Consider the following 72,089-nt stretch of genomic DNA (forward strand, 5'->3'; position numbering starts at 1 on the left):
GTATATCCAACTCTTCCAAACTGGTTAGGCCATGCATCTCGTCCGGAAGCGATGTTAAATTCGGCAAATCTACTAGACGAAGCTCTTTTAGATTTGTTAGATGTTGGAATCCAGGAAAGAGTGACCTCAATCCACTGCAATTCTTGATTCTAGTTTTTTCAACTGAACAAGATGCTGGAGGCAAAGGGGAAGAGACGCCAGCTGTGGAAGTTCAATAATCTCCAGATGCTCAAGAGAAGTCATCTTTTGCAGGAATTCGTTTAGCATGTCGTAGTCCAGTTCTTCATGAATATTCCCCACTTTGAAATATTTCAATTTGGAGAGAGGAGAGATGAGGTTGACGGTGTAGTGTCGCTCATTTGAATGGTATGCTTTAATGGCCTTGAACTGGTATTCACCAAGATTAGCTTATCTTCGACTGATGGATACAACGGCATTGAACTCAAAGGGCATTTTTCAATGCATAAATAGGAGAGACAAGGAAATGCCATGGTTGATGCTCTTCTATCCTTGTCGTCATCCTTATCATAGTCGATCGGGCTTTTCCTCCACCAACTCTGCATATCTGGGCAGTTGCTGAGCGTGAGAAATGTAAGCGATGGGAAGAATGATTCTGATTCATCTTGTCCTCCACTGGGCTCACTGCCGTCCATGGACTCCAGCTCAGATATATTAAAAATGATAAGCCGTTGAAGATGTGGCAATCGAGCAAAGGAAGGGAGATGTTTAAATTTACTGGGACCCATATTCCAATATCCACCAGATTTGTGAGCAAACCAAGCCAACTTGGGAACTTGGCATCGCCCCTCCATCCTATCACGCGGAGCTTCTTCAGATTAGGATGGGGCTGGAGGTCTTCAAGTGACTTCTCTTCATCTTCACTAGCACCGCTCCATTCTAAAACCAGTTCTCGTAGATGTTGCTCCCTATCAAATTAGCAGCTTTAAACTTCTCTCTTGCATTTTTCACGAATCCCAATTTTCTTATTCTTAGCTTTCCCCTCAGGTTGTTGAGCTGACTCAATTCACTTAGATCCGCAGCAGCAGCACCATGGGAACCGTCTTTATCCACAACAAACATGCTTAACGTCTGAAGCGAAGTCAGCTTCCCTACTCCACGTGGCATATGAGTTAAGGCACAAAAAGCACACGGAAGATGGGTAAGGTTCACCAAGTTTTCAATCTTCTTTGGCAATTCTTTAAGCTCAAAGCAGTAGTCGAGTTTCAGCACTTGCAAATTTTGTATCTTGCAAATACTCTTTGGGAGGACCTGAAGTTGGTCATTGAAAGAAAGATCAAGGTACCTCAAATGTTTCAGCTTATGAATGGAGCCTGGAACTGTATCAAGTCCTAAATAATTGCATTCTAAAACACGCAAGCATCTACAATTTGAAATTATTAAATCCCAATTTGCATGATTCATATATTCAAAGTTGCTTGAAAATTTTAACAAACTCCGCAATTTCTTTCCCTTGAGCAAATGCATCAATGAAAAATCAATCGATACGTGACGACATTTCTCATCAATCTCACTTGTACTTGAATCTAGAATGCAGCTCTCCTTCCCTGCTACCGATTCAGCAAGATCATGCATCAAATCATGCATTTTACATGTTACTCTCCAAAATTCATCTTCTTCTACCTCTTGAAAGAAACTTCTTTCAACCAGACATTTAAAATACTCGAACCCAATCTCTTCAAGAGATTCACTCGGATTTGATTGTTTTACAAACCCTTGTGCAATCCAGAATCGAACAACTGCTTGCACATCAAATCTATGATCTTTTGGGTACAGTCTGCAATAAGCAAAGCAATGCTTCAAATGAGATGGGAGATGATCATAACTCAACCTAAGTGTAGGCAAAATATTTTCGTCCGTTTGAGATATTCTAGCAAGTTCATTATCTTTGAAAGAAAGCCACTCAGTTTCAGTATCTTTAAATGATAAGGTACTAGCTATTGTCCTTATGACTAAAGGAACTCCATGACACCTTTCCAAAACCTGCTTTCCTATCTCCACAAAGGCTGAATTTGTCGAATCTGCAAATCTTTGTTCAAAAGCTATATTTTTGAACAAAAACCATGCATCATCATCAGACAAGCCGCTTAGAACATGTGGCCGACAATTACTAGTGACCTTAGCTACCTTCTCAGAGCGAGTAGTTGCGATTATCCTACTCCCTTTGGCTCCACCCATCAGTAACTTCTTTAAGCTAATCCATAGGTTCCAGTTCTCATTCCAAATGTCATCTAAGACAAGCAAATATTTTTTCCCGTCAATTTTGTACCGAAGTTGTTTTTGCAGTTGATCCATTTCGAGTTTTTTACTAGGTGCTTGATCAGTTACAGATTTAATGATGTTTTGTACAATTGTTTTCTCTTCAAAAACATCAGAAACACAGACCCACATCCTTAACTCGAAGTGGTTTTCAACCATTTCGTCGTTATAGACAAACTGCGCCAACGCAGTCTTGCCTAAGCCTCCGATCCCCACAATCGGAATGACATAAACATTCTCTTCACTTTGAAACTCCAACAAGAGTCTTAGAAGAGCTGTTTTGTCATTGTCCCTCCCTATGATTTCACCTTTCGACACAAAAGAGTGCGTCTGCCTCCTTTTGGCCATGAAAGAGGTTTCCACAGGATGGTCACGCTGAACCAAGTTCAACATGTTGGCCTGACTTTGAATGGAAGTAAATCTGGCCTTGATGGCCTTGATTTTTCGTCCCATTTTTCGACCATAAGTAAAGGGGTTCGATCTCGAGAAGCAAACGCGTACCTCTTTGGTGAACTTGTTCCCACTCATCAGATTCTTCCGCAAGGCTTCGGTACGGACATCATCCAGCAAGTCTTCCGCGTCATACATAGCATCTTTCAGCTTTGCAAGCCAATCTTTGACGAGTTCGCTGGTCACGGACTGCTTTTCCGCGTCGAGAAGCACGGCTTTGATTGCGGAGATGGTGCTTTTGAGGTCGTCGAGGTCGTCTTTGAAATTCCACCACAAGCCAAGTTGCTCCAGAACAGGGGAGCTCAGTTCAGAAATGAGCCATCCGGCGATGTCAAAGGCGATTCCTTCGGCCATTGCTGGTTGAAACACAAACGAAGGCTAAAGTGTTTGATTACTTGTAAGAGGAGATGAGATGAATTGAAAATGCAGGTGTTAATACAAGTGGTTTGTGTAGTATTTTATGATACAACTCCACTAAAAGAGAAAATCGCCTCAGTGACCAAAAAAAGTTATAATATACGATTTTAACCAACTTTTTTGGATTTGCCAAAATGACCAACAAAATCGCAACGCGAAATAAAAATCGCAACGCGATCCCCAGAATCGCAAATCAGTTTCCAAAATCGCAACGCGATTCTTGAAAATCGCAATGCGATAGTACAAATTCGCATTGCGATTTTCCAAAATCGCAACGCGAATATCAAAATCGCAACGCGAACACATAAATCGCAACGTGTATCCGTAAATCGCAACGTGTATCCGTAAATCGCAACGTGTATCCGTATATCGCAACGCGTATCCGTAAATCGCAACGTGTATCCGTATATCGCAACGCGTATCCGTAAATCGCAACGCGTATCCGTAAATCGCAACGATAATCCGTAAATCGCAACGAGAATCTGTAAATCGCAACGATAATCCGTAAATCGCAACGAGAATCTGTAAATCGCAACGATAATCCGTAAATCGCAACGAGAATCTGTAAATCACAACACTGAAATTTTGGGTATATAACACTGAAATCATAAACTAAATCCCTAAATCGCAACTCATTCCATCTCCATCTATCACTCTCTCCGGCGACATCCGTTCCTATATCCAACGACATCCTTCCCAATCCGGCAACAGGTTTTAGTTTCGCAGGTCGTCTGTTTAGTAAATTAATTTACAACCATGAAATCATCTAATGTTGATCATGTTTGGATAGATTTGTGTTTTGGAGGGTCATGGGATAATGTTCATGGTGTTTTACAATATATGCCTTTACCCATGAATCTTCAACTAAAATTGTCTTTACAAAAGTTAACTTATGAAACTCTAATGCTACGTGTTTCAAATAAATTGAATTTAGAGCCCCTAAGTGGATTTAGGCTATCTTATCAGAGAAATGGTAAAGTTTATTTGTTAACCGACAATGAAGATGTTGAACGATTCATTGCTTACATTAGTGTTTCACAAGATGATGTTACATTGTATGTTGTTGAACCTAGAAGTAGTATTGTTGGGTCAGTAGCGGGTAGTAATCAACTAAGTTTTCTCAAAACCCACAACCTTTCTCTAATCCAAATCCCAATCAACTTTCAGCACCAAATTCCGGTTTTCGTATTGACCAGTTAGACGATGATGAGCCAACAGAAAAAATTGTGAGTACTAGTCAGTATTCGAAATTTGGTCTTGGTCAATATCCGGACTTTGATATTGGTCAATACACGGATTTTGATGATGTTTCAGAAGAAGAAACAGACCCTGCGTGTAATGATTTTGATATTGGTCAATACCCGAATTTGATGATGAAACAGCCGTTGCCGAAGAATGTATTGTTGATGATAATGAGGAGGAAGTTACGACTGTGAATGAACATGTTGAACATCCATTCTGTAATTCATATAATCCTGAAGAAGAAAAAGAAGAAGAAAAAATCCCCGAAGAAAAGAAAATGCCACGGGCGTATAACTGGAATATGCCAGAATTACTTCAGATACCGGAAGAAGAGTTGGTAAAGAAAGCAGTTGATTGTTACACAAAAGTTATTCGTATCAAGAAAGATGATTGTTTTGATACAAAGGAAGACTTGAAGATAGCTTTGTATACGAAATGTGTGGAAGATGGCTATCAACTAAAAGTTAACAAATCAAGCAAAGATCGTTTCGAAACAAGGTGTATGATTGACAAAAACTGTATGTGGCGAATGATTGCAAAGAGAATAAAAGATTGCGAAATGTTTCAAGTTAGGACTTTTATTGATAAACATACATGTTCAAGAACCCAAGTTTTTCCTCACCATAGACAGGCAAACAAAAAGGTGTTGGGTGGTTTTCTGGCTGAGTTAATGTTTTTGAATGGCAGGGTATATCGGGGACATGAAATTATGACTGACATGAATGCTCGGTTCAAGATTAGTATATCATATTCTCAAGCTTGGAGAGCCAAATGTTATGCCTTGGAATTGTTGAGGGGGTCGCCAGAAGCATCGTTTGCCCAACTGCCGGCTTATTGTCACAATTTAAAGCTGAAAAATCCTGGGTCGGTAACTCATATCAAAACAGATAGAGATGGACGCTTTGAGTTGCTGTTTATCGCCATTGGTGCTACGGTTAGTAAATCAATATAATTTTGTTGACTCATTTTTGTTAGTTACATGCATTTCACATTTAAATGATTATATTTCTTGTGTATATTATTTTGTAGATTCGTTCGTTTATTACTTGCATGCGCCCAGTTATTATAGTTGACGGAGCACATTTGAAAGGTCGATACCTTGGAGTAAACTTATAGCAGTAGCCATGGATGCTAACAATGGGATATTGCCAATAGCTTACGGGGTTGGCAAATCTGAAACCTCTGATTCATGGACATGGTTTATGGGGCATCTTAGGGATTGCATAGGTCCTATTAGCAATCTGACAATCATATCCGATAGGGCAAACTCAATTGACAACGCTGTTAGAAGGTGTTTCCCAGATGCTTTTCATGGACTTTGTGGTGTTCATTTGTATAGAAATCTAAAATCAAGGTCTGCTGGTATAAAAAAGCACAAATGGACATACTGGAAGGCTGTAAAAGCTTATCGGGAAGTGGATTTCAATAAGCATATAAATTGTTTAAGACGTGTTTTGCCTCAGTGTGTTCAAACACTAGAAGATGTCGGGTTTGAAAGATGGTCAAGAGTACATCAACTTGGAGCAAGATATGGTTTCATGACGTCTAATAGTGCAGAATCAATCAACGCTCTAAGTCGTCATTCCCGGAAATTACCCATTACTATGTTAATGGAGTTTTTTCGAGCCTCTATTCAACAGTGGTACTACAAGAAAAGAAACCATGCAGGTATTATTTCTTTGAATTCGTAACTTGTCATATTTATATATTTTACTAAGTATTGTTTATTTAAATTTACAGGAACATTGGAACATCGTGTTACACCATGGACTGAAAAAAAGATAACGAAACGTGTTGTGAAGTCAACGTCATGGAGAGTTGAACCATGTTCAAACACTTTGTTTCAAGTACTGGATAATAACTTAAATGGGCTAGTCGATCTAAATGCAAAGACGTGTAGTTGTATGAAATGGCAAACATCTGGTTATCCGTGTGGCCATGTTATAAAAGTTGCTCTTCATTTAAACCAAGATGATTCAAGCGCATACGCTATGGATTGCTACACTACAGAAGTTTATCGACAGACTTATGCCGAGATTGTCTACCCTATTCCACATCCTTCTGAGTGGGACATACCAGATGACTTACAAACAGTTTTGCCACCAGCCATGGACAGAAGGCTACCTGGCCGACCAAAAAGTCACGATCGTATACCGTCTAAGGGTGAAGAGAAGAAGAGATCGACATGTAGTCGGTGCAAGGAAAGTGGTCATACAAGGTTGACATGTGGATCACCAGTGCCATCAAAATCATCTTTTCCTCTACCAAAATATGGATCCTCATCAAAATCCAAAGCTCATATGGTGTCAAGCAAAAGGCAATCATCTTTAAAATCCCAATCACAATTGGCTTCACCTTTTGGGACTGTTAACTTAGGTGATTTTTAAATGCAAACGTTGTATTATGTGGATTTTATTTGTGAACTTTTAACATTTTCAGTTGAATTAATGACTCAGGCCAACCATTTTGACTTAACCAACTCTTGTTATTCAGTTGTTATCACTATTAGGCATGCATTTGACTATCGCAACACGGAAATTACAATCGCAACGAGAGAATCGCAATGCGAAATGAAAATCCCAACATGAAAATCGCAATGCGGAAATGAGAATCGCAATGCGAAATGAAAATCGCAATGCGAAATGAAAATCGCAACGAGAGAATCGCAATGCGAAATTAAAATCGCATTGCGATTCTCCCGTTGCGATTTTAATTTCCGCATTGCGATTTTCATTTCGCATTGCGATTCTCTCGTTGCGATTTTCATTTCGCATTGCGATTTTCATTTCGCATTGCGATAGTCAATTTTGCCTTCAACATAATGCAGATTGAAATCAACAAATCAACCATTACATTTCAATCAATTAAACAAGCACAAATAAGAATTATATTCGCATCAATTACACAAATCAACTTTTACAAATCATCTTTACAAATCAATTAAACAATCAAAAATAAGCAATAATTCTTATTTCCGATCATCTACTATTGAATCAACTTTTACAAATCAATTAAACAATCAAAAAACAATCAATTAAACTATTGAATCAACTTTTGCAGCCATACATCATTTTCACGCAGTTCACTTCTGAGATTAACCTGCAGAAACCAAACATTTGCTCAAACAACACTTTCTACACATCTAAAACCTACAAACAACAAATTATTGAATTCTAGGTACTTAACCAAACATTTTCAAACCAAAAGTATATAAACTTACCAATTGTTTATGGACATTTTTATAACGCGGATGCAGGTAGGCAACGTCTCGTATATATCGATTTAGCCATATAATGCCGAAACCACAAGCCTACTGCAGCTCTATCTCTATCGGTGGGAGGTAGATACTTGATGCTTCCCGTCGTCAAACGCTCCAACGCCAAGCATACGAGAGGACCACAATCTCCTCTGGCTCCGCTCGTTTGTTGTGGCGCGGTCTCGTCTCTAATAACTGTAATATTGAGCTTCTTTGGCTTCTTGTTTCCAGAACGAGTCCAATAATTGATCGCATCCAAGAATTTAGCCAAATGAGAGCTCCATCCCTTAATAACATCTCTTAAATCAGCCAATGATATGTAATTTATCATGCTGTCATACACTATTGTCTTAAGGGATGGGAGCTGAAGCTCGACGAGAATCCAATGTTTACGTTCCAAAACAGGGATAAACACCTGCAATCATAAGTAATAATTCATTCATTTGCGCACTTATTTCATAAAACCTTTAAACTCAATCTAAAATAAATACTAACCTTATCGACCTCCCACCATGCAGGATAAAGTTTAGCTTGTCCATTGCCCAAATCAAATGATTCATCTCGTGCATTCTTCAAGTGAACGGCGTGAAAGACGTCGGCATAATTGTATATCGTATATTTTTATTTTTCTTAAGTTTTCTTATTATTAGAAGACGTGTCACCCACGCATCGATATGTTGTTTTACAAAAAAAGACATATATTAGTGACTTACATAAATTTAAAAAAAAATTAATCAAATTGAAATATAAGAAAAATATAAGACTTACCCCCCCCATCGAAATAGCCATTGTCTTCGACCCCTAATAATACGCCCCACCAAGACCGATCAAGCAACAAATAGATATCATCGGTGAGCTTGCATATGTCAGTGAAACACCCCTGGCTCTGCTCATGTAGATAAAAATCAATAGCGGTCTTAGCCCAAAGGGTGTTATCCAGAATTGTGTCCGGTAGTTGTTCCCTCTCCTCTTCAGATACCGGTATGGTACTGGCCGGTAACTCATACGAGAGCCAACTTGAATCCATCATGTCCGGCACGTCAGAGGGTTTCTCAAGAAGCCTACATATGACGCCATGTGAATCGGGCTCTTGAATGGTGGGAGGACCTCTTCAATGATGACAGTGGCCTCTTGAACGGTGGGAGGGGACTCTCGAGGAATGATAGGGGGGGCCTCTTCAACGATAGGAGTGGACTCTTGAGGGATGACAGGCGAGTCGGGCTTCTTCTTGCGGTGTCTTCGCACTATTGGGGTGTACGGAGACTTAATAGCACGTGCACGCTGTCTGATGCGTGAACTCCGTCGTGCAAGCATAACCCGACGTAAAGCATCCACTCTATCGGGCCGCTAAATAATTAAATATAAAAATCAGTAAATAAACAGACATGATATTTAAACAGTGAAAACAAAGACAAATATGTTTCAAACTTGCATTGTATTCACCCAAGTCATTATTCTATCATAGTTCACAAAATGCATCAGATAACAAAGAAAAATATGTTTCAAACTAATACCCTGAAGTTAGTATTTGTCTTTGTTTTGTCTATTGGTTGAAGTAATGCAATCCATTCAAGTTTCAATTTGCAGAAGAAGAAATAGTTTACTTTCGCAACACGAAACTTAAAATCGCAACGCGAAACCAAAATCACAACGCGAAATGAAAATCGCAACGACAGAATCGCAATGCGAAATGAAAATCGCAACGAAAGAATCGCAACGCGAAATGAAAATCGCAATGCGATTTTGGTTTCGCGTTGCGATCTTGTCGTTGCGATTTTGGTTTCGCGTTGCGATTCTATCGTTGCGATTTTCATTTCGCGTTGCGATTTTGGTTTCGCGTTGCGATTTTAAGTTTCGTGTTGCGAAAGTAAACTATTTCTTCTTCTGCAAATTGAAACTTGAATGGATTGCATTACTTCAACCAAAAGACAAACAAAGACAAATACTATTTCACAGTGTTAAAGAATACACAGTTTAGCAGAATTGGCAGCAACCGAACAAATTTACTTTCAATCAAAAGACAAAACAAAGACAAATACTATTTCACAGTGTTAAAGAATACATAGTTTAGCAGAATTGGCAGCAACCGAACAAATTTACTTTCAACCAAAAGACAAAACAAAGACAAATACTATTTCACAGTGTTAAAGAATACACAGTTTAGCAGAATTGGCAGCAACCGAACAAATTTACTTTCAACCAAAAGACAAACAAAGACAAATACTATTTCACAGTGTTAAAGAATACACAGTTTAGCAGAATTGGCAGCAACCGAACAAATTTACTTTCAACCAAAAGACAAAACAAAGACAAATACTATTTCACAGTGTTAAAGAATACACAGTTTAGCAGAATTGGCAGCAACCGAATAAATTTACTAAGCAATCTAAGTGAAATGGCTAATCTAAGTGAAATTACGAGTAAATTTATCATTAAGTTAAATATGGAAAATCTTAAACTTACCTCGTTGCGTAGAGTATGAACCTCATTCTGCAACGATACTATCATCTCACGTAGAGCGGCAACCTCACCACGTAAAGTTGACACCTCCACACGCCATGCACCATCGTTATCGCGTAGAGTACCGATCTCCTCACGCAAGGCATTGACCTCATCACGTAACTCCCTTGACTCATCCCGTTGAGGTGGAGGTGGAGAACAGGGAGATAGGAGTCGTGGCATCTTTGCCGGTCGCCTATCATGAGGTGATGGTGGAGAAGAGGCTCGATGATGTGACGGGATAGGTGATGGCTCTCGTTCTAGAGGTGTATAGTCGGGTCGATCGGGTGATGGCTCTAGGTGAGGTGATGGCTCTCGAATTGGAGGAAGTGGATGCTGCTCATCATCCGTGCCATCAAAAAAACTCTGACTAGCTTGCCACCAATCAGTGGCAAGCTCTTCCTCCGTGGGTGTTAGTCTTTGTAATGGAATGTTGGCCTCCTAAAATATAAAAACTCAAACAAAGTTAAACGTCTACTATTAATAACTTGTTTATATATTATATGAAAGTATTTGTGTTAACTTACATTATTTATTGTCGCATATGGTATTAAGTCTTCCCAATCCAACAGAGTTTTCCTCTTCCAGGAAATAGCCCTGGGAATATCATTTGACGTTTTTATTGCATATGTACGCATGCTGGGGAAAGCCTCGAATATCCAAATCTACAAACAATATAATAACAAAATTAGTAATTGTTAAATAATTAATTATAATTTTAGAAACATTATATAGAAATTCTTACCTTAAAGGCCCAAACAAAGCCTGACAAAGTGTATTTGGACCCATCGCCCCGCAAACTTTTGCGGTCATCAAAGGCAGACGACAACTTAGTCCAGGTAGCTTTCCATATATACGAACCCCACGGAAACAGATTCCATGCATTCAGGCCCTCTACCAATATTATTAGCTCCCGATGAATAGGTTGTCTGGCCTCTCTGCCTAAAAAGCCGGCATACACAAGTAGTAGAAGGCATACTCGGACAACATCGACGTCATCCATCCGAGTGAAACCAGCTTTCTTATTAAACAATTTCTTCAGGTCGTCGACATGTAGGTTCGGCTTCTCCATTGACTCATCCGGAAAAACCCGGGATAACCATGATGGGCGGGCGATATGACGAGTGTACCGGCCTACATCATCGTGTCCGAATCGTAGACCAGTGATTAAGCAGAACTCCTTCCGCCCAAAACAAGTATACGCTGGTGGAAAATGAAACCATATCTCTTCCTCACCACGTTGTATACTGTCGGGTAGATTTGATGTCATGGTCTGAAGCCACAAATGGGTCAAATTAGCATCTCCACCCGGATGCTGTACTCTCAGCCATGGCCCGAAGCAGGTTTCCTCAAACAATTGTCTTTGAGCAGGTGAAAGCTTCGAAGCAATTGTAGTGGCCAGGCTGACTTTATTTCTCAAGGTCAATTGAGCCGAAAAAAATTTCTACAAAAACAATAAACACACCAAGTTAGATATACCAAAAACTACACTGTGAAGATATACCAAAAACAATAAACATAAAAAGTAGTAGTTTATTCTTGAAACTAAAATTTGCAACACTGTTTTGTCTTTTGGTTGAAATGAAAATCGCAACGAGAGAATCGTAACGCGAAATGAAATCGCAACTAGAGAATCGCAACGCGAAATGAAAATCGCAACGAGAGAATCGCAACGCGAAATGAAAATCGCAATGCGATTTTGGTTTCGCGTTGCGATTCTCTCGTTGCGATTTTCATATCGCGTTGCGATTCTCTCGTTGCGATTTTCATTTCTCTCGTTGCGACAGTCATTCTCTCGTTGCGATTTTCATTTATCTCGTTGCGACTCTTCTGCAAATTGAAACTTGAATGGATTGCATTACTTCAACCAAAAGACAGAACAAAGACAAAGACAAATACTAACTTGAAAATCGCAACGAGAGAATAGCAACGCGAAATGAAAATCGCAACGACAGAATCGTAACGCGAAATGAAATCTAAGTGAAATGGTTAATCTATTATTGAAATGACCAGTAAACTTATCATCAGTTTCAATATGAAAAACCTACAATAATGCAAACATTTCAAAATAAAAATAATTAAAAAAACTAACCCTCGGAGGTTGATTTTCCATTTCTGAATATTGTGAGGGATTTCTGACCGTGAATGGTTGTGAGGGATTTCGCCGGAGATGGGGACGGAAATCTTCGGAGATGGGGACGGATTTCTTCGCCGTAGAGAGTGAGAGATGGAGATGGGACTGAGTTGTGATTTTAGGTTTTAGGTTATGAGTTGCGATTACGGGATTTTGTCTTAATATTGGTTTTTGTAATTTGAAAATAAAATACGCGTAGCGATTATAATGGCGCTTTAAATATCGCGTTGCGATTTACGGATACGCGTTGCGATATACGGATACACGTTGCGATTTACGGATACGCGTTGCGATTTATGTGTTCGCGTTGCGATTTTGATATTCGCGTTGCGATTTTGGAAAATCGCAATGCGAATTTGTACTATCGCATTGCGATTTTCAAGAATCGCGTTGCGATTTTGGAAACTGATTTGCGATTCTGGGGATCGCGTTGCGATTTTTATTTCGCGTTGCGATTTTGTTGGTCATTTTGGCAAATCCAAAAAAAAGTTGGTTAAAATCGTATATTATAACTTTTTTTTGGTCACTGAGGCGATTTTCTCCCACTAAAAAGGTTGTTTAATATTAAAAAATGGTAAACTATATATTTAGTCACCCAACTATCACTCTTGTTCTTTTTTAGTCATTCAACTATATTTTTTAAAAATAATCACTAACGTTACATTTTAGTCTCATTTACGTCACTCACCGTTAAAAAATTAACAGTAACTTTGACATGTCAGATAATTCCATTTAATCATTGAAAAAATAAAAAAAATGATAAAGTATACAAATGATTCTGACTATAAGATATTACTTTATTGAGGCCTTAGATTATTAAAAGTTATAAAATGGTTCATCGACTATGGGGAGTTGCTTTGTTGAGTCTCTCAGCTATTAAAAGTTACAAAATGGTCACTCGAATGTTCATTATGTTCTACACTCGTCCTTTTCCATTAAAAAGTTAACAGACGTATGAGTTTGACGTTAACATGTTAACTAAGATATGATCAGATTTTATCTTATCTCAGTCAGCAGGTTAACGTACGACTTAAACCGTCGTCAAATTTTTAACCGAAAATGATAAGTTTAGAATATAATAAATAGTCGGTTGATCATTTTTTAACTTTTAATAGTAAATGGATTCAACAATATCACCAATTGATTGATAATATTTATCAGCAATTAGAGCAAGTGTTATATTGTTCTATATATTTCTTGTCTCCCCTTTCTATCATGTAAATATTTTCAATAATTCAAGCAAGTGGCTCGAGGACTAAAGCAAAGTAGGGTCTTCGGCCTGAGAAGAAGACATAAAAGCTTTCAACGATAGGAGCAAAGTCTCTTATTAAATCAAAGTAGGCCCTTTCGTCTCAAAAGTCAAAATTGGCCTAACGAGCAAGATATTTCTCCTCAACGACTTTTACTATTCGATTAAATTTGAATAATTAGAATCCACTTAAATTTTATAAATTTGATTTGTCTTTTAATAAAATTTGAATAAAAAAACTGAATTTTTCAAGTTAATTAACTCATAAAAATTATTTAGCTCGATTCGATTAAATAATCATTCTTGATATAAACTTTGTTTGAAAGCTTTTCAATGGAGCCTCGTACATATTTTAAACTTTCTTGTTTGAGATTTTAAACAAAGTTCGCAACTTGTTTCAGTTATGCAAAGGAATTAATGAAAAATCAAAATATAGGTGGCCACATTTATGGGTACAGGTTGCCAAAGTGTCGGCTCGTGTCCCGGCCCGTTAAGCTCGAGTACCCGTAAATTTGAGTACCCGCATTTTCGTATCACCGGTACTCTGTTCATATTTTTTTTCTTTAAATTATATTACTTTAAAAAATTACATAAAAATATATAATTGAAATTTTAAAAGTCTATAATACATATTCCTCCCATAAAATTTAAAAATTCAAATTACATAATTAAAATATAAAACTTATTAAAAATAAAATTAATGAATTACATTAAATATAAAATATTTTAAAGTTAAAAGAAATAACTTGAGAAATAATTTAGATTGTTACGGTCAAATAATTTAAGAAATTAAAATGTAATGGTTATTTGAGGTTAGTGAAACATTCTAAACCCAACCTAAATTACTTGGTATTGAAAACTTCAGGTTCAAAAGAAAACCCTGATTTATCTAATTGTTCCTCCATGGAAATCGAGGCGTTTCCAGCTCTAACTATCATAGTTATCTCATGAACCACTGGACTAACATCGAATTCGACTGAATTCCCCATCCGGGTATCATCCAAAGCCGTTACATTCTCCTCTGTTCCCACCAATTCACTCTTCTCCTGGGCATTTTGATAAACATCTGGCCTGCCAGACGACGATTGTTTTATAAACTCTGACTCCCTGGCATTGGTTCGTGGGGTAACTGAAAACCCAGATGGGATATCACCTGAGGTTACTTTAACAGCTCCAAAAATTTCATTTATTTCATTTCGCTCCTTTTCCACCAATTCACTCCTCTGCTGGGCATTTTGACAAACACCCGGCCTTCTAGACAACGATTGTTCTATAAACTCAAGCTCACTGGCTGTGTTTCGTGGAGTTATTGAAAACCCAGATTTGGTTTCATCTGGAGTAACATTAACAGATCCTCCTCTTTCTCTGCTTATAAATTCACATAAATACTCAACTGCCCTCCAGTAGGTCTTGCACCAGAACCTGAAGATAGAAAACAAGTAAGAGATATAATCGCAGCTTGATGATAGAAAACACAATATATTGTTGTAAAAGTGGATGAATGATTCAAAGGATTGGAGGGCACCTACCAAACCCGCCCGAATGCGTGGGATGTGAGCAATCTTATGCCAATCGGCACCAATGTCCTTCCTACATCTTTCCTCCAACTGGGGCACATTTAGTATATCCAACTCTTCCAAACTGGTTAGGCCATGCATCTCGTCCGGAAGCGATGTTAAATTCGGCAAATCTACTAGACGAAGCTCTTTTAGATTTGTTAGATGTTGGAATCCAGGAAAGAGTGACCTCAATCCACTGCAATTCTTGATTTCTAGTTTTTTCAACTGAACAAGATGCTGGAGGCAAAGGGGAAGAGACGCCAGCTGTGGAAGTTCAATAATCTCCAGATGCTCAAGAGAAGTCATCTTTTGCAGGAATTCGTTTAGCATGTCGTAGTCCAGTTCTTCATGAATATTCCCCACTTTGAAATATTTCAATTTGGAGAGAGGGAGAGATGAGGTTGACGGTGTAGTGTCGCTCATTTGAATGGTATGCTTTAATGGCCTTGAACTGGTATTCACCAAGATTAGCTTATCTTCGACTGATGGATACAACGGCATTGAACTCAAAGGGCATTTTTCAATGCATAAATAGGAGAGACAAGGAAATGCCATGGTTGATGCTCTTCTATCCTTGTCGTCATCCTTATCATAGTCGATCGGGCTTTTCCTCCACCAACTCTGCATATCTGGGCAGTTGCTGAGCGTGAGAAATGTAAGCGATGGGAAGAATGATTCTGATTCATCTTGTCCTCCACTGGGCTCACTGCCGTCCATGGACTCCAGCTCAGATATATTAAAAATGATAAGCCGTTGAAGATGTGGCAATCGAGCAAAGGAAGGGAGATGTTTAAATTTACTGGGACCCCATATTCCAATATCCACCAGATTTGTGAGCAAACCAAGCCAACTTGGGAACTTGGCATCGCCCCTCCATCCTATCACGCGGAGCTTCTTCAGATTAGGATGGGGCTGGAGGTCTTCAAGTGACTTCTCTTCATCTTCACTAGCACCGCTCCATTCTAAAACCAGTTCTCGTAGATGTTGCTTCCCTATCAAATTAGCAGCTTTAAACTTCTCTCTTGCATTTTTCACGAATCCCAATTTTCTTATTCTTAGCTTTCCCCTCAGGTTGTTGAGCTGACTCAATTCACTTAGATCCGCAGCAGCAGCACCATGGGAACCGTCTTTATCCACAACAAACATGCTTAACGTCTGAAGCGAAGTCAGCTTCCCTACTCCACGTGGCATATGAGTTAAGGCACAAAAAGCACACGGAAGATGGGTAAGGTTCACCAAGTTTTCAATCTTCTTTGGCAATTCTTTAAGCTCAAAGCAGTAGTCGAGTTTCAGCACTTGCAAATTTTGTATCTTGCAAATACTCTTTGGGAGGACCTGAAGTTGGTCATTGAAAGAAAGATCAAGGTACCTCAAATGTTTCAGCTTATGAATGGAGCCTGGAACTGTATCAAGTCCTAAATAATTGCATTCTAAAACACGCAAGCATCTACAATTTGAAATTATTAAATCCCAATTTGCATGATTCATATATTCAAAGTTGCTTGAAAATTTTAACAAACTCCGCAATTTCTTTCCCTTGAGCAAATGCATCAATGAAAAATCAATCGATACGTGACGACATTTCTCATCAATCTCACTTGTACTTGAATCTAGAATGCAGCTCTCCTTCCCTGCTACCGATTCAGCAAGATCATGCATCAAATCATGCATTTTACATGTTACTCTCCAAAATTCATCTTCTTCTACCTCTTGAAAGAAACTTCTTTCAACCAGACATTTAAAATACTCGAACCCAATCTCTTCAAGAGATTCACTCGGATTTGATTGTTTTACAAACCCTTGTGCAATCCAGAATCGAACAACTGCTTGCACATCAAATCTATGATCTTTTGGGTACAGTCTGCAATAAGCAAAGCAATGCTTCAAATGAGATGGGAGATGATCATAACTCAACCTAAGTGTAGGCAAAATATTTTCGTCCGTTTGAGATATTCTAGCAAGTTCATTATCTTTGAAAGAAAGCCACTCAGTTTCAGTATCTTTAAATGATAAGGTACTAGCTATTGTCCTTATGACTAAAGGAACTCCATGACACCTTTCCAAAACCTGCTTTCCTATCTCCACAAAGGCTGAATTTGTCGAATCTGCAAATCTTTGTTCAAAAGCTATATTTTTGAACAAAAACCATGCATCATCATCAGACAAGCCGCTTAGAACATGTGGCCGACAATTACTAGTGACCTTAGCTACCTTCTCAGAGCGAGTAGTTGCGATTATCCTACTCCCTTTGGCTCCACCCATCAGTAACTTCTTTAAGCTAATCCATAGGTTCCAGTTCTCATTCCAAATGTCATCTAAGACAAGCAAATATTTTTTCCCGTCAATTTTGTACCGAAGTTGTTTTTGCAGTTGATCCATTTCGAGTTTTTTACTAGGTGCTTGATCAGTTACAGATTTAATGATGTTTTGTACAATTGTTTTCTCTTCAAAAACATCAGAAACACAGACCCACATCCTTAACTCGAAGTGGTTTTCAACCATTTCGTCGTTATAGACAAACTGCGCCAACGCAGTCTTGCCTAAGCCTCCGATCCCCACAATCGGAATGACATAAACATTCTCTTCACTTTGAAACTCCAACAAGAGTCTTAGAAGAGCTGTTTTGTCATTGTCCCTCCCTATGATTTCACCTTTCGACACAAAAGAGTGCGTCTGCCTCCTTTTGGCCATGAAAGAGGTTTCCACAGGATGGTCACGCTGAACCAAGTTCAACATGTTGGCCTGACTTTGAATGGAAGTAAATCTGGCCTTGATGGCCTTGATTTTTCGTCCCATTTTTCGACCATAAGTAAAGGGGTTCGATCTCGAGAAGCAAACGCGTACCTCTTTGGTGAACTTGTTCCCACTCATCAGATTCTTCCGCAAGGCTTCGGTACGGACATCATCCAGCAAGTCTTCCGCGTCATACATAGCATCTTTCAGCTTTGCAAGCCAATCTTTGACGAGTTCGCTGGTCACGGACTGCTTTTCCGCGTCGAGAAGCACGGCTTTGATTGCGGAGATGGTGCTTTTGAGGTCGTCGAGGTCGTCTTTGAAATTCCACCACAAGCCAAGTTGCTCCAGAACAGGGGAGCTCAGTTCAGAAATGAGCCATCCGGCGATGTCAAAGGCGATTCCTTCGGCCATTGCTGGTTGAAACACAAACGAAGGCTAAAGTGTTTGATTACTTGTAAGAGGAGATGAGATGAATTGAAAATGCAGGTGTTAATACAAGTGGTTTGTGTAGTATTTTATAGATACAACTCCACTAAAAGAGAAAATCGCCTCAGTGACCAAAAAAAAGTTATAATATACGATTTTAACCAACTTTTTTTGGATTTGCCAAAATGACCAACAAAATCGCAACGCGAAATAAAAATCGCAACGCGATCCCCAGAATCGCAAATCAGTTTCCAAAATCGCAACGCGATTCTTGAAAATCGCAATGCGATAGTACAAATTCGCATTGCGATTTTCCAAAATCGCAACGCGAATATCAAAATCGCAACGCGAACACATAAATCGCAACGTGTATCCGTAAATCGCAACGTGTATCCGTAAATCGCAACGTGTATCCGTATATCGCAACGCGTATCCGTAAATCGCAACGTGTATCCGTATATCGCAACGCGTATCCGTAAATCGCAACGCGTATCCGTAAATCGCAACGATAATCCGTAAATCGCAACGAGAATCTGTAAATCGCAACGATAATCCGTAAATCGCAACGAGAATCTGTAAATCGCAACGATAATCCGTAAATCGCAACGAGAATCTGTAAATCACAACACTGAAATTTTGGGTATATAACACTGAAATCATAAACTAAATCCCTAAATCGCAACTCATTCCATCTCCATCTATCACTCTCTCCGGCGACATCCGTTCCTATATCCAACGACATCCTTCCCAATCCGGCAACAGGTTTTAGTTTCGCAGGTCGTCTGTTTAGTAAATTAATTTACAACCATGAAATCATCTAATGTTGATCATGTTTGGATAGATTTGTGTTTTGGAGGGTCATGGGATAATGTTCATGGTGTTTTACAATATATGCCTTTACCCATGAATCTTCAACTAAAATTGTCTTTACAAAAGTTAACTTATGAAACTCTAATGCTACGTGTTTCAAATAAATTGAATTTAGAGCCCCTAAGTGGATTTAGGCTATCTTATCAGAGAAATGGTAAAGTTTATTTGTTAACCGACAATGAAGATGTTGAACGATTCATTGCTTACATTAGTGTTTCACAAGATGATGTTACATTGTATGTTGTTGAACCTAGAAGTAGTATTGTTGGGTCAGTAGCGGGTAGTAATCAACTAAGTTTTTCTCAAAACCCACAACCTTTCTCTAATCCAAATCCCAATCAACTTTCAGCACCAAATTCCGGTTTTCGTATTGACCAGTTAGACGATGATGAGCCAACAGAAAAATTGTGAGTACTAGTCAGTATTCGAAATTTGGTCTTGGTCAATATCCGGACTTTGATATTGGTCAATACACGGATTTTGATGATGTTTCAGAAGAAGAAACAGACCCTGCGTGTAATGATTTTGATATTGGTCAATACCCGAATTTTGATGATGAAACAGCCGTTGCCGAAGAATGTATTGTTGATGATAATGAGGAGGAAGTTACGACTGTGAATGAACATGTTGAACATCCATTCTGTAATTCATATAATCCTGAAGAAGAAAAAGAAGAAGAAAAAATCCCCGAAGAAAAGAAAATGCCACGGGCGTATAACTGGAATATGCCAGAATTACTTCAGATACCGGAAGAAGAGTTGGTAAAGAAAGCAGTTGATTGTTACACAAAAGTTATTCGTATCAAGAAAGATGATTGTTTTGATACAAAGGAAGACTTGAAGATAGCTTTGTATACGAAATGTGTGGAAGATGGCTATCAACTAAAAGTTAACAAATCAAGCAAAGATCGTTTCGAAACAAGGTGTATGATTGACAAAAACTGTATGTGGCGAATGATTGCAAAGAGAATAAAAGATTGCGAAATGTTTCAAGTTAGGACTTTTATTGATAAACATACATGTTCAAGAACCCAAGTTTTTCCTCACCATAGACAGGCAAACAAAAAGGTGTTGGGTGGTTTTCTGGCTGAGTTAATGTTTTTGAATGGCAGGGTATATCGGGGACATGAAATTATGACTGACATGAATGCTCGGTTCAAGATTAGTATATCATATTCTCAAGCTTGGAGAGCCAAATGTTATGCCTTGGAATTGTTGAGGGGGTCGCCAGAAGCATCGTTTGCCCAACTGCCGGCTTATTGTCACAATTTAAAGCTGAAAAATCCTGGGTCGGTAACTCATATCAAAACAGATAGAGATGGACGCTTTGAGTTGCTGTTTATCGCCATTGGTGCTACGGTTAGTAAATCAATATAATTTTGTTGACTCATTTTTGTTAGTTACATGCATTTCACATTTAAATGATTATATTTCTTGTGTATATTATTTTGTAGATTCGTTCGTTTATTACTTGCATGCGCCCAGTTATTATAGTTGACGGAGCACATTTGAAAGGTCGATACCTTGGAGTAAACTTATTAGCAGTAGCCATGGATGCTAACAATGGGATATTGCCAATAGCTTACGGGGTTGGCAAATCTGAAACCTCTGATTCATGGACATGGTTTATGGGGCATCTTAGGGATTGCATAGGTCCTATTAGCAATCTGACAATCATATCCGATAGGGCAAACTCAATTGACAACGCTGTTAGAAGGTGTTTCCCAGATGCTTTTCATGGACTTTGTGGTGTTCATTTGTATAGAAATCTAAAATCAAGGTCTGCTGGTATAAAAAAGCACAAATGGACATACTGGAAGGCTGTAAAAGCTTATCGGGAAGTGGATTTCAATAAGCATATAAATTGTTTAAGACGTGTTTTGCCTTAGTGTGTTCAAACACTAGAAGATGTCGGGTTTGAAAGATGGTCAAGAGTACATCAACTTGGAGCAAGATATGGTTTCATGACGTCTAATAGTGCAGAATCAATCAACGCTCTAAGTCGTCATTCCCGGAAATTACCCATTACTATGTTAATGGAGTTTTTCGAGCCTCTATTCAACAGTGGTACTACAAGAAAAGAAACCATGCAGGTATTATTTCTTTGAATTCGTAACTTGTCATATTTATATATTTACTAAGTATTGTTTATTTAAATTTACAGGAACATTGGAACATCGTGTTACACCATGGACTGAAAAAAAGATAACGAAACGTGTTGTGAAGTCAACGTCATGGAGAGTTGAACCATGTTCAAACACTTTGTTTCAAGTACTGGATAATAACTTAAATGGGCTAGTCGATCTAAATGCAAAGACGTGTAGTTGTATGAAATGGCAAACATCTGGTTATCCGTGTGGCCATGTTATAAAAGTTGCTCTTCATTTAAACCAAGATGATTCAAGCGCATACGCTATGGATTGCTACACTACAGAAGTTTATCGACAGACTTATGCCGAGATTGTCTACCCTATTCCACATCCTTCTGAGTGGGACATACCAGATGACTTACAAACAGTTTTGCCACCAGCCATGGACAGAAGGCTACCTGGCCGACCAAAAAGTCACGATCGTATACCGTCTAAGGGTGAAGAGAAGAAGAGATCGACATGTAGTCGGTGCAAGGAAAGTGGTCATACAAGGTTGACATGTGGATCACCAGTGCCATCAAAATCATCTTTTCCTCTACCAAAATATGGATCCTCATCAAAATCCAAAGCTCATATGGTGTCAAGCAAAAGGCAATCATCTTTAAAATCCCAATCACAATTGGCTTCACCTTTTGGGACTGTTAACTTAGGTGATTTTTAAATGCAAACGTTGTATTATGTGGATTTTATTTGTGAACTTTTAACATTTTCAGTTGAATTAATGACTCAGGCCAACCATTTTGACTTAACCAACTCTTGTTATTCAGTTGTTATCACTATTAGGCATGCATTTGACTATCGCAACACGGAAATTACAATCGCAACGAGAGAATCGCAATGCGAAATGAAAATCCCAACATGAAAATCGCAATGCGGAAATGAGAATCGCAATGCGAAATGAAAATCGCAATGCGAAATGAAAATCGCAACGAGAGAATCGCAATGCGAAATTAAAATCGCATTGCGATTCTCCCGTTGCGATTTTAATTTCCGCATTGCGATTTTCATTTCGCATTGCGATTCTCTCGTTGCGATTTTCATTTCGCATTGCGATTTTCATTTCGCATTGCGATAGTCAATTTTGCCTTCAACATAATGCAGATTGAAATCAACAAAATCAACCATTACATTTCAATCAATTAAACAAGCACAAATAAGAATTATATTCGCATCAATTACACAAATCAACTTTTACAAATCATCTTTTACAAATCAATTAAACAATCAAAAAATAAGCAATAATTCTTATTTCCGATCATCTACTATTGAATCAACTTTTACAAATCAATTAAACAATCAAAAAACAATCAATTAAACTATTGAATCAACTTTTGCAGCCATACATCATTTTCACGCAGTTCACTTCTGAGATTAACCTGCAGAAACCAAACATTTGCTCAAACAACACTTTCTACACATCTAAAACCTACAAACAACAAATTATTGAATTCTAGGTACTTAACCAAACATTTTCAAACCAAAAGTATATAAACTTACCAATTGTTTATGGACATTTTTATAACGCGGATGCAGGTAGGCAACGTCTCGTATATATCGATTTAGCCATATAATGCCGAAACCACAAGCCTACTGCAGCTCTATCTCTATCGGTGGGAGGTAGATACTTGATGCTTCCCGTCGTCAAACGCTCCAACGCCAAGCATACGAGAGGACCACAATCTCCTCTGGCTCCGCTCGTTTGTTGTGGCGCGGTCTCGTCTCTAATAACTGTAATATTGAGCTTCTTTGGCTTCTTGTTTCCAGAACGAGTCCAATAATTGATCGCATCCAAGAATTTAGCCAAATGAGAGCTCCATCCCTTAATAACATCTCTTAAATCAGCCAATGATATGTAATTTATCATGCTGTCATACACTATTGTCTTAAGGGATGGGAGCTGAAGCTCGACGAGAATCCAATGTTTACGTTCCAAAACAGGGATAAACACCTGCAATCATAAGTAATAATTCATTCATTTGCGCACTTATTTCATAAAACCTTTAAACTCAATCTAAAATAAATACTAACCTTATCGACCTCCCACCATGCAGGATAAAGTTTAGCTTGTCCATTGCCCAAATCAAATGATTCATCTCGTGCATTCTTCAAGTGAATGGCGTGAAAAGACGTCGGCATAATTGTATATCGTATATTTTTATTTTTCTTAAGTTTTCTTATTATTAGAAGACGTGTCACCCACGCATCGATATGTTGTTTTACAAAAAAAGACATATATTAGTGACTTACATAAATTTAAAAAAAAAATTAATCAAATTGAAATATAAGAAAAATATAAGACTTACCCCCCCCATCGAAATAGCCATTGTCTTCGACCCCTAATAATACGCCCCACCAAGACCGATCAAGCAACAAATAGATATCATCGGTGAGCTTGCATATGTCAGTGAAACACCCCTGGCTCTGCTCATGTAGATAAAAATCAACAGCGGTCTTAGCCCAAAGGGTGTTATCCAGAATTGTGTCCGGTAGTTGTTCCCTCTCCTCTTCAGATACCGGTATGGTACTGGCCGGTAACTCATACGAGAGCCAACTTGAATCCATCATGTCCGGCACGTCAGAGGGTTTCTCAAGAAGCCTACATATGACGCCATGTGAATCGGGCTCTTGAATGGTGGGAGGGACCTCTTCAATGATGACAGTGGCCTCTTGAACGGTGGGAGGGGACTCTCGAGGAATGATAGGGGGGGCCTCTTCAACGATAGGAGTGGACTCTTGAGGGATGACAGGCGAGTCGGGCTTCTTCTTGCGGTGTCTTCGCACTATTGGGGTGTACGGAGACTTAATAGCACGTGCACGCTGTCTGATGCGTGAACTCCGTCGTGCAAGCATAACCCGACGTAAAGCATCCACTCTATCGGGCCGCTAAATAATTAAATATAAAAATCAGTAAATAAACAGACATGATATTTAAACAGTGAAAACAAAGACAAATGTTTCAAACTTGCATTGTATTCACCCAAGTCATTATTCTATCATAGTTCACAAAATGCATCAGATAACAAAGAAAAATATGTTTCAAACTAATACCTGAAGTTAGTATTTGTCTTTGTTTTGTCTATTGGTTGAAGTAATGCAATCCATTCAAGTTTCAATTTGCAGAAGAAGAAATAGTTTACTTTCGCAACACGAAACTTAAAATCGCAACGCGAAACCAAAATCACAACGCGAAATGAAAATCGCAACGACAGAATCGCAATGCGAAATGAAAATCGCAACGAAAGAATCGCAACGCGAAATGAAAATCGCAATGCGATTTTGGTTTCGCGTTGCGATCTTGTCGTTGCGATTTTGGTTTCGCGTTGCGATTCTGTCGTTGCGATTTTCATTTCGCGTTGCGATTTTGGTTTCGCGTTGCGATTTTAAGTTTCGTGTTGCGAAAGTAAACTATTTCTTCTTCTGCAAATTGAAACTTGAATGGATTGCATTACTTCAACCAAAAGACAAAACAAAGACAAATACTATTTCACAGTGTTAAAGAATACACAGTTTAGCAGAATTGGCAGCAACCGAACAAATTTACTTTCAACCAAAAGACAAAACAAAGACAAATACTATTTCACAGTGTTAAAGAATACACAGTTTAGCAGAATTGGCAGCAACCGAACAAATTTACTTTCAACCAAAAGACAAAACAAAAACAAATACTATTTCACAGTGTTAAAGAATACACAGTTTAGCAGAATTGGCAGCAACCGAACAAATTTACTTTCAACCAAAAGACAAAACAAAGACAAATACTATTTCACAGTGTTAAAGAATACACAGTTTAGCAGAATTGGCAGCAACCGAACAAATTTACTTTCAACCAAAAGACAAAACAAAGACAAATACTATTTCACAGTGTTAAAGAATACACAGTTTAGCAGAATTGGCAGCAACCGAATAAATTTACTAAGCAATCTAAGTGAAATGGCTAATCTAAGTGAAATTACGAGTAAATTTATCATTAAGTTAAATATGGAAAATCTTAAACTTACCTCGTTGCGTAGAGTATGAACCTCATTCTGCAACGATACTATCATCTCACGTAGAGCGGCAACCTCACCACGTAAAGTTGACACCTCCACACGCCATGCACCATCGTTATCGCGTAGAGTACCGATCTCCTCACGCAAGGCATTGACCTCATCACGTAACTCCCTTGACTCATCCCGTTGAGGTGGAGGTGGAGAACAGGGAGATAGGAGTCGTGGCATCTTTGCCGGTCGCCTATCATGAGGTGATGGTGGAGAAGAGGCTCGATGATGTGACGGGATAGGTGATGGCTCTCGTTCTAGAGGTGTATAGTCGGGTCGATCGGGTGATGGCTCTAGGTGAGGTGATGGCTCTCGAATTGGAGGAAGTGGATGCTGCTCATCATCCGTGCCATAAAAAAAACTCTGACTAGCTTGCCACCAATCAGTGGCAAGCTCTTCCTCCGTGGGTGTCAGTCTTTGTAATGGAATGTTGGCCTCCTAAAATATAAAAACTCAAACAAAGTTAAACGTCTACTATTAATAACTTGTTTATATATTATATGAAAGTATTTGTGTTAACTTACATTATTTATTGTCGCATATGGTATTAAGTCTTCCCAATCCAACAGAGTTTTCCTCTTCCAGGAAATAGCCCTGGGAATATCATTTGACGTTTTTATTGCATATGTACGCATGCTGGGGAAAGCCTCGAATATCCAAATCTACAAACAATATAATAACAAAATTAGTAATTGTTAAATAATTAATTATAATTTTAGAAACATTATATAGAAATTCTTACCTTAAAGGCCCAAACAAAGCCTGACAAAGTGTATTTGGACCCATCGCCCCGCAAACTTTTGCGGTCATCAAAGGCAGACGACAACTTAGTCCAGGTAGCTTTCCATATATACGAACCCCACGGAAACAGATTCCATGCATTCAGGTCCTCTACCAATATTATTAGCTCCCGATGAATAGGTTGTCTGGCCTCTCTGCCTAAAAAGCCGGCATACACAAGTAGTAGAAGGCATACTCGGACAACATCGACGTCATCCATCCGAGTGAAACCAGCTTTCTTATTAAACAATTTCTTCAGGTCGTCGACATGTAGGTTCGGCTTCTCCATTGACTCATCCGGAAAAACCCGGGATAACCATGATGGGCGGGCGATATGACGAGTGTACCGGCCTACATCATCGTGTCCGAATCGTAGACCAGTGATTAAGCAGAACTCCTTCCGCCCAAAACAAGTATACGCTGGTGGAAAATGAAACCATATCTCTTCCTCACCACGTTGTATACTGTCGGGTAGATTTGATGTCATGGTCTGAAGCCACAAATGGGTCAAATTAGCATCTCCACCCGGATGTTGTACTCTCAGCCATGGCCCGAAGCAGGTTTCCTCAAACAATTGTCTTTGAGCAGGTGAAAGCTTCGAAGCAATTGTAGTGGCCAGGCTGACTTTATTTCTCAAGGTCAATTGAGCCGAAAAAAATTTCTACAAAAACAATAAACACACCAAGTTAGATATACCAAAAACTACACTGTGAAGATATACCAAAAACAATAAACATAAAAAGTAGTAGTTTATTCTTGAAACTAAAATTTGCAACACTGTTTTGTCTTTTGGTTGAAATGAAAATCGCAACGAGAGAATCGCAACGCGAAATGAAAATCGCAACTAGAGAATCGCAACGCGAAATGAAAATCGCAACGAGAGAATCGCAACGCGAAATGAAAATCGCAATGCGATTTTGGTTTCGCGTTGCGATTCTCTCGTTGCGATTTTCATATCGCGTTGCGATTCTCTCGTTGCGATTTTCATTTCTCTCGTTGCGACAGTCATTCTCTCGTTGCGATTTTCATTTATCTCGTTGCGACTCTTCTGCAAATTGAAACTTGAATGGATTGCATTACTTCAACCAAAAGACAGAACAAAGACAAAGACAAATACTAACTTGAAAATCGCAACGAGAGAATAGCAACGCGAAATGAAAATCGCAACGACAGAATCGTAACGCGAAATGAAATCTAAGTGAAATGGTTAATCTATTATTGAAATGACCAGTAAACTTATCATCAGTTTCAATATGAAAAACCTACAATAATGCAAACATTTCAAAATAAAAATAATTAAAAAAACTAACCCTCGGAGGTTGATTTTCCATTTCTGAATATTGTGAGGGATTTCTGACCGTGAATGGTTGTGAGGGATTTCGCCGGAGATGGGGACGGAAATCTTCGGAGATGGGGACGGATTTCTTCGCCGTAGAGAGTGAGAGATGGAGATGGGACTGAGTTGTGATTTTAGGTTTTAGGTTATGAGTTGCGATTACGGGATTTTGTCTTAATATTGGTTTTTGTAATTTGAAAATAAAATACGCGTAGCGATTATAATGGCGCTTTAAATATCGCGTTGCGATTTACGGATACGCGTTGCGATATACGGATACACGTTGCGATTTACGGATACGCGTTGCGATTTATGTGTTCGCGTTGCGATTTTGATATTCGCGTTGCGATTTTGGAAAATCGCAATGCGAATTTGTACTATCGCATTGCGATTTTCAAGAATCGCGTTGCGATTTTGGAAACTGATTTGCGATTCTGGGGATCGCGTTGCGATTTTTATTTCGCGTTGCGATTTTGTTGGTCATTTTGGCAAATCCAAAAAAAGTTGGTTAAAATCGTATATTATAACTTTTTTTTGGTCACTGAGGCGATTTTCTCCCACTAAAAAGGTTGTTTAATATTAAAAAATGGTAAACTATATATTTAGTCACCCAACTATCACTCTTGTTCTTTTTTAGTCATTCAACTATATTTTTTAAAAATAATCACTAACGTTACATTTTAGTCTCATTTACGTCACTCACCGTTAAAAAATTAACAGTAACTTTGACATGTCAGATAATTCCATTTAATCATTGAAAAAATAAAAAAAATGATAAAGTACACAAATGATTCTGACTATAAGATATTACTTTATTGAGGCCTTAGATTATTAAAAGTTATAAAATGGTTCATCGACTATGGGGAGTTGCTTTGTTGAGTCTCTCAGCTATTAAAAGTTACAAAATGGTCACTCGAATGTTCATTATGTTCTACACTCGTCCTTTTCCATTAAAAAGTTAACAGACGTATGAGTTTGACGTTAACATGTTAACTAAGATATGATCAGATTTTATCTTATCTCAGTCAGCAGGTTAACGTACGACTTAAACCGTCGTCAAATTTTTAACCGAAAATGATAAGTTTAGAATATAATAAATAGTCGGTTGATCATTTTTTAACTTTTAATAGTAAATGGATTCAACAATATCACCAATTGATTGATAATATTTATCAGCAATTAGAGCAAGTGTTATATTGTTCTATATATTTCTTGTCTCCCCTTTCTATCATGTAAATATTTTCAATAATTCAAGCAAGTGGCTCGAGGACTAAAGCAAAGTAGGGTCTTCGGCCTGAGAAGAAGACATAAAAGCTTTCAACGATAGGAGCAAAGTCTCTTATTAAATCAAAGTAGGCCCTTTCGTCTCAAAAGTCAAAATTGGCCTAACGAGCAAGATATTTCTCCTCAACGACTTTTACTATTCGATTAAATTTGAATAATTAGAATCCACTTAAATTTTATAAATTTGATTTGTCTTTTAATAAAATTTGAATAAAAAAACTGAATTTTTCAAGTTAATTAACTCATAAAAATTATTTAGCTCGATTCGATTAAATAATCATTCTTGATATAAACTTTGTTTGAAAGCTTTTCAATGGAGCCTCGTACATATTTTAAACTTTCTTGTTTGAGATTTTAAACAAAGTTCGCAACTTGTTTCAGTTATGCAAAGGAATTAATGAAAAATCAAAATATAGGTGGCCACATTTATGGGTACAGGTTGCCAAAGTGTCGGCTCGTGTCCCGGCCCGTTAAGCTCGAGTACCCGTAAATTTGAGTACCCGCATTTTCGTATCACCGGTACTCTGTTCATATTTTTTTTTCTTTAAATTATATTACTTTAAAAAATTACATAAAAATATATAATTGAAATTTTAAAAGTCTATAATACATATTCCTCCCATAAAATTTAAAAATTCAAATTACATAATTAAAATATAAAACTTATTAAAAATAAAATTAATGAATTACATTAAATATAAAATATTTTAAAGTTAAAAGAAATAACTTGAGAAATAATTTAGATTGTTACGGTCAAATAATTTAAGAAATTAAAATGTAATGGTTATTTGAGGTTAGTGAAACATTCTAAACCCAACCTAAATTACTTGGTATTGAAAACTTCAGGTTCAAAAGAAAACCCTGATTTATCTAATTGTTCCTCCATGGAAATCGAGGCGTTTCCAGCTCTAACTATCATAGTTATCTCATGAACCACTGGACTAACATCGAATTCGACTGAATTCCCCATCCGGGTATCATCCAAAGCCGTTACATTCTCCTCTGTTCCCACCAATTCACTCTTCTCCTGGGCATTTTGATAAACATCTGGCCTGCCAGACGACGATTGTTTTATAAACTCTGACTCCCTGGCATTGGTTCGTGGGGTAACTGAAAACCCAGATGGGATATCACCTGAGGTTACTTTAACAGCTCCAAAAATTTCATTTATTTCATTTCGCTCCTTTTCCACCAATTCACTCCTCTGCTGGGCATTTTGACAAACACCCCGGCCTTCTAGACAACGATTGTTCTATAAACTCAAGCTCACTGGCTGTGTTTCGTGGAGTTATTGAAAACCCAGATTTGGTTTCATCTGGAGTAACATTAACAGATCCTAAAATATCAGTTATTTCCTGGAAGAGTGATGGGATTCTACAAGTTTCAGCTTGTTGGGCTTTCTTCGTTTGTTTTGATGATTTGGAGAGTGATGAAAAATGAAGAGCGAGAGGCTTATGTCTCGAGAAATGGAGGAGAATCCCAGATTGTGAATGAAAGTGATGGAATCTGACCAAGTACTTCATATTCAAGCAAATCGTTTGATCTCCACTACCTTTGTTGTTGCCGATGTTCAGTTTCTTCGGAAAAATCGAACAAGGCAGGGTGGTTTTGAAAATCTACATGTTTAATGTTCAGGGTAAATTACATTTGTAACCACTTAACTAACGGATAATTCTAATCTGACCATCAATCTTTTAATTTGGTTAATTAGATCATTTAATCATTTCAATGATGCTAATCACATCCCTACTATTAACTTGGAGCATTGAGTTTTGATTGATCAAACATGAGGTAAACGATGCTTATAAGTTTCTGTTACCATCTTTTTTCAGTTTTTACTCTCTAGTATGTGCCATCGTTTATCTTAATAACAAAGCTTAGAGCGTTAAGTTTCAATTAATCATACGTGAGGTAAACGAAGCTGCCAACTTCATGACTATAGCATATGATGTTTCCCTCTTTATTTTGGACTACATTCGGATATTTTGATCTATATTTTGGATAAAAACATTCATGAATCTCCTCATATTCGTGTAAGAGTTAATGTTTTGACTTCCATCTCATTATTACATTAAAAAATAATAATTACATTTTTATAAAATTATAATTCATTGTAATTACATGATGTGATACATAGTTTTGGATTATGAAAAGTAGAGGATTGGGTGATAATGATTACCTTTGAGGGCCTGTGCTTCAGTGACGAAAATTGGGAGTCGAATGCTGAGGAATGTATTATCTTTCATGCTGACAAAAAGGAGCATTCATTATTAGATGATTGCAGTTAATTATTATGCTTTAAACGTTTAAAAAGCAATTTGATGAACTACCTCCTGTTTCTCTGCTTATAAATTCACATAAATACTCAACTGCCCTCCAGTAGGTCTTGCACCGTAACCTGAAGATAGAAAACAAGTAAGAGATATAATCGCAGCTTGATGATAGAAAACACAATATAATGTTGTAAAAGTGGATGAATGATTCAAAGGATTGGAGGGCACCTACCTTATTCACCAGAATGAGTGGGATGTGAGCAATCTTATGCCAATCGGCACCACTGTCCTTCCTACATCTTTCCTCCAACTGGGGCACATTTAGTATATCCAACTCTTCCAAACTGGTTAGGCCATGCATCTCGTACGGAAGCGATGTTAAATTCGGCAAATCTACTAGACGAAGCTCTTTTAGATTTGTTAGATGTTGGAATCCAGGAAAGAGTGACCTCAATCCACTGCAATTCTTGATTTCTAGTTTTTTCAACTGAACAAGATGCTGGAGGCAAAGGGGAAGAGACGCCAGCTGTGGAAGTTCAATAATCTCCAGATGCTCAAGAGAAGTCATCTTTTGCAGGAATTCGTTTAGCATGTCGTAGTCCAGTTCTTCATGAATATTCCCCACTTTGAAATATTTCAATTTGGAGAGAGGGAGAGATGAGGTTGACGGTGTAGTGTCGCTCATTTGAATGGTATGCTTTAATGGCCTTGAACTGGTATTCACCAAGATTAGCTCATCTTCGACTGATGGATACAAGGGCATTGAACTCAAAGGGCAATTTTCAATGCGTAAATAGGAGAGACAAGGAAATGCCATGGTTGATGCTCTTCTATCCTTGTCGTCATCCTTATCATCGTCGATCGGGCTTTTCCTCCACCAACTCTTCATATTTGGGCATTCCTTGAGGTGAAGACGCTTAAGCGACGGGAAGAATGATTCTGATTCATCTTGTCCTCCACTGGGCTCACTGCCGTCCATGGACTCCAGCTCAGATAGATTAAAAATGATAAGCAGTTGAAGATGTGGCAATCGAGAAAAGGAACGGAGATGTTTAAATTTACTGGGACCCCATATTTTAATATCCACCAGATGCGTGAGCAAAGAAATCCAACTTGGGAACTTGGCATCGCCCCTCCATCCTATCACGAGGAGCTCCCTCAGATTAGGATGGGGCTGGAGGTCTTCAAGTGACTTCTCTTCATCTTCACTATCTCCGCTCCATTCTAAATTCAGTTCTCGTAGATGTTGCTTCCCTTTCAAATTAGCAGCTTTAAACTTCTCTCTTGCATTTTTCACGAATCCCAAATTTCTTATTGTTAGCTCTCCCCTCAGGTTGTTGAGCTGACTCAATTCACTTAGATCCGCAGCAGCAGCACCATGGGAACCGTCTTTATCCACAACAAACATGCTTAACGTCTGAAGCGAAGTCAGCTTCCCTATTCCACGTGGCATATGAGTTAAGGCACAATGAGCACACGGAAGATGGGTAAGGTTCACCAAGTTTTCAATCTTCTTTGGCAATTTAAGTAGGCGACAAAAATCAAGTTTCAGCACTTGCAAATTTTGTATCTTGCAAATACTCTTTGGAAGGATCTTAAGATGATAATTGAATGACAGATCAAGGTACCTCAAATGTTTCAACTTATGAATGGAACGTGGGACTGTATCAAGTTCTAATTTATATAATTCTAAAACATGCAAGCATCTACCATTTGAAATTATTAAATCCCAATTTGCATCATTCATACATTCATCTCTGCTTGAAAATTTTAACAAACTCCGCAATTTCTTTCCCTTGATCAAATGAATCAATGAAAAATCAATCGATACGTGACGACATTTCTCATCAATCTCACTTGTAATTGAATTTGAATTTGAATCTAGAATGCAGCTCTCCATCCCTGCTACCGATTCAGCAAGATCATGCATCAAATCATGCATTTTACATGTTACACCCCGACGTTCATCTTCTTCTACCTCTTGAAAGAAACTTCTTTCAACCAGACATTTAAAATACTCGAACCCAATCTCTTCAAGAGATCGACTCAAATTTGATTGTTTTACAAACCCTAGTGCAATCCACATTCGAACAAGTATTTGCACATCAAATTCATGATCTTTTGGGTACAGTCTGCAATAAGCAAAGCAATGCTTCAACTGAGATGGGAGATGATCATAACTCAACCTAAGTGTAGGCAAAATCTCACCGTCTCTTTGAGATATTCTAGCAAGTTCATTATCTTTGAAAGAAAGCCACTCAGTTTCAGTTTCTTTAAAAGATAAGGTACTAGCTATAGTCCTTATAACCAAGGGAACTCCATGACACCTTTCCAAAATCTGCTTTCCTATTTCCACAAAGCCTGAATTTGTCGAATCTGCAGATCCTTGTTCAAATGCTATTTCTTTGAACAAAAACCATGCATCATCATCAGACAAGCCTCTCAGAACATGTGGCTGACATTTACTAGTAACCTTAGCTACCCTCGTAGAGCGAGTAGTTACGATTATCCTACTTCCTTTGGCTCCACCCATCAGTAACTTCTTTAAGCTAATCCATAGTTCCCTCTCCTCATTCCAAATGTCATCTAAGACAAGCAAATATTTTTTCCCGTCAATTTTGTCCCGAAGTTGTTTTTGCAGTTGATCCATTTCGAGATTTTTACCAGGTTCTTGATCAGTTACAGATTTAATGATGTTTTCCACAATTGTTCTCACATAAAAAACATCAGAAACACAGACCCAAATCCTTAACTCGAAGTGGTTTTTAACCATTTCGTCGTTATAGACCAACTGCGCCAACGCAGTCTTGCCTAAGCCTCCGATCCCCACAATCGGAATGACATAAACATTCTCTTCACTTTGAAACTCCAACAAGAGTCTTAGAAGAGCTGCTTTGTCATCGTCCCTCCCAATAATTTCGCCTTTCGAAACAAAAGAGTGCGATTGCTGCCTCCTTTTGTCCATGAAAGAGGTTTCCACAGGATGGTCACGCTGAACCAAGTTCAACATGTTGGCCTGACTTTGAATGGAAGTAAATCTGGCCTTGATGGCCTTGATTTTTCGTCCCATTTTGAGACCATAAATAAACGGGTTCGATCTCGAGAAGCAAACGCGTACCTCTTTGGTGAACTTGTTCCCACTCATCAGATTCTTCCGCAAGGCTTCGGTACGGACATCATCCAGCATGTCGTCAACGTCGTACATAGCATCTTTCAGCTTTGCAAGCCATTTTTTGACGCTTTCTCTGGTCACGGACTGCTTTTCCGCGTCGAGAAGCACGTCTTTGATATCGGAGAAGGTGCTTTTGAGGTCGTCGAGGTCGTCTTTGAAATTCCACCACAAGCCAAGTTGCTCCATAACATGGGAGCTCAGTTCACAAATGAGCCATCCGGCGATCTCAAAGGCGATTCCTTCGGCCATTGCTGGTTGAAACACAAACGAAGGCTAAAGTGTTTGATTACTTGCAAGAGGAGATGAGATGAAATGAAATGAAAATGCAGGTGTTAATACAAGTGGAGTGTGTAGTATTTTATAGATACAACTCCACTAAAAAGGTTGTTTAATATTAAAAAATGGTAAACTATATATTTAGTCACCCAACTATCATTCTTGTTCTTTTTTAGTCATTCAACTATATTTTTTAAAAATAATAACGTTACATTTTGGTCTCATTTACGTCACTCACCGTTAAAAAATTAACATTAACTTTGACATGTCAGATAATTCCATTTAATCATTAAAAAAATAAAAAAAATGATAAAGTACACAAATGATTCCGACTATAAGATATTACTTTATTGAATCCTTAGACTATTAAAATTTATAAAATGATCTATCAATTATGGGGAGTTTCTTTGTTGAGTCTCTCAACTATTAAAAGTCAACATATTAGACCATTTTATAACTTTTAATAGTCAATGATTCAACAATATGACCAATTGATTGATCATATTTATCAGCAATTAGAGCATGTGTTATATTGTTCTATTTTTATAAATATTTTACATTTATGATTGAAAATATTGTAAATATTTTCAATAATTCAAGCAAGTGGCTCGATGATTAAAGCAAAGTAGGGTCTTCGGCCTGAGAAGAAGACATAAAAGTAGGCCCTTTGGTCTCAAAAGTAGAAAAGGAATTAATGAAAAATCAAAATATATGTGGCCACATTTATGCGGTAAAAAACGGCTAATATACGGCGTGATCGGTTAAACAAGTGACCGGTTAAAATTTAGACCGGTTATGTTATATTATTTAACCGGAAATATTATAAAGTACAATAACATACTAGGTAGCACTTATATAATGTAATAGGTAGCGCTTATATTTACCTATTTTATAAGTAAACCGGTATATTTATACCGATAGCATTGCAAATTTACCTATTACATTATATTATATTGAAAGTGTCCATACTTTTTATAAAAAGGATCGATACTTCTTTTAAAGTTATGTAATTTATGTTTCAATTTTTTTAATAGTGTTTCATGTTTTCCACCTATAATATTAATTTAATAATTTCATTTGCACAAAAAATTATTTGATTGTTTTGATATTTTATAAAATAATATTTAGAATTTTTAATTTAATAATAATATATATCGTAACGTAAAAAAATAAATCATTAGACGCCTATAATTACTAAATTAATATCTTAAAACTCACTCAAAAGATGTATATACCTAAATATGTAGTTAACAAACATACTTAAATATGTAGTTATTGTACATACCTAAATTTAATGATAATATACTTGTAGTTATTGTACATACCTAAATATGTACTGCGAATTTAATGTTGTACCCACCCTTTAACTACCACTACCAATGTCACATCCTATTGAAAGCAGCACGACAGAAACATGTTCAAAATGAACCTTTGTTTACATCTCCATCAACTCCTGGAGCACTCAACTTGCACAACAAAATTTTTGCCATGGATAATACTGATGTAGACAATGTTAAGCCAACCGAGGAATGCCATGAAGTACATAATGTTGATGAATCTGACAGATTGGTTGGTCAGCTCTTCTGTTCACGTGATCAAGCTTGGCACTTTTACAAGGGATTCGCACGGGAACATGGGTTTAGTGCACGTAAGGGAACAACACGGCTTGACGTGGAAGGGAATGTGAAGACACAAGAATTTTGTTGTTCCAAAGAAGGGTTTCGAGTATCAAAAGTCAATACTGTTGATCGTCAACGTGCTCATACGCCAGTCACAAGAACAGGATGTAAGGCTAGAGTCGTAGTTACAGCAACAAATACAAACGATCAGTGGGTTATAAGTAAGTCTGATCAGAAACATAATCATGCATTGTGCACATCTGCTATGACACCATTTATGCGTTCTAATAGAGCTGTAAGTAAGGCTGATATCGATGAGGCAACAACATTGAAAGAGGTCGGTGTTGGCACATCACAAGTAATGAACTATTTAACGCAGCAGGCAGGGGGCTATCATAATGTTGGATTTACACATAAAGACCTCTGTTCATATTTTTTTTTCCTTTAAATTATATTATTTTAAAAAATTACATAAAAATATATAATTGAAATTTTAAAAGTCTATAATACATATTCCTCCCATAAAATTTAAAAATTCAAATTACATAATTAAAATATAAAAATATAACAATGAGTGATTAGTGACAATTATAAATATTATGTGGAATAATACTATATATACGTTTAAGACAATTATAAATAAAATATAACAATGAGTGATTAGTGACAGTATAATAAATAAAAACGTTAATAGTTAAGGTAACGAAGTATAAAAATATTACTTCAAAATCCCTAAACATCAATCATATAAGAAAACTTAAATAATATTTAAAATAGACGAATGAAAAATCAACTCTTCTTTAATAGTATTCTCATCCAATAAAATATCATATATAATAATTATTTGAAATCATGAATTTATGTATTGGATTGGATGAACATCAGGGACGGAGCTTCCTTAGGGTTCAAGGGGGCTCGGTTTCTTAGGGATCAAGGGGGCTCGGTCATTGTTAAAATTTTTATATTTGATATAATTTTGTTTAATAGTATTTTGGTTCATATAAAAATAAATATTTAAATTTAAAAAATATAAAAACTTATTAAATATTTAATCATGTAGTAGTCGAACTAAAGAATGATTTTTAGTCTAATTACAATTTAAGTAATTGTAAGTTTAAATATTAGACAAATTATAAGTTATCTCCTGAATTTTGAGTTTTTTATTATAAATTTAAGGTAAATATAAGGTAATATATGTACAAAGTCTTTCAATTATTTAACAATGAACGCTTATATCCCTACATACACAGTGCTTGAACTCGAGACCTCGAGAATAACAACAAACTTCTTAATCACTAAGATTATTCGTTTTGAATTTTAAATTTAAATATTTAATAAATCTTTATATATTTTTTAATAGTATTATATTTCTATCACTATTAATATTTAATTTTAAATGGACACGAAATAGTCATTTCACCAACCAAACCAATATCTCTGGCTGGTTTCGTACAATAATAAAAACAAAGGTCAAGAAGACGACATAATAAGCTTTAAAAGAAACGGTCCTTTGGCTCTCTGCCCACTAGTTTGACAATGAAATCTCATTCACGCGGTAATATTAGAGCAAATTAGTCAAATGATCACTTAATTATAAGGTTAGTGTTTATATGACTACTATGCTTTCAATTTCAATGTAGTCACTTGTCGTTAAAAATAAACGATTCATCCACCAATTGAAGGCACTTACGTTCGCTTCGGTGGCAACTAACCGTGAGTTTTCTCATTTTATTTACAAATAACTTACCACAATCTGTAAATTTGATATGATTAAAGGGGATTCATATACATGACTCGAAACTCATAATCGAGATCATATCATTCTGAGTGACTTGCTAGAGTGTAATCGTTTCTTTCACGAGGTTAATTCCCTAAACCGAGCTTACATTTTACTTTAATTCTTGGAGTCTTAAATAGATCTAGAGTTGTAGTTAAAAGCCTTGACATGCTCCCAACTTGTGGTAATTTTCTTTTTTGTTGCTGAGGAATCACTTGCAGACTGTAAAATTAAATATCATCTTGAATTTATGATATAGTATGTGATGATTATAAAATAATATATATTTAAATTTTTTTGTAGTCTGTTGACAACGCGTGCATTCTGTAGGTACAGTTGTTCGAATTTGAATTCTTTATGAAAAACAACATTTATTTTTACTACTGACATCACTCAACGTGTTCATATCAATAAAATTTAATTCACGTATTCTAGTTATGTTTTACATTAGATCTAAATTAACCTATTAATGTCCAAATTAATGATTAAACTGATAAAAAAACTTGATTGAAATAATATTAATGATTTAAATACTTGATTAGAATGATTATAATTTGGTGACCAATATAGAATCCAAATCATAATTTAAAGACGTATAGTGAATTAACTCAATCGAGATAAAACATACGTCGTAATAATAATAATACCATAGTTTTAACAATCTTATTATTATTTGATCAAAAATCAATCTTATTATTATCTTATGTATATATTTAAGGCGGCAAATGGCAACGGTCCGTTATGGAGGGTAATGATTTTAATTTGAAGGGAAGCCCCCCGTATTGTACGGTCACCGACCCAAGATTCGTAGATTTTTTCTCACACTCTCTCGTTTTTCCTGAGCTGCAATCCAAGGCCTTAGAAAATCCAAAGAAAATAAAAAGAGAAGAGAAGAGACAACCAAGAATCTAATCTTACTTGTTTTCCCATTTTTTTGGGGATTTTTTTGCTTATATTAATTGGATTTTCTCTTTGTTTGATTAAGTGAGATCTTTCGGAAAATCGAGTGGCCAAGAAGGCATTTTAGAGGATTTCAAAATCTGGGTTTTAGTTTTTTTTTAATTTGGGTTTGACTGGGTTTTTTGTTAGGATTTTTCTTTTCTTTTCTGGGTTTTTATCAGGTTTGGGAAATTATGAGAACTTCATGGGCAGATTCTGCATCTGAAACTGTTGTTTCAAACAACAATCCCGTACCTCGTCCAAGTCGACCCACTTATGTCCCTCCCCACCTCCGCAACAGCGCAGTTTCCGACGCGCCGACACCGTCGGGTCCGCCCACTGAGAGGGAGAGTTTTGGCGGGAACACCGGTGGTTCCCGTTGGAGCGGGAGCAGTCGGACTAAACCTGAATACGGGCGTCAGATGCAGGGAAATGGTTATGATGCAGCCGGAAGAGACGGCGGCGGCAGCTGCAGGAATAACAGAAGTGGCGGCTGGGATAGGAGAAAAAGGGAAGTAAACCCATTTGTTAATGATGATAAAGTAGATGATATGAAACAAGGTTTTAGTGAACACGAGAACACCGTGATCAATTTCGATGCATACGAAGATATTCCGGTGGAGATTAGCGGCGAGAATGTTCCGCCGCCGGTAAATACGTTTGCGGAGATAGATTTAGGTGAAATGATGAACCAAAACATCAGGAGGTGTAAGTATGCGAAACCGACACCGGTTCAGCGATATGCAATTCCTATCGCATTGGGCGGAAGAGATTTGATGGCTTGTGCTCAAACCGGGTCAGGGAAGACAGCTGCATTTTGCTTTCCTATTATCAGTGGGATTATGCGAGAGCAGTACGGACAGAGAGCTCGAGGGGGACGAACTGTTTACCCCCTCGGTCTCATTCTATCTCCCACAAGGGAGCTTTCATGTCAGGTGAGATTCTTGTAAACATGTAATCTCTTTGAATGGTTTAATGTGGATTTGTTATGATGATAATGCACTTTCAGATACACGATGAGGCCAAGAAGTTCTCGTATCAAACCGGTGTCAAAGTGGTTGTTGCCTACGGGGGAGCACGGATTAACCAACAGGTTGTTATTGCATCAATTTAGGTTCTACGGTGAGCTCAGTTGGTAGAGCGCAAGGCTCTTAATCTTGTGATCGTGGAATCGAGTCTCACGGTGAGCAATTCATAATTAGAGGTCTTCCACGGAAGCTGCTCTCAACCTGACGTTAGGGGCAGCCTACTACCCTACCTCCCTTTATCCCATTACATATAGGAATAGGGCCAGCTAATCAAAGCTAAAATCAGTCAGAAACAGCCAATTTGCTGCTAATTATCATCCTCATTAAAACAAAAGTTTTAAATATTTTTTAACATCCGATAATATTTTTTTTAAATTGCATGAAAAATTAAGAACGAAAATAAATTATTGTAGTTCGAGTTCTACATAAATAATTGAATCGATATGAAATAGGAAATGAAAATAAAAATCATCTTATAATCGAATAGTTTTCTTTTTATCTCAAATAAAAATCAAGTTTTTAAATAAAATTCAAATCGAGCGAACCGAGATCTAGCTAACCTAAAAGATAAGATGAAGTATGTTGCTGCATGCATGTGCAGATTGAAAATGAAAATCCATGCAACAAGATTGCATGATATTAAATATTAGACCGTGACTTCAGCCTCTTCAAGCATATACATATCTATATAACCTATAAAACCCGAAATTTTACTGAATCGAAATGAGCGATACCTCTCTACTCTCAATTCGGTGTCGTTCGGATCTCTACAATTATGATGCATAGGCAGCCATTAATGGGGAGCTTGGGAAAGTCTTATGAGGGCCACATACCAAGAGGCAGCCATTAGTGAGGTTACATTGTGCAGGGGAATCCCAGGAAATGGTATCCTCCTGTTAAGGAGGGCACTTTATTTTCGTGTATTCGGACTATGTTCGAATATTTTCTCGTTTTATAATCGTGTTTAAATCTAAGTGGTTCAATTATCCTGGAAGTTCAAACATCTATATGCAAACCAATGGATTTCATGCTCTAATCATCTTTCAAGTGAATGGTATTCAACAAAATATGAATTGAAACAATGAAATAATTTAAATCATGGTGAAAGCATGCGTTCAATTCTTAGAGAATATTTTTGATGTAGTACAGTTTGAGCTAAAGAATGCTTACCTTCTCTGTTAAGACCGTAAAAAACAGTCCGGAAATTGACGGTACTAGGAACGATCCCTGAGTTTCGCATTTCAGATAAAAGCTGCATGGCTTCCTCGGACCTACCTACTTTACAAAGACAGCTAATGAAAGTTGAGTAAGTCTTGAAATCAGGCTTCAGTCCGTTCATCTTCATATGACGGACGATGTTCCAAGCATCGGCAACCTTTCCCGTGTCCATGTAGCTGTGAATCATTGTGGAATAAGTGACGACAGTCGGCAGACAACCTTCCTTTTCCATTTTTGCCAAAATCACCCATGGACTCCCAATTTGCTTCTCCTTGAAGAAATGAACTATCAAGGATGTATAAACATGGACGGTCGGATGAATGTTGGCCTGCTTCAGGGAATTCACCTTAGCCAGTGCTTGTTCGAATCGACCCTTTCGTAGTAATGCATGGACAAGGCTTCCATAAACATACTGATCCAATGGGGATTGTTCTGTCCCGGCATTATCTAATATTTCTAAAGCTTCTTCGAGTCTCTCTGCTCGACAAAGTGCCCTAATATACAAGGAATAACTTAGTGGAGCCGAAAATCCGATCTTGCTGAGAGATTCCACACAGCTTCTGGCTTCTGTTAGCTTGTTAACTTCAAATAAACAACCAATATAAGTTTCAAGTAACTCTTTGTCGGGGATAAATCCAGAATGGATCATTTCTTGGAAGATTTGAACGGCTTCATCTACATTCCTACCTTTTCTCCCGCAGAGTGATATGAGCAAGTACTTGTAGGTACTAGCGGTTGGATTAAAACCATCGGATTTCATCTCAGTAAAAGTCCTCAACGCAATTTTGGTTAGACCAGTTCGACCATATTGCATTATCATGAATTCCCACGCACCCGATACTAAACATCCCCTCCTTTTCATTTCATGGAAGAGCCTTCTCATGCTCTTGAAATCTTTCCCGCATCCGGTGATTTTGATAGCCATGTTGTAAGTTTCTGAAGTGTGCTGATAACCGGCTTGCTTTCCTGCCCATGAAAAGAAACTTAAAGCATTTTTACCATGCAAACTGCTCTTTCACAGTATTTCCACAACAAGTTCTGGTGTGAAATTAATGTTGCATCTCTCCAAACCTTCTTCAACAATGAACCAATCCTTGTTGAAGCCGTTATTGCTTACCTCATCGGCCTGAGAATGAATTTTACTAATTCTCTGCATCTGCTTCAATTTTTCAACAATATCTGTCTCTCTATTTCTCTCCATGCTAGATATAATCCATCGAAATATATCATCATCTCGAATGACTACAATTTCCTCCTGCATTTTGCATAAAACCCGAAAAATTTCATCTGTCTTTGCTACTTTACCAAGCTCCTTAATGAATACTGAATATGCTTTCCAAGTGGGTCTAATCCCCCTATCCTCCATCGAATTGAACACTTTCCAAGCTTCGGATATACGGTTTTGGCCAACATGACCCACAACCATGGCCATAATAGCAACTGTATCAGGCTCGACACCTTTCTCCAGCATCTCATTGTATAAATCACAGCCTTTCTTATACTCCTTCGATCTAAAGAGGCATTGCATTAGATCGGTGTAAGTAGAAGCCGTTGGCAAGAACCCGGATTCCTTCATGTTTTCGAAAAGATCAAATGCCTTAGAGAAATCATTTCTTCTCAAATACCCATTGATGATAATCTCATAAACCTTCTCGGTAATCAGTTGTCTTCTCTTCATAATATCAACAATCTCCATGGCATCAGCAATCCTATCAGCTCTGCACAATCCTTTGATCAGAATCTCAAAATAAAGGGGGTCTAAAGACAAATCTTTCTTCCTAAGGTCCCGAATAAATTCTAAAGCTTCCTTGATTCTTCCAGAAATACAGAAACTCTTCAACACATAGCCATAAACTTCTTGTTCTGGAATCTCAGAGACCCTCATCATGTTATCTGCAACCAAATGAACCAAATCGGTATCCCCTGATTTCGCTACGCAATTCAGCAGCATCTTGTATGAATTTGAATCAAGGCTCATTTCCTTCTCAACCATCTCCTTGTAAAACTCTAATGCTAAGTCACCTTTTTCAGCATTGCAAAGAGCACGCACCATCGTCGTATAAGTCGTTGTGTCAGGTTCAAAACTGCATCTTTTCATGTTTTCGAAGACTTCCAGCGCTTTGCCAATCATCTTTTGTTAGGAAATAAACCAAGTACAAGTAATTTCCCTATAACCAGATTAGTGAGAATGCGAAATAAAAGCGGAAAAATAATACCCGAAATTTGATAACGGAGTTCAGCCAATTTATGCTTACGTCTCCGGACTGCTGCAGATCTTTTACTAAGAGAAAATTTACAGGTGTTTACACAACACACTTGAGAGAGAACTAGAAGATTTTGGGATGATTTTGAAGCTAAATGAGCTAGGGTATTTATAGTTAAAACTTAGGGACTAATATTGTAATTAAAAATAAAAATATTTTGGGCAGCCCCCCTCCCCAATTTGTTTTAGCAGCCGGCTGCTACTTAGCAGCCCAACTTGTTCTTTAATTTTCAACAATCTCCCACTTGAAGACTGATTTCAATCTGTCTTCACACCTCGATCGATGCAGCAGTATTTCTGGTCTTTTATTCTAGCATGCCAACTGAAGCTGAACACAACTTCAGTTTGTCCGTAGTTACCGTCTTTGTTAACATGTCTGCTGGATTTTGAGCTCCACTGATCTTTTCAAGTTTCAAAATCCCATCTTCCAGAAGAGACCGGATAAAATGATATCGCAATTGTATGTGCTTCGTCCTGGAATGAAAAGACGGATTCTTCGCTAGATGGATAGCACTTTGACTGTCGCAATACAAGACATTGTTTTCTTGTTTCTTGCCTAACTCATTCAAGAAACTTTGGAGCCAGACCATCTCTTTGCTGGCTTCCGTAACAGCGACATATTCTGCTTCGGTTGTGGAGAGAGCAACTATCTTCTGTAGTTGAGAAACCCAACTCACTGCGGTTCCTCCTAGAGTATAGACATACCCTGTAGTGCTTCTTCTGATGTCAACATTTCCGGCTAAGTCAGCATCTACATAGCCTGTCAGTATCGTATCTCCACCTTTGAAACAAAGTGCTTTGTTTGTGGTACCTCGCAGATATCTGAGGATCCATTTGACTGCTTCCCAGTGTATTTTGCCTGGATTATTCATGTACCTGCTAACAGCTCCCACTACTTGAGCAATATCTGGTCTGGTACAAACCATGGCATACATCAGACTTCCAATTGCTGAGGCATACGGCACCTTCACCATGTGTGCACGTTCTTCCTCCGTCTTTGGTGACTGTTCTTTGGAGAGTCTGAAATGAACACCTAAAGGTGTATTTACTGGTTTAGCATCTTGCATGTTGAACCTGGAGAGTACTTTGTAGATGTACTCAGCCTGTGATAACATCAAAGTCCCCGACTTTGTGTCTCTCTTGATCCTCATCCCAAGAATCTGCTTTGCAGCGCCCAGATCCTTCATAGCAAACTGCTTCGACAATTTTGCTTTAAGTGTATAATCTCTTGCATGTTTGAGCCTGCAACGAGCATGTCATCAACGTACAATAATAAAATAATGAAGCTGTTGTCGAACCTCTTGATGTAACAACAATGATCTGCTTGGCATCTGGTAAAACCACTACTACCCATGAAACTATCGAACTTCTTGTACCACTGTCTAGGAGCTTGTTTTAAACCATACAAGCTCTTCTTCAACCTGCATACCAGGTTTTTCTTGCCTGCCTCTATGAAGCCTTCTGGCTGCCTCATATAGATTTCTTCCTCCAAATCACCATGAAGGAAAGCTGTCTTTACATCTAACTGCTCAAGATGTAAATTTTCTGCATCTACAATTTTCAACACCAGTCTGATTGTAGACAGTTTCACGACTGGAGAGAAAATTTCATTGTAATCAATACCTTCTTTTTGCTGAAAGCCTTTGACAACCAATCTTGCTTTGTAACGTTTGCTCCCATCGTGCTCTTCTTTGATCCTGTAAATCCACTTGTTATGGAGCGCTCTCTTGCCTGGTGGTAATTCAGCTAATTCCCACGTCTGATTTGACATAAGCGAGTCCATCTCATCTTTCATGGAAGACTCCCACTTGACTGAATCCTCCACTTGCATTGCTTCATCATAACACTCTGGTTCACCATTGTCAGTCAGCAACAAGTAGTGTAAAGAAGGTGAATACCGTTGGGTTGGTTTAGGAATTCTGGAGGAGCGTCTTAGTTCTGGTGTGCCTGGTTCTTCCTCTTGAACTGCTTCAGGACTGATCTGAACTTCATTTCTAGAAATCTCCTCGAACTCAGCAAATTCCTTTGTTTCAGCCTCGGTATTACTTGATTCTGCGGTTGACCTGTCTTTATACATCACATTTTCATTGAAAATGATGTCTCTGCTTCTGATGATCTTTCGATTTTCGTAGTCCCAAAACCGGTAACCGAACTCATCACCGCCATAACCAACAAAGGCACATTTGTTGGACTTAGCATCAAGTTTACTTCTTTCAGCAGAGTCTATGTGTACATAAGAAATACAACCAAACACTCTTAAGTGTGAAAGGTTTATTTCTTTCTTGCTCCAAGCTTCCTCTGGTATTCCGCCATCCAAAGGAACAGAGGGCCCACGGTTGATCAGGTAAGCTGCAGTGTTGATAGCTTCAGCCCATAGAAATTTGGGCAATCCGGCATGTATCCTCATGCTTCTAGCACGTTCATTCAGAGTTCTGTTCATGCGCTCTGCTACGCCATTCTGCTGCGGTGTTATGGGAACTGTTTTCTCCATCTTAATCCCATTGTTTGCGCAGAAATCTCTGAATCTACTGTCTCTGTACTCTCCTCCATTGTCAGACCTCAACCTCTTGACTTTCAAACCAGTCTCATTTTCCACCATGGCCTTCCATTTTCTGAAGGTATCAAAGACTTCTGATTTCTTCTTCAGAAAATAAACCCACACCTTCCTTGTTGAATCATCGATGAAGGTGACATAATATAGTGAGCCTGCAAGAGATGGAACTGGGGATGGTCCCCATACATCAGTATGAATCAATTCTAACCTTTCTGCCTTGGGTGCCTTGCCAATCTTTTCAAAATTGACTTTCTTTTGTTTTCCAAAGATGCAATCCTCGCATAGTCCGACATCCACATTCTTTAGATCCGGCAGCTTCCCTTTTGACAGAAGTATCTTCATTCCTTTCTCGCTCATATGGCCAAGCCTTTGGTGCCATAGGTTTGATTTTCCATCAGCATCTGCTACTGCAATGATATTCTCTAAATTTGAGGTTACATAGAGAGTACCAGTCTTCTTACCACGAGCAATGACGAGTGCTCCTTTGGTAATCTTCAATTCACAACCTGAAAAGGTTGTACTATATCCTTCTCCATCAAGCTGTCCAACAGAAATCAGATTTCTTTTGAGGCCAGGAATATGTCTCACTCCTGTCAGCTTCCAGGTGGTCTGGTTTGGCAGCTTTAGTCGGATATCTCCTTTTCCGACGATCTTCAAGGTTTCATCATCAGCAAGATGAACCTTCCCAAAATCACCACTGATATAGTTCTCCATGATTTCTTGGCATGGGGTGGAGTGGAAAGATGCCCCTGAATCCAAGATCCATGATTCAATCGGACTGTTGACGCTTAGAATCATGGCATCACCTGTCTCCTCTGTCACGTTGGCAGATTCCTGTGCACCGGTATCTTTCTTCAGTGCTCGGCAATCTCTTTTAAAGTGACCTTTCTTGCCACAATTATAACAGGTAAAATCTTTCTTTCCCGTTCTGGATTTTTCCCGTCTGGATTTGGATCTGCCACGATTTGAATTTCTTTCTGAAGTTCTCCCTCTGGACTCCGTGTGCAAGGCTGAGGAGGTTGATGCTTCACCCGATTCTCTCCGTCGAATTTCTTCGCTCAGTACCAGATCCCGAACATCGTCGAATTTCAATTACTATTTCCCGACGAGCTGCTAACTGCTGTAACAGTAGCATTCCAACTGTCTGGTAGAGATGATAAGAGAATTAAAGCTCGAACTTCATCATCGAATTCAATTTCCACAGAACTCAACTGGGTTGTGATTGTGTTGAGTTCATTCAGGTGTTGAGCCACTGATGCCCCTTCCGTCATCCGCAAATTGAATAATCGCCTCATCAAGTGAACTTTGTTTGAGGCCGATGGCTTCTCATACATATTGGAGAGAGCTGCCATAAGACCTGCCGTGGTCTTTTCCTTTGCTATGTTGAAAGCAACATTTCGGGACAACGTCAGTCGGATAACTCCGAGGGCTTGTCTGTCGAGAAGAGCCCAGTCTTCATTCTTCATGCCCTCTGGTTGCTTTCCTGAAAGAGGTTGATATAGATTTTTTCTGATACAGAAAATCTTCAATCTGCATCTTCCAAAAGCCAAAGTTCGCACCATCGAACTTTTCAATTTTCACCTTTCCTTCGTCTGCAGCCATCGCTCCCACTCGAATCTGGCTTCGTTTGGATCGTTTCTGACAATTTCTGCGAACCGCCGTGTATTAGAACACCTCCGTCGACAAACTCGTATCGCCGACCGAATTTCACTATTCACGAAATTCACTATTCACGTGAATAGTAATGAATAGTAACCTCGCAGAAATTGACAAAATTCACAACCAAAAGCTCTGATTACCAGTTGTTAGGAAATAAACCAAGTACAAGTAATTTCCCTATAACCAGATTAGTGAGAATGCGAAATAAAAGCGGAAAAATAATACCCGAAATTTGATAACGGAGTTCAGCCAATTTATGCTTACGTCTCCGGACTGCTGCAGATCTTTTACTAAGAGAAAATTTACAGGTGTTTACACAACACACTTGAGAGAGAACTAGAAGATTTTGGGATGATTTTGAAGCTAAATGAGCTAGGGTATTTATAGTTAAAACTTAGGGACTAATATTGTAATTAAAAATAAAAATATTTTGGGCAGCCCCCCTCCCCAATTTGTTTTAGCAGCCGGCTGCTACTTAGCAGCCCAACTTGTTCTTTAATTTTCAACATCTTTGACTTCCCATATTGTGAAATTATAATTGTCCAAGTCTTTATATCTTTCTTGCAAGATTTCGCTTCCATTTCCTCCAATATATTCTCAACCAGCCCAAATCCTTTAGCCTCACCACTTACATACAGCATGGTATTGAAAACTTCAGTTGTATAACTAAAACCTTCTCTAACCTTCACCCAGTTGAAGAATCTAAAAAGCTAAATGAGGCACCTTAAAGCACCTTTTCAACACTTTCTCAACAATTTCTGGTTCAAAAGAAAACCCTGATTTATCTAATTGTTCCTCCATGGAAATCAAGGCGTTTTCAGCTCCAACTATCTTAGTTATCTCATGAACCACTGGACTAACATCGAATTCGACTGAATTCCCCATCCGGGTATCATCCAAAGCCGTTACATTCTCCTCTGTTCCCACCAATTCACTCTTCTCCTGGGCATTTTGATAAACATCTGGCCTGCCAGACGACGATTGTTTTATAAACTCAGACTCCCCGGCATTGGTTCGTGGGGTAACTGAAAACCCAGATGGGATTTCACCTGAGGCTACTTTAACAGCTCCAAAATTTCAGTTATTTCATTTCGCTCCTTTTCCACCAATTCACTCCTCTGCTGGGCATTTTGACAAACACCCGGCCTTCTAGACAACGATTGTTCTATAAACTCAAGCTCACTGGCTGTGTTTCGTGGAGTTATTGAAAACCCAGATTTGTTTTCATCTGGAGTTACATTAACAGATCCTAAAATATCAGTTATTTCCTGGAAGAGTGATGGGATTCTACAAGCTTCAGCTTGTTGGGCTTTCTTCGTTTGTTTTGATAACGGATAATTCTAATCTGACCATCAATCTTTTAATTTGGTTAATTAGATCATTTAATTATTTCAATGATGCTAATCAAATCCCCACTATTAACATTTTACGAAGTAATTGACATAACAGATAACAGGACTTGGAGCATTGAGTTTTGATTGATCAAATGTGAGGCAAACGAAGTATATTAGTTTCTCTTATCATCTTTTTTCAGTTTTTACTCTCTAGTCTGTATTCCTTGTTATTCGACGACGGTTCCCTCACATCATCGGAAAAACGAACCCTTTTCTTCACTTGACATTTCCCATTCCCTAAAAAAAACCCAGAATTCCATTCATGCTGCAATGTTAAAATAACCTAAACAAGAACATCAAGAAATAACATACATGCACGTATACATGCGTGCATGTGTGTATGTATATATTACCAGCCAATTCAAACTCGATCTTCTTCAAGAAATAAGAGAGGAGGTGTTTATGGATTTCATTTGCAATGAAAACTATACTCCCAGAAACTACAAAGACTGCCATGAGCCCTAGACTTAAAGATCCGGTCTCCATTTCTTTTTTCCTTAATTTTCTAAAAGATTTTTATTTTACTGATCAAATGGATCCACTGAGAAATGATGACGAAACAGAAGAGGCATCTTGAAGAAGAGAAGGATGAAGAGAAGAAGTAGGTGGATGGATGGTTTTTATATGTGAAGATGATGAAACAAAGAGGATGAAGAGGATAATTATTAACTAATAATACACAACTATATTGCCTTGTATGTTTAATTTTGACTTATCCTCGAAATAAATTATCTAAATATTCAACTCAATTTTGGTGGTTATTTTTAGATAATACTAAAACAACAATAAGGATGACAATTAATGTAATTTATTTTAGTAAATATATAAATTTGATACCCTTATCTTGCAATTTTGATTAAAAAATCTAATCAATCTTATCCTCGAATTTGATTTTCAAAATAAATAAGGTCGAATCAAATCAGATATGAATTATTTTATCATATGTAATTTTACGTTCTTCAGTAATCCATAAAAGAATATGACCCTTCTTTAAAATGATGGAACCGATTCTATTCTCTCACGATCAATTCAAGTCTGGAAACCCTTGGAATCGGCTTGTGAGAAATTATTTCATGGACCTAATTCACCACGTCATCTATAGTCCCAATGACTACCCACTTTTTTTTTTGAAAATATCCACTCCTTAATTACAAGTAAGAAAGAAGCTTTCATGGTGATGAAAGGAAGATGAACAGAACGTGACTAAAATGAAATTCATAATATTTAATTCTTCATATCGATTCCACCTAATAATATTATTTTCAAAGTTTAAATTTATATCCGTTGATTAAAAATACAATATATCTTACCATTTTAACTGATAATTTAGTACAATGTATCTTACTATTCTATCCTATATGGTTACTTCTAAATGAAGAACTTAACTCTGGATGTTTTTTCACTGTTTCTTACTGGTAGTTTACATGAACAATTTAGTGGTTGCATTTTTTAAGAATTTTGGTTCTTTTGCTGATATAAAGTTCATGATACATAGTTTTCGGAGGATCTTTTAATGCATTTCTTCATCTTTCAGTGTGTGATCAGATGTTCTTCGCTGAATTGATGAGGGAAGCAACGGATATATATAATGATGCTTTAGTTCCCGAGTCCAACATCTCCTCCATCTTCACGTCCCCACTGGTATGCACCGGTACGTATTGCGGTTGCGCCAATGCTTCAAGAACGACCAACAAGCATTGGCGGAGGAAGGGCGGATTTTAATCGAGTATATCACGATGAACGCGATCGCAATATGTAAATCCTCGAGAAATACGATAAAATATGCATCCATTATACTGTTTTATTCTCAATCTTTGTATTAGAAGAAGTTATAATTGGCTTCCAATCGGCTTTAGGTACATGGCTCGTTCAGTTTTCATGCGACCTCGATGCGACGGAACCAGTGATGACATTGATGCTTCCGCATTCAATAAAGCTTGAATACAACATACATTCATATATGTATATATATGTTCAGGACTGAAACTCGAGCCGAATCTTTTTGAAAAGAAATACATGCCTCGTTAAAACCCCCCACTTAACTCAATTGAGCCGAAACTCAATCAAGAAAGCAGAAGGGGAAAAGAGTACCCAATTATTTTATTAAATAACATCAGTGCATAACAGGAACATCCATTAATCTGTACAATCTATTTACCAATCAGAAAACCTGCCTAAAGCAATTAACCAACATCCACGACCCCTTCCAACTCGTATAGGAACCAACTATGGACCCCTTCCATGGTTGCACTCGACCGATTCCTCCCTTAGCCAATCTATCCGTCTCTGTGTTGATATCTCTGGAAATGAGATGTATTATCACATAAATCTGCCTAATTGCTATGTCAATGATTACTTAACAGTTGAGTTTGATGGTTTAATTGAAATCAAATTGAAAGTGTAGTGTCTTAATTGATGAAATTATTTATCCAATGATCAAAATAGAATCGAATCAATACTCTAAAGACCTTAAAGATAATTTACCCTTAAATTCAATATAGCCATTAGCCTTCATCAAATTAATAGTCGACTCAAATGGCATGATTAATTCAATATAGCCATTAGCCTACATCAAATTAATAGTCGACTCAAGTTTGGGACTGATTTTCAAGTTTTGAAATTAAGGGGGTCTTTTTAAAATTTATTCTTTGATGCAATAAGATGTTACGAACCTCGAAGAAAGATGGTAATTGCATGACGAGAACATCTTCTCAAATTTCCTGCGAATAGAATGGGGTGATGATGTGATACATAGTTTTGGATTATGAAAAGTAGAGGATTGGGTGATAATGATTACCTTTGAGGGCCTGTGCTTCAGTGACGAAAATTGGGAGTAGAATGCTGAGGAATGTATTATCTTTCATGCTGACAAAAAGGAGCATTCATTATTAGATGATTGCAGTTAATTATTATGGTTTAAACGTTTAAAAAGCAATTTGATGCACTACCTCCTGTTTCTCTGCTTATAAATACTCAACTGCCCTTCGGTAGGTTTTGCACCTCAACCTGAAGATAGAAAACAAGTCAGAGATATAATGGCAGCTTGATAATAGAAAACACAATATATTGTTGTAAAAGTGGATGAATGATTCAAAGGATTGGAGGGCACCTACCTCATTCACCTCAATGTATGGGATGTGAGCAATCTTATGCCAATCGGCACCAATGTCCTTCCTACATCTTTCCTCCAACTGGGGCATATTTGTTATATCTAAATATTCCAAACTGGTTAGGCCATGCATCTCGTCCGGAAGCAATGTTAAATTGGGCAATTCAAATAGATGAAGCACTTTCAGATTTGTTAGATGTTGAATCCACTCCGGAAGATGCTGACACTTTGGAATGTTTACCAGATGGAGATTCTTTAGGCTCGTATAATCTTGGAATATTTGGATGCCATCTGCAGATAGCTCAAGCTCCATGCAGTCGTATATTCGAAGACTTTCAAGAGAAGTGAGATGTTGGAACACAGGAAAGAGTGACCTCAATCCACTGCACTTCCAGATTTCTAGTTTTTTCAACTGAACAAGATGCTGAAGGCAAAGGGGAAGAGACGCCAGCTGTGGAAGTTCAATAATCTCCAGATGCTCAAGAGAAGTCATCTTTTGCAGGAATTCGTTTAGCATGTCGTATTCCAGTTCTTCATGAATATTCCCCACTTTGAAAGATTTCAATTTGGAGAGAGGGAGAGATGAGGTTGACGGTGTAGTGTCGCTCATTTGAATGGTATGCTTTAATGGCCTTGAACTGGTATTCACCAAGATTAGCTCATCTTCGACTGATGGATACAACGGCATTGAACTCAAAGGGCAATTTTCAATGCATAAATAGGAGAGACAAGGAAATGCCATGGTTGATGCTCTCGAATCCTTGTCATCCTTATCATCGTCGATCGGGCTTTTCCTCCACCAACTCTTCATATTTGGGCATTCCTTAAGGTGAAGACGCTTAAGCGATGGGAAGAATGATTCTGATTCACCTTGTCCTCCACTGGGCTCACTGCCGTCCATGGACTCCAGCTCAGATAGATTCCGAATGCTAAGCCGTTGAAGATGTGGCAATCGAGCAAAGGAAGGGAGATGTTTAAATTTACTGGGACCCCATATTCCAATATCCACCAGATGCGTGAGCAAAGAAATCCAACTTGGGAACTTGGCATTGCCCCTCCATCCTATTGTCATAACCATTTTTTTTGTAAAACAATTAAATATTATTTTTAAAAACAATTATGACTTTAAATTGAAAAAAATGAATGATTTTGAATTGATTCGAATTAAATTAAAAATGGAGTCGCCATCGACCTTTGGGTTAGGTAGGTCGAATACCTAAAAACGTCTTTTAAAACAATTTTAAGAAAAAAATCATTTTTAGACAAAATTCGGTATGCGTTACCAAAGATTCATTTAAATGGATTCGGAAGTCGGTTACGCGTGGGGGAGGATTAGCACCCCACAGCGCCCAAAATTGGTACTGTGTCGCTTACACATTGTCATAATGATGGAAATTACAAATCGAATATAAAGTTAATTTATAATCCATTTATCGAACATTAATTAATTTGCTTCGAATTATTTAATTAGAGAAAATTCTTTAACTCGAAAGGAAATCTTGAAATTAGCAATCCTCCATCGGGACAACTAACTCGAACTATTTCTCATTCGTAAAAGAATATTCTACCATTGATTATGTTAAAAATACAAATCGAATATAATTAAAAACAATGTTTACATACGAATAAATTGATTAACTGAAAACGTGAATTGAATACAAATTAAAAATTTTGAAATTTACATTCACATAAAATAAAGTAAATTGTCATTTAAAATAACACACATTGCATCGTTTGAATAAATTAATTAGTAAAATATACTCGACTTGTTGCAAGTTCCTATGTCGTTAAAATGCCGTATCGGATCGTACCACTTCGACCAAGTGGTACTTTCCACGCCCATTCTACGCATACGTATTCTTGAAAATATAATCGAATATTTCTTACATAGATAAAGATATAATGAAAATAAATGTAATTGGAAATACAAAATAAAATATTTACATTAAATGAAATTGAAAACATTATTTACATAATCCAAATAATTAACTAATGAGTAAAATACACATCCATACATAAATGTCTAAAAATAAATTAGTAAATATTACAAACCAAAATAAATATAAAACATTTAAGGGGCTAAAATAATAGAAACAGAAACTTAGGGGCTAAACAGCAAAAAACAGAAAGTTAATGGACCAAAATAGCACTAACCGAAATTTAAAGGACTAAATATAAAATAAAAATAATTTAGAGCCCATATCACAAACATTAAACAGTCAAATACTAGAAGTGAAAATAACCTAAAAGTAAAGCTTATGACTAAATTGAAATTTCACAGAAACATGGAGGATCAAAAAGTAATTAAATAAAATGTCAGACAGTGACCAAAATAGCACATTTGCAAATATGATGGCTGAATTCAAACATCCACAAAATATCACAACACAAGAACATAGGACTAGAATGAAACTATTACAAACATAATGTCCAAAAGTCAAATATTCACAAAAATGACATAACATACATTAATAGGACTAAAATAAAGTATTTTAAAAAATGGGATGGCCAGATCCGAATATCAAAGAAACATACATGAAATATTAAATCAGTGGCTAAGATGTAACATTTATAAATATTGAAACCAGAACCAAATATAAACCAAAAATGTTATAATACCTAGGATAGTGACTAAAATGAACCTAAAAGAAAATTTAAGCCTAAATCAAATATTAATCCCAATCGAACCCACAAGCCAACATAAAGGACCGAAATGAAAAGGATGCAAAACAGATGACCAAAGTCATAAACCTCATCGAAAATAAAAACTAAGAACAAAGATGGACTAAAATAGAGGGCAACCCAGTTTAAAGACTGAAACATAAATATTAATAAATTCCATTAATATTCATACAATGATCAAAATAAAATTAATCACAAATCAATAAACCTGAATAGGCATAAAACCAAACTAACATTACAGAAAATTTAAGGACTGAAATAAACATTTCACAAATTCCAGGCTTGATATATAAAAATTGTCATAAACATCAACACATATGTTAGGACGAAAATATAACAAGAAATAAAAAGGAGACTCAAATAGAAAAACTGAAACCTAAAAGACTAAATAGGAATTAAACCATACACAAGCCAATGGCTAAAATAATATATTCACAAATATAGTGACCAATGTCAAATATTAACAAAAATAACTTAACAAATAATAAAAGGACTAAAATATAAATAAGGAAACATCAGAATCTGAAATCAAATAAATGAAACTTCATTTAATGGCTAAATAATACGGTTACAAAGCATCAGGGACCAAAAGAGTAGTTACCCCATAAATCGAAAACACGGATGGGGATGGGGTTCAAAACGGCAGCACTTCAGATGGGAAATAAAAGCCCCATACACGGGCTAAACCTCTCATCTCCCTCATTTTCCCTCTTTCAGAAACAAAAAAAAGAAGAGATATAGTTGAGAACTCTCTCAACTTCTCTCGCCGGAGACGAGGGCGCTGGCCGCCACCGACGGAGTCCACGGCGGAACTCACGGCGGCCGGAGAGAGAGAAGCCTCCAAAAGACTCCTCTCTTAGCTCTCAACCCAAATCTAAAGTCCCCTACCCCAAAATCCAAACAGAAAACCCTAGATTTAGGATCTACCTCACGGAAAACCGAGACTCCAACGACCCTTTGGACTTCCGATGGTTCCTCCGATCAAGGTATGGGTTCCCCTCTCTCTGTTTTTTTTCGTATTTTTGTTTGAATGGGATGGATGATTTTTCTCTTGGTTTCTTTCTTTTCTTTCCTCTGTGTATTTTTCTCTTTTTTTTTTCTGAACCCGAATCCCTCCTCCTTTTTACTCTGATATCTTGCTTGATGTATGGTTAATTTTTGCTTCGTTTGGTGAGATGATGATGTCTAGGAATAGGGGAAATTATGGGTTGTTGATTTAGGGTGACCAATTTCCCGATTTACCGGGATTTAGGTATTTTATATTTTAGGGTTTTGATTTGTTTACTATTTCCTTTGATTGGTTTGATTTGGAACTGATGGGGTTACTGTTGGTGCAGGTGGGTGCAGTCGGAGTGGAGCGAGACGGGCCGGAACAGTGACGGCGGCGCGGCTGTTCCTTTGCTGCTGGCGGCGGCGGCTAACCACTGGCTTCGGTTTAGGGTTTAAAACCCTAATTACTTGGGCCAGATCCAGGCCTGGTTCGGGTATTGGGCCTGAACCGGGTCTGGGCTCCAAGTCTTGTAATTCTGGGTCGGGTTTGGTATCTGACGGGCTTCGGGTTTGAGCCTGCAAAAATTGTAATATTTGTAAATTAATAATAATAATAGTAATAATAATATAACGATAATAATAATAATAATAATAACGATAAAAAACCCGGACAAAAACGGGTGTCTACAGCTGCCCCTCTTTGCACATTCTTGTGTTAACAAGAATAGGGCAAAGATGATAAGACGACACGTTTTTGTCTGGTTCTCTTCCATTTACATAGAAATTGGATAATATTGGTTGTTGGGGACGACACTGCTCATACGTGGTGAAGAGTTTGGGTCGTCTAAAGGTGACACGGCTCCTACGTGATGAAGAGTTATTGGCCATCTAAAGGTGATAACACAGTTCCTACGTGATGAGGACGGCTGGTTATCTAAGGGTGACACGGCTCCTACGTGATGAGGAGATCTGGTCAGCTGATGACACGGCTCATACGTGATGAAGAGTTCTGGCCATCTAAAGGTGATAACATGGTTCCTACGTGACGAGGACGGCTGGTTATCTATGGTTGACACGGCTCCTACGTGATGAGGAGATCTGGTCTGGGGATGACGCGGTTCCTACATGATGAGGACGGCTGGCCATCTTTAGGAGTTATGGTTTCAAGAGAAACCAAATCAAAGATTTGTTTCAAAAGAAACAAACCCAAAGATGATATTTTTAAAAGCAACTGTCTCAAAAGAGACCAAATTCGTTTTAAGGGAAACGACTCAAAGATGACATTTAAAGGGAAACTGTCTCGTGCAAGACAAAATTCGTTTAAAGGGAATTGATCTCAAAGATGTTTGTTTGGTTTCAAGGGAAACAAATTCAAAGATGGTAAATTTTGTTTTCCAAATAAACAAGCTCGAAGACTTTTCCAAGAAACTGTCTCGAGAGACACAAAATTTTGTTTCCAAAGAAAGAGATTCAATGATTTTTTCAAAAGAAATTGTTTCAAGAGATAAAACATTGTTTCCAGAGAAACAAACTCAAAGATGATCTTGCTTTAAGAGAAAATGTTTCAAGAGAAAATGTTTCAAGTGAAACGACTCAAAAATGGTTTTATTTCAATTGAAACAAACTCAAAGATTTTGTATTTCTAGAGAAACTGCCTCAAGGGAGTCAACATTTGTTTTAATAAAAACAATCTCAAAGATGGGTAGTTTTAAAATAAATGGTCTAAACGATCTCAAAGGTTGGTATTTTCAAAAGAAGTTGTCTCGAGAGTCAAAATTTTGTTTCAAAGGAAACAAACTCAAAGATTTTTTCAAAAGAAATTGTCTTTAATAGATAAAATTTTGTTTCAACATACTCAAAGATTTTTGTTTTAAAAGAAACTATCTTAAGAGAGACAAAATTTTGTTTCCAAAGAAACAAACTCAAAGATTTTTTTCAAAAGAAACAATCTCAAAGATTTTTTTTTTTTTTTTTTTTGGCACAAAATTGTCTCAAGAGAGACAAAACTTTGTTTCAGACTCAAAGATTTTTCACGAAATTGTCTCAAGAGAGACAAAACTTTGTTTCAAAATAAATAGACTCAAAGATTTTTCAAAAGAAACAACTCAAAGATATTTATTCAAAAGGAACCAACTCCAAGATTTTTATTTAAAAGGAACAAACTCAAAGATTTTTATAAGAGAAATTATCTCAAGCGAGACAAAGTTTGTTTTTGAGAAACGATCCCAAGTGAGATCAACTTTGTTTAATATGAAACAAATTCGAAATTTGGATCTCAAAGGGAAAAGGTCTCAAGCGAGACGAAATTTGTTTTGAAAGAAACAACAATCTAAGGTGAGATTAATTCAAATTCAAAATTTGTATCTCAAAGGAAAAATGTCTCAAGCGAGACGAAGTTTGTTTTAAAAGAATTTGTCTCAAACGAGACAAAATTTGTTTTTAGGAAGCTGTTTCAAGCTAGACAAAATTTGCTTTAAAAATTCTCAAAATTTGCGGAAAAATATCTCAAGTGAGACAAAAAATTTGTTTCAAGAAAAACACCCTCAAAAGCGATAAAAAGTCTGTTTGTTCATGCACGTTGAGGAAATGTCTTGATTGTTGACTTCAGGAAGCCCAGATCATTGTTTCTGCAAGTTAAACATCTGGTCATTTCCGAGCTTTGATTTCCTGAGAGATCAAAATGATGCATTTTTGACTGACTATATTGGATGTTATGATGGATGTCAAGATGAAATTTATTTGATTTTTTGTCCAATTTGTCCCCAAGTGAGGAGAAAAATGTCTTTATATATGATGATAAATGTTTGATACAAATTTTATGTATTATGTATGTATGTGTATTTATGTATGTATGTATGTATGTTTTCTCGATCTGGAAGGAGAATAGTTGCGAGAGTATTCTTCACTCTATCATTGACTCAGTTTGTCTTCATTTCCACCAAGGTGTACTCTTGCAAACCTTGACCTGAGACAATTTGTTTTCTTTGCCTCATCAAATTTTGCCCCAAAATAGCTTCTCTTGCCCAACTTCGACTCTGAGCTTCGGAGATATATTTGTTGAATTCCAAGATATTTCCGCCGGAGAGATTATCTTGTTTGAAAATGTTTTTCTTCTTCTTGAATTTTCAAAATTTTGAAAAATATTGCCTCCTTCTAAGTTTCACAATTGAAGCCAATCATAAAACATGAATTCATTGGATATCAAAAGAATCAAATGCTCTTTTAATCATTGATAGTTACAAATCTTTGGCAAATACCAAGATCGACAGGTGGGTTTAGAGGTTGGCTACCTAAATTCTAAGGTGTGTTTCATCCATTGGTCCTCGTGAAGGTAATGACATACCCCTCTTTCTTGATTTGGCACTTTAATCAGAGGCGAACAAAATGACACAACTAGCATAGTCACTTGCTAAACTCTTTAGAACACTTTTGTTTCAGTTCTCTGAAATCTTCAATTTGTTCAAGCCTCGTAGACTTTCCTAGTCAAGGTAGTGCAAAAATATCGGTCTAAAAATGAGATTTCTGAGTGTTCGTGTGAGTTCGACTATAACAGGTGTTCCTCAACTCCCTTAGTCCATATTCACCGAAACTCCTTATTTAGTAAATTTGATTTGATTTGCCATTGTTTGGCTAGCTGAATTCAGCTTTATTATACATATTTTATAATTGCCTTTGTTCGGCTAGCTGAATTATTCATGTCGTCACAAAGTCTTCGACTTGACAACCACAGTGGAGCATACACCGGATTGCCAAGTACCCGATCAATGTCATGGTTTGAATGTAATCTATTCATAAAGCCAGGGTTTTCGAGTTTCCTCTATAACCAATTGCTTTAGCGGAATAGCTCAGCTTTATTGTATACATATATGTTTTTGTTTGTTTGTTTACGGATTCCATTTCTTAAGCTCGCTGAGGAGAACCTGTTATAGTCTCGGTGTTTGTTGAAGGTCAGAAAATCTCATCGTTAGAGTTCAATTCCCAAGCAACTGACCTAAACTAGATTCATCTACTCGACCATTCCATCTGAGAAGATTATGATCATCATTGAACGTCATAAACAGAAATAATAACTAATTAGTTTTGCAATCTCATGTGCTAGTTGCCCCATTTTATCCGCTCCTAACACATACCTGAATGCCAAACCCTTTGATTGACTCTTTTTGTGAACAGAAAACTAGCTCGGTCCCTGCAAGAAAATGGTATGTATTCTGGTGTACCTCTGGATTAGGCTCAAGGGGTCACTGTTTTGCAGGGTTCAATCTTGTCATTTGTCAAAGATTTACAACCTCAATTATTAAAATGCTTTTAATTAAAATGGTATTCAAAGAATTCAAGATTAAAATTTGCTCATTGTCATTATTTTTTAAAGGAAGTATTTTATTTACAATGTTCGGACGTCAAGTGACTTACAAAAATTTAAACATAAGAAGAACAAAAGAAAAACAAATTCAAACAAGATGTCATGCATGAGAATGCAACAAAATCTCCTGATGGATGCCCCGACCGACTTCCGATCAGAAGGCCCCATTACACATTGAACGTTAATGTCCCTGAATCGATCAGATCTTGGACCTTGCACTTTAATGCCCTACAATTCTCAGTGGTATGCCCTGAGATCCCAATGTGATAGCTGCATATGGCATTAATATCATAGCCTTCAGGATATGGGTCAGTTCTTGGTTTGGATTGAACTGGACTCACCATGTTGTTCTCAATTAGAGCTGGGAGCAATTCCTCATATGTCATCGGAATTGGATTGATGCATGTCTTTTTACGAAAATCATTATGAGACACGGTCCCCAGATTAGTTAAATCCACTAGACTGACCTCAGCTCTTTCCTCAATGTCAGTATGGCTAGTACCACATATTTGGCCATTATTAATAGCTCTTTCAATCATTTCTCCACACATGACAATGTCAGAGAAACTCTTAGTGGCAACCCCTATCATGTAGTCGATATAAGGAGACTGTAATGTATCTATGAATATAGTGATGAACTCTCTTTCAGTCATTGGTGGATGTACTTGAGATGCAATATCCCTCCATCGTGGTGCGTACTGTCGAAAACTCTCATAATTCTTCATCCCCATATTCTGAAGCATTGTTCGATCGGGGCCATATCAATCATGTGCTTGTATTGGCCCAGAAAAGCACTAACCAAATCCCTCCAGGAGCGGACTTGAGAACGACTCAGTTGGTGGTACCACCTTGAAGCAGGTCCAATCAAACTGTCTTGAAAGCAGTGGATCAACATCTGATCATTGTTAGTGTATCCAGTCATTCTTCGAATAAACATCGTGAGGTGGGCATTGGGGCAACTGGTTCCCCTGTACTTTTCAAACTCGGGCATCTTGAATTTGGGCGGGAGCACCAAGTCGGGAACTAGTACTAGTTCTGTTGCATCCATCCCGTTGTGAGAGGTTTGTCCTCTCATTCCCTGAAATGTCTCTCTGCACCACTGTTTCAGATTCTCTGGGATCTCGTTCTTGGCTCTTCTCGTCGCTTGGTGACTAGGAATCCTGTTGGACGAGATAAGTGGTTGTGAATTAGCCTGTGCTTTCACACATTTAACTGTTTCACGGGTCAATGAAATCTTTTCTTTGCCCTTTTCTTGGTTGAGCTCAGCCATCTTTGCTACCATTTGGTCAACTAGGTCTTTTTGGTTTTGTAAGATACGATCCACGGTGGTCTTTTGCATCTGCTCCATTTTAACCTCCCACTCAACTTGCATCTTTTGCAAACTCTCGTTCAGCTCTTTCTTTAATTCCTCAAATTTTGCATCCATTCTCAGTACTGTGTGAATGCCATTGCACAGTTAGAAGTGCTTCCTCAAAGTTTCCAGCAAGGTATGATTAATGCATGTAAATATGCTTAAATGAATGTTATGCAATATGCAACGATGCAAATGCAAATGCAGAAATGTGGATCCCAACAATGAATATTTTAGAACAATTTTCACCAGAAATAAAAGTTTTCACATTACAAGACAGTCCACTTTACAGACTTGACTTCTCTTAGATGTTGAATCTGAAATGGGTCGCTGCTTCATCTTGGATCTTCATCCTTGAAAATGATGCCCCTCAAGCGTTTTGTAAACAGACTCTTTTAATGCCCTGGCGATGCTGAAGTCAGTGCATCACTCTTCGATGAATAACGTCGGCACGATCGTAAATAATAATCTACTGCTGGATTAATCCCCAGACTTCAGTCTTAAATGTTGCACGATCTTCGAGCTCACTGCTTTCTCTCGGATCTTTGTATTTGGAACTGATGCCCCTAAAGCATTCTGTAACCTAACTCTGTTAATACCCCAGTGGTGCGGAAGTCAATGTGTCGCTCCTTGATAAATAGCGATGAAATGATCGTAGATAAAAATCGACTGCTGGATCACTCATCGGATCAGTGGCTCATCATTTTAGTCTCGAACGTTGCACGATCGTCTTGAGCAAGTCTCCTTCTTGTACTCTGTGCATTTATTTTTAGCCTTCGGTGCATGTCTGTGTACGCGACTGCTTGGTTGAAAACTTTTATCTCTTCTTGTGAAAATTTTCTCTCGAATATCCCCTTGCTGATCAACATTTTCGCATTATGTTATGATGATGCAATGTAAAGAAGAATGAAAAAAACAAAAACAACAGAAAATAAATAAGTTAGTGCACACAAAGAAAATAAAAGAAATTAGTTAGTACATGTAAGACAATCGATATAGATAAAAGTGTTATTAAAAGATGAATATAACACCTACCCATCATGATATCTACCCGAGCATGCTTTAAATAGATAATAGTCCTACCCGTACATGTTATCTACCCAAAATGAATAATTTCAAAAAAATGGTCCTAACCGCATGGTATCTAGTTCGCATGCTTTTATTCAAAAAGAAAACAAATTCTACGAAATTAAAACAAAAGATAAGGGTTTAGAAATATTCCTCCTTTGTGTACACCTATTTTAGATACCTACTGACGGACAAAGGTTCGGTATGACTATACCTAGGGTGATCGTTCGACGGTTCACTATATGCTTGGTTTCGGCTCTAACGAAAAAAAAGACTCGAATTGTCCTTGATGTCGGTGCCCCCTTGGGCTGCCAAACCCTCGATCCTTACCCATTACAGGTTTCAAGCGGAACGAGTTCAATTCGAGGGGATTCACTGTCTTATACCCATACGAGGAATAAATTCCTACGAAGGTATAAAGTATGTATCCCATGGGTTATTTGCTAAAACTCATACGAAGAATAAATTCTTACGAGAGTAAAGCATTCACCCCGACTAACTTGGATCGAAGCTCGTGTCTAGAGCTCATGTTATGCGAATGCACGTGATGTGTGTGAGGAGGAACGTACCTACCTTTGACTCAAAACAGAAAAGAAAAAAAAACGACAAAAATTGGGACCGATCTGAAAAAAAAAATCAAAGGTTAGTATGTCAAATAAAAATGAAGCAATTAAAAATTTCAATAAACGGATCATAAGTTAACTATGTACTCGAACTTATAATTTCCACTAAGACGACAATGTGTAAGCGACCTACAGCTTGACTCTCTAAAAAGATGTCCCCAGCGGAGTCGCCAAGCTGTCATAACCATTTTTTTTGTAAAACAATTAAATATTATTTTTAAAAACAATTATGACTTTAAATTGAAAAAAATGAATGATTTTGAATTGATTCGAATTAAATTAAAAATGGAGTCGCCATCGACCTTTGGGTTAGGTAGGTCGAATACCTAAAAACGTCTTTTAAAACAATTTTAAGAAAAAAATCATTTTTAGACAAAATTCGGTATGCGTTACCAAAGATTCATTTAAATGGATTCGGAAGTCGGTTACGCGTGGGGGAGGATTAGCACCCCACAGCGCCCAAAATTGGTACTGTGTCGCTTACACATTGTCATAATGATGGAAATTACAAATCGAATATAAAGTTAATTTATAATCCATTTATCGAACATTAATTAATTTGCTTCGAATTATTTAATTAGAGAAAATTCTTTAACTCGAAAGGAAATCTTGAAATTAGCAATCCTCCATCGGGACAACTAACTCGAACTATTTCTCATTCGTAAAAGAATATTCTACCATTGATTATGTTAAAAATACAAATCGAATATAATTAAAACAATGTTTACATACGAATAAATTGATTAACTGAAAACGTGAATGAATACAAATTAAAAATTTTGAAATTTACATTCACATAAAATAAAGTAAATTGTCATTTAAAATAACACACATTGCATCGTTTGAATAAATTAATTAGTAAAATATACTCGACTTGTTGCAAGTTCCTATGTCGTTAAAATGCCGTATCGGATCGTACCACTTCGACCAAGTGGTACTTTCCACGCCCATTCTACGCATACGTATTCTTGAAAATATAATCGAATATTTCTTACATAGATAAAGATATAATGAAAATAAATGTAATTGGAAATACAAAATAAAATATTTACATTAAATGAAATTGAAAACATTATTTACATAATCAAATAATTAACTAATGAGTAAAATACACATCCATACATAAATGTCTAAAAATAAATTAGTAAATATTACAAACCAAAATAAATATAAAACATTTAAGGGGCTAAAATAATAGAAACAGAAACTTAGGGGGCTAAACAGCAAAAAACAGAAAGTTAATGGACCAAAATAGCACTAACCGAAATTTAAAGGACTAAATATAAAATAAAAATAATTTAGAGCCCATATCACAAACATTAAACAGTCAAATACTAGAAGTGAAAATAACCTAAAAGTAAAGCTTATGACTAAATTGAAATTTCACAGAAACATGGAGGATCAAAAAGTAATTAAATAAAATGTCAGACAGTGACCAAAATAGCACATTTGCAAATATGATGGCTGAATTCAAACATCCACAAAATATCACAACACAAGAACTTAGGACTAGAATGAAACTATTACAAACATAATGTCCAAAAGTCAAATATTCACAAAAATGACATAACATACATTAATAGGACTAAAATAAAGTATTTTAAAAAATGGGATGGCCAGATCCGAATATCAAAGAAACATACATGAAATATTAAATCAGTGGCTAAGATGTAACATTTATAAATATTGAAACCAGAACCAAATATAAACCAAAAATGTTATAATACCTAGGATAGTGACTAAAATGAACCTAAAAAAATTTAAGCCTAAATCAAATATTAATCCCAATCGAACCCAAAGCCAACATAAAGGACCGAAATGAAAGGATGCAAAACAGATGACCAAAGTCATAAACCTCATCGAAAATAAAAACTAAGAACAAAGATGGACTAAAATAGAGGGCAACCCAGTTTAAAGACTGAAACATAAATATTAATAAATTCCATTAATATTCATACAATGATCAAAATAAAATTAATCACAAATCAATAAACCTGAATAGGCATAAAACCAAACTAACATTACAGAAAATTTAAGGACTGAAATAAACATTTCACAAATTCCAGGCTTGATATATAAAAATTGTCATAAACATCAACACATATGTTAGGACGAAAATATAACAAGAAATAAAAAGGAGACTCAAATAGAAAAACTGAAACCTAAAAGACTAAATAGGAATTAAACCATACACAAGCCAATGGCTAAAATAATATATTCACAAATATAGTGACCAATGTCAAATATTAACAAAAATAACTTAACAAATAATAAAAGGACTAAAATATAAATAAGGAAACATCAGAATCTGAAATCAAATAAATGAAACTTCATTTAATGGCTAAATAATACGGTTACAAAGCATCAGGGACCAAAAGAGTAGTTACCCCATAAATCGAAAACACGGATGGGGATGGGGTTCAAAACGGCAGCACTTCAGATGGGAAATAAAAGCCCCATACACGGGCTAAACCTCTCATCTCCCTCATTTTCCCTCTTTCAGAAACAAAAAAAAGAGAGATATAGTTGAGAACTCTCTCAACTTCTCTCGCCGGAGACGAGGGCGCTGGCCGCCACCGACGGAGTCCACGGCGGAACTCACGGCGGCCGGAGAGAGAGAAGCCTCCAAAAGACTCCTCTCTTAGCTCTCAACCCAAATCTAAAGTCCCCTACCCCAAAATCCAAACAGAAAACCCTAGATTTAGGATCTACCTCACGGAAAACCGAGACTCCAACGACCCTTTGGACTTCCGATGGTTCCTCCGATCAAGGTATGGGTTCCCCTCTCTCTGTTTTTTTCGTATTTTTGTTTGAATGGGATGGATGATTTTTCTCTTGGTTTCTTTCTTTTCTTTCCTCTGTGTATTTTTCTCTTCTTTTTTTTTCTGAACCCGAATCCCTCCTCCTTTTTTCTCTGATATCTTGCTTGATTTATGGTTAATTTTTGCTTCGTTTGGTGAGATGATGATGTCTAGGAATAGGGGAAATTATGGGTTGTTGATTTAGGGTGACCAATTTCCCGATTTACCGGGATTTAGGTATTTTATATTTTAGGGTTTTGATTTGTTTACTATTTCCTTTGATTGGTTTGATTTGGAACTGATGGGGTTACTGTTGGTGCAGGTGGGTGCAGTCGGAGTGGAGCGAGACGGGCCGGAACAGTGACGGCGGCGCGGCTGTTCCTTTGCTGCTGGCGGCGGCGGCTAACCACTGGCTTCGGTTTAGGGTTTAAAACCCTAATTACTTGGGCCAGATCCAGGCCTGGTTCGGGTATTGGGCCTGAACCGGGTCTGGGCTCCAAGTCTTGTAATTCTGGGTCGGGTTTGGTATCTGACGGGCTTCGGGTTTGAGCCTGCAAAAATTGTAATATTTGTAAATTAATAATAATAATAGTAATAATAATATAACGATAATAATAATAATAATAATAACGATAAAAAACCCGGACAAAAACGGGTGTCTACACCTATCACTCGGAGCTCCTTCAGATTAGGATGGGGCTGGAGGTCTTCAAGTGACTTCTCTTCGTCATCACTAGCACCTCTCCATTCTAAAATCAGTTCTCGTAGATGTTGCTTCCCTTTCAAATTAGCAGCTTTAAACTTCTCTCTTGCATTTCTCACGAATCCCAAATTTGTTATTTTTAGCTCTCCCCTCAGGTTGTTGAGCTGACTCAATTCACTTAGATCTGCAGCAGCAGTACCATGGGAACCGTCTTCATCCACAACAAACATGCTTAACGTCTGAAGCGAAGTCAGCTTCCCTATTCCACGTGGCATATGAGTTAAGGCACAACTAACACACGGAAGATGGGTAAGGTTCTCCAATTTTTCAATCTTCTTTGGCAATTCTTCAAGTTGGGGACAAAAATCAAGTTTCAGCACTTGCAAATTTTGCATCTTGCAAATACTCTTTGGAAGGATCTTAAGAAGATAATTCTCAGAAAGATCAAGGTACCTCAAATGTTTCAGCTTATGAATGGAACGTGGGACAAATTCTAAACCATTGTATTCTAAAACACGCAAGCATCTACCATTTGAAATTATCCAATCCCAAATCGCATCTCTCCTATTTTCACCAAAGCTGACTCCATAACATAACAAACTCCGCAATTTCTTTCCCTTGAACAAATGAATTAATGATAAATTAATTGATATGTGACGACATTTCTCATCAATCTAACTTGTAATTGAATTTGAATGTAGAATGCAGCTCTCCATCCCTGCTACCGATTCAGCAAGATCATGCATCAAATCATGCATTTTACATGTTACCCTCCAAAATTGATCTTCTGCTACCTCTTGAAAGAAACTTCTTTCAACCAGACATTTAAAATACTCGAACCCAATCTCTTCAAGAGATTCACTAGGATTTGATTGTTTTACAAACCCTAGTGCAATCCAGATTCGAACAAGTGTTTGCACATCAAATTTATAATCTTTTGGGTACAGTCTGCAATAAGCAAAGCAATGCTTCAAATGAGATGGGAGATGATCATAACTCAACCTAAGTGTAGGCAAAATATCACCGTATCTTTGAGATATTCTAGCAAGTTCATTATCTTTGAAAGAAAGCCACTCAGTTTCAGTTTCTTTAAAAGATAAGGTACTAGCTATTGTCCTTATGACCAAGGGAACTCCATGACACCTTTCCAAAATCTGCTTTCCTATTTCCACAAAGCCTGAATTTGTCGAATCTGCAGATCCTTGTTCAAATGCTATTTCTTTGAACAAAAACCATGCATCATCACCAGACAAGCCTCTCAGAACATGTGGCCGACAATTACTAGTGACCTTAGCTACCTTCTTAGAGCGAGTAGTTACGATTATCCTACTCCCTTTAGCTCCACCCATCAGTAACTTCTTTAAGCTAATCCATAGTTCCCTCTCCTCATTCCAAATGTCATCTAAGACAAGCAAATATTTTTGCCCGTCAATTTTATCCCGAAGTTGTTTTTGCAGTTGATCCATTTCGAGATTTTGACCAGGTGCTTGATGAGTTACAGATTTAATGATGTTTTCTACAATTGTTCTCACATCAAAAACATCAGAAACACAGACCCACATCCTTAACTCGAAGTGGTTTTTAACAATTTCGTCGTTATAGACCAACTGCGCCAACGCAGTCTTGCCTAAGCCTCCGATCCCCACCATGGGAATGACATAAACATTCTCTTCGCTTTGAAACTCCAACAAGAGTCTTAGAAGAGCTGCTTTGTCATCGTCCCTCCCTGTGATTTCACCTTTCGACACAAAAGAGTGCGTCTGCCGCCTCCTTTTGGCCATGAAAGAGGTTTCCACAGGATGGTCACGCTGAACCAAGTTCAACATGCTGGCCTGACTTTGAATGGAAGTAAATCTGGCCTTGATGGCCTTGATTTTTCGTCCCATTTTCAGACCATAAGTAAACGGGTTCGATCTCGAGAAGTAAACGCGTACCTCTTTGGTGAACTTGTTCCCACTCATCAGATTCTTCCGCAAGGCTTCGGTACGGACATCATCCAGCAAGTCTTCCACGTCGTACATAGCATCTTTCAGCTTTGCAAGCCAATCTTTGACGAGTTCGCTGGTCACGGACTGCTTTTCCGCGTCGAGAAGCACGGCTTTGATTGCGGAGATGGTGCTTTTGAGGTCGTCGTGGTCGTCTTTGAAATTCCACCACAAGCCAAGTTGCTCCATAACATGGGAGCTCAGTTCAGAAATGAGCTTTCCGGCGATTTCAAAGGCGATTCCTTCGGCCATTGCTGGTTGAAACACAAACGAAGGCTAAAGTGTTTGATTACTTGCAAGAGGAGATGAGATGAAATGAAAATGCAGGTGTTAATACAAGTGGAGTGTGTAGTATTTTATAGATACAACTCCACTAAAAAGGTTGTTTAATATTAAAAAATGGTAAACTATATATTTAGTCACCCTATCATTCTTGTTCTTTTTAATCATTCAACTATATTTTTTAAAAAATAATCACTAACGTTATATTTTGGTCTCATTTACGTCATTCACCGTTAAAAAATTAAAAGTAATTTTGACATGTCAGATAATTCTATTTAATCATTAAAAAAATAAAAAAAATAAAGTACACAAATGATTCCGACTATAAGATATTACTTTATTGAGTCCTTACACTATTAAAATTTATAAAATGGTCTATCAATTATGGGGAGTTGCTTTGTTGAATCTCTCAACAATTAAAAGTTATAAAATTGTCTCATTATGTTATACACTCGTCCTTTTTCATTCAAAAGTTAACATAAGTCATATGAATTTGACGTTAATATGTTAACTATGATATGATCCGATTTTATCTTATCTCAATTAGTAAGTTAACATACGACTCAGACCGTCGTCAAATTTATAACCGAAAAGGATAAATTTAAAATATAATAAATAATCAGTTGACCATTTTATAAATTTTAATAGTCAAGTGATTCAACAATATCATCAATTGATTGATCATATTTATCAGCAATTAGAGCATGCGTTATATTGTTCTATTTTTATAAATATTTTACATTTATGATTGAAAATATTGGAAATATTTTCAAAAATTCAAGCAAGTGGCTCGATGATTAAAGCAAAGTAGGGTCTTCGACCTGAGAAGAAGACATAAAAGCTTTCAACGATAGGAGCAAAGTCTTTTATTAGATCAAAGCAGGCCCTTTGGTCTCAAAAGTCGAAAAGGAATTAATGAAAAATCAAAATATAGGTGGCCACATTTATGGGTACAGCCGTACAGGTTGCCAAAGTGTCGGTATTCTGTTCATATTTTTTATTTTTTTTCTTTAAATTATATTACTTTAAAAAATTACATAAAAATATATAATTGAAATTATAATATATATTCCTTCCATAAAATTTAAAAATTCAAATTACATAATTAAAATATAAAATTTAGTAAAATTAAAATTAATGAAATACATTAAATTTAAAATATTTTAAAGTTAAAAGAAATAACTTGATAAATAATTTAGATTGTTACGGTGAAATAATTTAAGAAATTAGAATGTGATGATTATTTTAGGCTCGTGAAACACTCCTAACTCAACCTAAATTACTTGGTTTGATTTCTAATCTTATTAAAGTAGCATAAAAACGTCTAACCTCTAAAATGTGAATATCATCATAAAATGTTTAAATACTCTAATCTTAGCAATCTCTTTAAATTTAAGAAAACTTAGCACCCAAAGATTAGAAATATACTACCTTAGAGTTAGAAGCCCTAAACGAAATCCTTTACTTAATCAAACTCCTTTTCACAATGATATAATTTTAGTTTAATAGTATTTTGGTTCATGTAAAATAAATATTTAAATTTAAAAAATATAAAAACTTTTTAAATATTTAATCATGTAGTGGTCGAATTAAAAAATGATAAGTATGTGTTCTCAAATTTCTAGTTTAATTACAATTTAGGTAATTGTGAGTTTAAATATTAGACAAATTAGAAGTTATCTCGTGAATTTTTAGTTTTTTATTATAAATTTAAGGTGAATACAAGGTAATATGTACAAAGACTTTTAACTATTTGACAATGAACACTCATATCCCTACATACGCAGTGCTTGAACTTGGGACCTCAAGAATAACAACAATCCCCTTAATCACTAAAATCGTTTGTTTATGCTGAATTTCGAATTTAAATATCTAATAAGTGTTTATATTTTTTCACTAGTCTAATATTTCCATCACTATTAATATTTAATTTTAGATGGACACGAAATAGTTATTATTTCACCAACCAAGCCAATATCTCTGGCTGGTTTCGTACAATAATAAAAACAAAGGTCAAGAGACGACATAATAAGCTTTAAAAGAAACTGTCCTTTGGCTCTCTGCCCAACTACGTTTGACAATGAAATCTCATTCACGCGGTAAAATTAGAGCAAATTACTCAAATGATCACTTAATTATGAGGTTAGTGTTTATATGACTACTATGCTTTCAATTTTAATAATATAGCCACATAACTACTTAAGTGATTTCAATGTAGTCACTTGTCGTTAAAAATAAACGATTCAGCCACCAATTGAAGGCACTTACGTTCGCTTCGGTGGCAACTACACCGTGAGTTTTTCTCATTTTATTTACAAATTACTTACCACAATCTGTAAATTTGATGTGATTAAAGGAGATTCATATACATGACTCGAAACTCATAATCGATATCATATCATTTTGAGTGACTTGTCAGAGTGTAATCGTTTCTTTCACGAGGTTGATTCCGTAAACCGAGCTTACATTTTACTTTAATTCTTGGAGTCTTAAATAGATCTAGAGTTGTAGTTAAAAGCCTTGACATGCTCTCAACTTGTGGTAATTTTCTTTTTTGTTGATGAGGAATCACTTGCAGACTGTAAAATTACAGGGGATTCTCTTTACATTTTCATTTCCATGAGCAGTTGATTTTGACTTGAAATCACTCTGGAGTTGTTAAATTACCCAATGTGTTCAAGGGATCAAGTTTGGGTTTTTGTTAACATATCCCAAAATAAATAAAATTAGCTAACCCTATTCTCATATATAATGAGGTAAGGGGAGGTAGGATATTAGACTGCCCCAACGCCAGGTTGACAGCAGCTTCCGTGGGAGACCTCCGGCAGTCAGGATTATGAATTGTCCATCGTGGAACTTAATCCCACGACCACAATGTTAAGAGCCTTGCGCTCTACCAACTGAGCTGGACGAACAATTATGTTAACATATCCCAAAGTATATGTAATTAAAATAACAAAATAAATAAATAAACTTATTTATAAGCATAATTAAATACAATGTTTAAATAATAAAATTATCCAAAGCTTAAGGTTGTGCTCTATGTATTGAGAATTATCTAAAATACAATATTTTTTTATTAAAAATAATAAGATAATTTAATTAGGGCGGGAGATATAAAATTCGAGTTCCAAACAGAGAAGCTTCCAACAAATTTCCATTGTATTTATCTGCTTATGAGAAAAACAATTAATTTTCTTATATATTTTTGAGCTAATTACACCAAGAAGGTCCAACTATTTCTAGATTTTAAATCGGTCCT

At 37.1% G+C, this 72,089-nt stretch overlaps 5 protein-coding genes and 1 pseudogene across 5 annotated transcripts; 1 reads left to right on the forward strand and 5 right to left on the reverse strand.

The window, feature by feature from the left end:
• Positions 1–897: 897 nt before the first annotated feature.
• LOC120183882 (putative disease resistance protein RGA3) lies at positions 898–3,081 on the reverse strand. Its single transcript, XM_039188476.1, has one exon. The coding sequence runs from the start codon at positions 3,079–3,081 to the stop codon at positions 898–900; it is 2,184 nt and encodes a 727-aa protein (XP_039044407.1).
• An 11,285-nt stretch (positions 3,082–14,366) lies between these two features.
• On the reverse strand, positions 14,367–18,280 carry LOC120183883 (putative disease resistance protein RGA4). The gene has a single exon (XM_039188478.1). It carries the CDS (start codon positions 18,228–18,230, stop codon positions 14,367–14,369), a length of 3,864 nt encoding a protein of 1,287 aa, XP_039044409.1. The 5' UTR covers positions 18,231–18,280.
• An 11,244-nt stretch (positions 18,281–29,524) lies between these two features.
• LOC120183884 (putative disease resistance protein RGA3) lies at positions 29,525–34,458 on the reverse strand. Its single transcript, XM_039188479.1, has 3 exons — positions 31,207–34,458; positions 29,927–30,317; positions 29,525–29,811 (listed from the first exon to the last, which is right to left on the reverse strand). Exons 1-3 carry the CDS (start codon positions 34,393–34,395, stop codon positions 29,525–29,527), a joined length of 3,867 nt encoding a protein of 1,288 aa, XP_039044410.1. The 5' UTR covers positions 34,396–34,458.
• Positions 34,459–38,686: 4,228 nt separating this feature from the next.
• On the forward strand, positions 38,687–39,871 carry LOC120183885 (DEAD-box ATP-dependent RNA helicase 37-like). Its single transcript, XM_039188480.1, has 2 exons — positions 38,687–39,692; positions 39,767–39,871. Exons 1-2 carry the CDS (start codon positions 38,952–38,954, stop codon positions 39,869–39,871), a joined length of 846 nt encoding a protein of 281 aa, XP_039044411.1. The 5' UTR covers positions 38,687–38,951.
• A 1,010-nt stretch (positions 39,872–40,881) lies between these two features.
• LOC120183886 lies at positions 40,882–49,359 on the reverse strand (annotated as a pseudogene).
• A 16,767-nt stretch (positions 49,360–66,126) lies between these two features.
• LOC120183887 (putative disease resistance protein RGA3) lies at positions 66,127–68,797 on the reverse strand. Its single transcript, XM_039188481.1, has 3 exons — positions 67,286–68,797; positions 66,530–67,177; positions 66,127–66,408 (listed from the first exon to the last, which is right to left on the reverse strand). Exons 1-3 carry the CDS (start codon positions 68,795–68,797, stop codon positions 66,127–66,129), a joined length of 2,442 nt encoding a protein of 813 aa, XP_039044412.1.
• Between the last annotated feature and the right edge of the window lie 3,292 nt (positions 68,798–72,089).

This window comes from Hibiscus syriacus, unplaced genomic scaffold (genome assembly GCF_006381635.1).
Source record: "Hibiscus syriacus cultivar Baekdansim isolate YM2019G1 unplaced genomic scaffold, ASM638163v2 tig00112852_pilon, whole genome shotgun sequence".
NCBI classification, from domain to species: domain Eukaryota; kingdom Viridiplantae; phylum Streptophyta; class Magnoliopsida; order Malvales; family Malvaceae; genus Hibiscus; species Hibiscus syriacus.

What these genes read in the sequence shown, in the direction of transcription:
- LOC120183882 (XM_039188476.1), bottom strand. Translation starts at nt 3,081, where the DNA reads ATGGCCGAAGGAATCGCCTTTGACATCGCCGGATGGCTCATTTCTGAA.
- LOC120183883 (XM_039188478.1), bottom strand. Translation starts at nt 18,230, where the DNA reads ATGGCCGAAGGAATCGCCTTTGACATCGCCGGATGGCTCATTTCTGAA.
- LOC120183884 (XM_039188479.1), bottom strand. Translation starts at nt 34,395, where the DNA reads ATGGCCGAAGGAATCGCCTTTGAGATCGCCGGATGGCTCATTTGTGAA. An exon ending in CACTCATTCTGGTGAATAAG is followed by an intron (nt 30,318 to 31,206) that starts GTAGGTGCCCTC and finishes TTAAACATGTAG; the next exon opens with ATTTTCAAAACCACCCTGCC. An exon ending in GTTGTCTAGAAGGCCGGGGT is followed by an intron (nt 29,812 to 29,926) that starts GTTTGTCAAAAT and finishes CTGGGTTTTCAG; the next exon opens with TTACCCCACGAACCAATGCC.
- LOC120183885 (XM_039188480.1), top strand. Translation starts at nt 38,952, where the DNA reads ATGAGAACTTCATGGGCAGATTCTGCATCTGAAACTGTTGTTTCAAAC. An exon ending in CAAGGGAGCTTTCATGTCAG is followed by an intron (nt 39,693 to 39,766) that starts GTGAGATTCTTG and finishes ATGCACTTTCAG; the next exon opens with ATACACGATGAGGCCAAGAA.
- LOC120183887 (XM_039188481.1), bottom strand. Translation starts at nt 68,797, where the DNA reads ATGGCCGAAGGAATCGCCTTTGAAATCGCCGGAAAGCTCATTTCTGAA. An exon ending in TGCATGATCTTGCTGAATCG is followed by an intron (nt 67,178 to 67,285) that starts GTAGCAGGGATG and finishes CATTTGTTCAAG; the next exon opens with GGAAAGAAATTGCGGAGTTT. An exon ending in CTAATCTGAAGGAGCTCCGA is followed by an intron (nt 66,409 to 66,529) that starts GTGATAGGTGTA and finishes CAATTTTTGCAG; the next exon opens with GCTCAAACCCGAAGCCCGTC.